Raw genomic sequence first — 72089 nt, 5'->3', positions numbered from 1 at the left:
TATTCCTATGTATTTGTGTAGGGTTTCTTTTCTCACAACCCTAGACATATATAAGAATTATTTTAAGGGCCGTCATAGATGATGCAAAAATAATACATGCAAAAAGTGCCCTAGTTCATCATTCTTTCTGAAGAAGCTACTATATCTTTAGGCCAAGGGTTTTGTGACCAAGGAGCTTCCTGATCTTCATTGTTTTTGAAGTGGAAAATTTTAATAGAACTCGAGTTTCATGGCAAACTCGAGTTTGAGGGACTTGAGTTCTTAAATAGTGGTAGATCCTTATATATTTCAGAAACAGTGGTAAATTGCAATATATTTTGCCAAATAGTAGTATTAGGCCATTTTGGCCCCAAAATTTGCTGACCAAAAACATATTTAAACCTTAAAACAAAGGAATCGGAAGCAAATTTTTTTTTTTTTTAAATGCATTGAAATAAAAGGACATGATTTTTCTAATGGACTCCTCCTTTGAGCGTTTCAGCTTATTATCAGAAACCGCCGAGGAAGATTTGGAAGAGAGTTCCTTGGCTTGATAACAAGATTTGATATTGTTTTTGGCACATTCTTGCAGTGATCTAATAAGGAGAGAACACCTCGTACAGCTGCAAACACCACCTGCTTGGTCTTTCAAAGTTGAACTCATTATTATTTGTTGTGGTCTCTAGTGGTTTACACTGATGCAAATGAAGAGGGTAGTTTGATTGGGGTGAAAGAGAGTCAATGAGTTCATAAATAATATTATATATTTTGAAAATCTAACCGTTGAATTACATATTCTTTATACTCTTAATATACGTGTCAAATGGGTGTCAATTGGATATTATTTATTATATGATTTATAAGTTTATATTTTATGCACAAATTTAAACTACAAAAACTTGTAATTTAAACAATTTATTGATGACATAGCTATTGATATTTAATTTTCTAGAAATTTTGCAAGCATGAAGGATATAAGAAGAGGATGTAATCTAGTGGTCGATTTGTCAAAATTTACCTCCAATAAAAATATATTGAGTAAGGTCATAGCCTTAGACTACAACCAATCTTGTAACTAAACTTTGTTCTTATTTTTTTCTCTATTGTTTCATATATTTTATTTATGTTTTTTTCCAATGTCTTTGTTATGTGTTCATTTTCATATTTTATATATATATATATATATATATATATATGTATGTATGTATGTATGTATGCACGCACGCAGAGAGATTTTTCTATTATATCAATATTTTCTAAGGTCAAAATTTATGAAAGAAAAGTAAGAATAGAAAAAGAAATAATTCAAGAAAAAAATGCAACAATATTGTTATTTTTCAATAGTGTTATGAGTTTAAATTTTTTTTGTAGTAGCTTATATATTGTTTTTCATAAAATGTGTGTAAGTGCTATAATTTGAAAATAATTATAAGATAAACATCATGAACTAATATTGTTTTCAAGTTACACTTCAAAGTTTTAAACACACAAATATTTACTATATAGTTTAAAGTTTTTATAGTTTAATCTTTTTATGGGTTTAACAAAATCCAATATAAGCGTACTTGAGGTTTATCTAATTAATGTAAATAATTATATGAGATTTATAAGTTGATTTTTTTGCTAGAAAAAAATAATACACAACCTACTCAGATATATAAAATAAAATAACCTAGAAAATAAATAAAATATTATAGATATGTTATGGGTTTTATAACATTAAAATACTAATTAATATTTTCATGAGTGCCGTTTTATTGTACAAATTGATCTTAAGTATTGCATATATTTGGAAAATAAAAAGGAGAAATTATACATGAACCTTCTTTTTATTTGCACCAAATAAGCTTATCAATAAGAGGAGGTGGAGTTGAAGCCCAGACAAAGTCACTCTTTGAGACGATAAGCCTAACCAACTTTCTATATACCCTTATAAGTTTACGCTAATTGTAGAGTAAGAAGCTTTTAAACAGTACTATCTTTTACCCAAAAATATGGTTTAGAGATGAAAATATTTTTTTTAAAAGAAGAAAAAACTTAGAATAAATATTTTGAACATTTGTTGTTATAGAGAGCTAGAGAAAGTTAAGAAAAAAAAATGTATGGATGAAAGAAAGGAAAAATAATATAAAGAATAAGAGATGACAATTTAAAAATGCTACCACAATATTTTTACACTATTTTCACAATAAATCTTAAGTAACATATTGTTATTCGCTAATATTGGTGAGTAAAAATATAATTTCAGTGATGAGTTCAAATTAGAACTAATAACAACTTTCCATATAAAATTTTGTAATGATTCTTATGAAAATATTACAAAAAATATTGTAAATATAACACTTTTTGTTAAAAAATATAATTGTTAAGAATGAATAGAAGAAGGAAAAAATAAATATTAAAAACGAATAAAAAATGAAGAAAAAAATAATATTTATATGAGATTGAAAAATGATAAGAAATCTGTTAGAATATATGTTTAAAAAAGTTAATGAGTAAAAGATAAATATTACCGTTCTTTAAAAAGTACAAAAATTTAAACAAATTATTGGAGGTGCTGTAACCCCAACTCCTTTTTGGATGCTCTTGGGAACACGTGTATAATGTTTGTGACTTATCCAAACCACTGGAGATGCTCCAACCCAACTACTTTTTGGATGTTCCTGGGATCACGTGTATGATGATTGTGACTTATGCAAACACTATACAGTGATGCGTGCGCATTAGTAAGCCTTTTTTATTTATCTTTCAATTTTTAGGAGTTGTCACCAATTATAAATTTTTAGGTGTGATTAGTTATTTATGTCTAATTTATTTTATTGGTTTTAATTAATTCAACTGATAAAGTCTCTGATGGTTGAATAAGAGATTTTGAATTTAATTACCGCCTACACCAAAAATTTTTTTTTTTTTTTGAGAAAACGAAACAGTACTTTTCATTAAACAGGCATTACGCCTCTGTCCTGGATTACATATTGCAGAGCATTATTATCAATGTCCTCCATCCACACTCGTGGTTCATACAAACTTTTTGCTAGTTTTGCAAGTTGGTCTGCTACTTTGTTTCCCTTGCGCCGAATATGAGAGTATGATGCTTGTCTCAACCTGGTTGAAAGGCTTCGTGCTTCATCTATTATGTGTCCATACGTAGTCAAACAGGGCTGTTCTGCTATGAGGTGTTTGATGATAACCTCCGAATCACCTTCAAGCACCACATCTTGGAGACCTAATTCGATGGCGAATAGGATCGCTCTTCTGCACGCCAGAGCTTCTAATTCAACAACCGTTGGTGGAAGACTGATTCGTTCCGACAGGGAGGCGATAACCATGCCTTCTGAGTCACGAGCTACTACACCCAAACCTGTCGTGTCCGATTCAATGAAAGTAGCTCCATCAAAGTTTATTTTGTAGGCTGGATGTGGTGGAGGCCGCCAATGGGTTGAGTGAACCACCACGTTATCTTGTATTGAGTGATCCTGCACCGAATGGAACTCTTGTAGCCGTTCCACAGCATCAGTGAAGATTTTTTCCCCTGGCAAGGAAGTGGACCCAACTCTTTTTGCATTCCTATTGTACCATAGACTCCATCCCATGTAGGCAAACAATTCAGCCATGTGTTGGTTTTTTTGTGCAAGAATTCCTTGAAATAAATCACGGAAACTTACAAACTTTTCTGATATGAATTTTCTGCAACATTCAAAATCCCACCAGACATGCTTCACTGATTGGCAGCCCCACAAAGCATGTAAGCAATCTTCATCTTCTTCTCCACATTGATCACACGTTGGGTCTGTCACTATTTTCCGCCTCTGCAAGTTCTTCTTTGTTGGGAGTGAATCATTAACTGCCCTCCAAATGAAATGGCAAATTTTATTTGGGATGTTCAATGACCAAATCTCATTCCAGAATTGTTTGTGGGCCGTTGGGTTGGAGGGGCCATGACAAGATTCTTCAGCTTTTCTTAATAAGACTCGGTAAGCTGATTTGGTTGTATAGTGTCCTGACTGAGTTTCAGCCCAAATTAGCTTGTCATCCGTGGCTTCTAAGCTCAAAGGGAGCTTCATGATTGCATCCGCTTCATGAGGGAGGAATTCATTACGTATAATATCTTCAAGCCAACACCTGTTTTCCTCGTCTATCAAGGCACATACCCGACTGTTGTTGGGAAAATTCTTCTGAGGAGAAATGACTCGGCTGGAATGCAAGTCAGGCAGCCAACTGTCCCCTCAGATCTGAACTGATTTCCCATCCCCAATCCGCCATTTTGAACCCCAACGAACCACCTTTCTAGCTTGCAAAATACTTTGCCAAGCGTAAGAACCTTTCTCCTTCACCCCCTCCTCTAGAATTGTGCAATTGGGAAAATACTTTGCTTTAAAGACTTTGTAAAACAGTGAGTCTTTGTTGTGGAGCAGCCGCCATATCTGTTTTCCCAACATGGCTAAATTGAAATTCTCTATCTCCTTAAAACCCAATCCTCCTTGACACTTCGGCTTGCATAATTTTTTCCATCCCACCCAATGTACCTTCCGCGCTTCTCCCTTATAACCCCACCAGAATTTTCTAATTAAGGACTCAATATCCTTGCATAGACTTTTTGGGAGTTTGAAACATGCCATGGTGTAAGTGGGCATGGCTTGTAAAACCGCTTTTATAAGGACTTCTCTTCCACCTTGTGACAAAAGCCTCTCCTTCCAACCCTGCATTTTGTGCCAAATCCTTTCTCTAATATAGCTGAAGCTTTGTTTCTTCCCCCTTCCCACAAAGGAGGGTAAGCCAAGGTATTTATCATAGTTGGTTGTGGTTGCCACTCCTAGCAAGTTTTTTATCTCATCTTGCATCACTGGCTCAGTATTAGGACTGAAAAAGAGTTAGGTTTTGCCTCGGTTTATTTGCTGCCCAGAAGCCTCCTCATATTGCTTCAAAATGTCCAAGATGTGTGTGCACTCCCGTGAATTTGCCCGGCAAAAAAGCAAGCTATCATCGGCGAAGAACAAGTGTGAGATTTTTGGAGCTGCATTACATAGCGAGACTCCTTTGATTGCCCCCGACCTCTCAGCTTGTTGTAGGAGAGAATGTAACCCCTCTGCACACAATAGGAACAAATAAGGGGATAATGGATCCCCTTGGCGAAGACCCCTTTTGGGGGTGAAGTTGCCTCGGGGTTCACCATTAACCAAAATAGAAAAAGAGACAGTTTGAATGCAAGATAGAATGAGAGATATCCATCTTTTGTCAAAACCCATTTTTTCCATTATTTTTTCTAGGAACACCCACTCCACTCTATCATATGCCTTACTCATATCCAGTTTAACGGCCATGTATCCTGTTTTCCCGGTTTTTTTTGTTTTGAGGTGGTGAAGTGTTTCATGGGCTACAAGGATGTTGTCTGTGATTAATCTATCTGACATAAAGGCACTTTGTGATTCTGACACCAATTTTGGCATGAATTTCTTTAGGCGGTTGGCTATTGTTTTGGATACAATTTTATATAAGACATTGCACAGGCTTATGGGACGGAAATCCGTTGCTTTTTCTGGTGATTTTGATTTAGGTATAAGTGCTATATAGGTGTGGTTTAGGCTAGCAGACATGTTACCCGAGTTCAGAATAGTCAAAGAAGCATCAATAATATCTTGTCCAATAAATTTCCAACAGGATTTGAAAAAAATGGGAGACATACCATCAGGACCCGGAGCAGTTAAAGGTTTCATCTGCTTTAGAGCAAATTCAACCTCCTCTGCTGTGAAATTTCGTATCAACTCAGAATTCATACTGGGAGTAACCCTTGTGTCAATCCCTTGCAGGATCTGATCAAAATTGGTGGGCGATGAAGATGTGAATATTTGCTGAAAGTGTTCCACCAATCTGTCCCCAATTTGATTGTCATCTGTCACCATTGTGCCATCTTCCAAAATCAACTTGGAAATAAAATTCCGTTTATTCCGTTGTGTTGCTCGACTATGGAAGTAGCTAGTGTTCATGTCTCCACTCTTCAACCAATCCGACCTTGATCTTTGGTGCCACAAGCACTCTTCCTTCACCATGAGCTCATACACTTCGCCTCTTAGGATCCGAACCTGTTCGTGATTAGCACCATCCATAGACATGGATTCGGCTTGGACTAACTTTTTCCTCTTTTGGGTTAGCATATGGCGAATATTCCCAAAACTCAATCTGCTCCATTTTTGTAAGCTTGACTTGCAAGCCTCAATCTTGCCTGTAATCCTCCCAACCGGATCTCCATAGTTATGACCATCCCATGCTCTCTTGATAACTCCCTCACATGCTTCCTCTTTTAGCCACACCGCCTCAAAACGAAAAGGCCTGGATTTTTTATAGAATCTAACATTTTCATCATCAGAACATAACCACAAAGGACAATGATCAGATAAGGTACCTCCAATATGATGAATGCGTACTGTTGGAAACAAATGTATCCAATCTGGAGTAGCCACCCCTCTATCCAAACGTATCCATGTCACTTCCCCCTCAAATTGATTATTACACCAAGTGAAAGGTGTACCGACAAAACCCAAATCCCGGAATCCACAAAAGTCCAAAGCTTCTCTAAACTCTCTCATTTGTCTTTCTGGTCTTTCACGGCCCCCCTTCTTCTCTTCAGCTTTTATGATCTCGTTAAAATCCCCCACACACATCCATGGTAGGTCCAATTTTAGACTAAGGTGTTTTAGTAGTGCCCAAGAATGTTCCCGGTTGGCTGTTGTTGGATTTCCGTAAAAACCCGTCAACCGCCAGGCGTCATCCATTCCTGGGTTAACTACTGCATCAATGAAGCTTGGTGCTGAATCCAGGACTTTGAGATTGATTCCATCCTTCCAATATAGAGCCAACCCGCCTCCTGTATTAATCCGTGGTTCTATGAAAACATTCTCTAGATGGAGCTTTGAGCAAAGGGTTTTAAGCTTGCGATCCTTTACTCTTGTTTCCATGAGGAAGAGAATGGTGGGCGAATGTTTGTTCACCAATTCGGTGAGTTCATGAACTGCCCATGGTTGGCCCAAACCACGGCAGTTCCAGCTGATGCAATTCATCGTCCCTGGCGGGGCTGATGAGCAGCCTCCGCCAATTCAAAATTTTCATCATTGCCACTTTGAGAAATCTGTTGCCGTTTGTTGGGACCTTCAAATGCTGCGCTTGAGTCAAGTATTCCACGTTTTTTTACCAGACAAAGCTCTGAAACCGGGGCTGCTGTGTTTGAAGTTTGCCGTTTTTTCCGTGTCCAAGTGGTGAGGCTACGTGTTGTGGTTGGACTTGGATTGGAAGCCCTAGCTGACTTGGGTTGGTCACGTGTGTCACTTAAAATTTCCTTGCATAAGTCTGTGTTGTTGGCACGTGTTTTACAATCCCTTGAATTTTGGACCGTTTCCTTTCTATTGCCTCGTGTTTTCAATGCCCCATTATGCTCCTTTGATTCCGTATTAAATTCCTCATAATTCGATTGATTGGCTGAATCGGTATTGATGGTAATTGAATGTATTTGACATTCATGCTGCTGAAGGTCAAGCAACGGCTCTGCATTCAAATCTGATTTATTATTTTTTTCCGGACCATAATTACTATCTCTCCCCTTTGAATCCGCCACGCATTTATTCTTTTGTGCGTTACACTTCAGCTCCAAGGTGGACGTTACTCCAGCTGTTTCACTCCGGCCATCTGCCTGAACATTTTCCGTTATGATCATCGCCGGTTGTTCCCCATTTGCAGTCACCTCTTCCTCCATAGATGTAGTGGCAATGCTTGTCTCAGCCTTCTTTCGTGACGAGTAGTATCCCGGCACCGTCAGTCCCATTTTTCTTGTTGGTGTGAAAGCTGAAGCTCGTAAAACTGGACCAAACTGTCTGTCCTCTGGCTTAAGGGTACCTTCACTATCAATCCATTTGTCACACTCCTTGTCATCATGTGTAAGACGCCCGCACCAATAGCACACATTTGGAAGTCGTTCATACTTGAAACTGATCCAAACTTGCTTCCCATTCTCTAAAGAAATGAGTCTGCCGCGACATAAAGGTAGAGATAAGTCTATGCTCACTCGTAAACGAAGAAAACTCCCTCCATCAATTTCCTTGAACTCTTTGGGAATGGTGACTTCCCCGATCACTCCACTGATCTTTAAAGCCGCTTCTTTTGTCATGTATTTTGGTGGTATACCATGTAGTTGAACCCAAAAGCTCGCTCCTTCAAATTTAATCTCCTCTATTGGCATTTCTTTATCGTATTTCTTCATCGCCACCAGATGTTTGTCAAAACTCCATGGCTCGCTCGCTATGATTCTATCGACATCATTCTTATTATCAAAAGTGAATAAAACCATGTGATCTCCGTAATTTTGGATTTTGAAACCATTGCGAGCCCTCCATATTGGGTTGAAGGTTCGTGCAATGGCATCAATGCTTAGATTTCTCTTCGTGTAAAAATTTGCTAAGATGGAGAATTCATCTAAGCTGTCAGTAGCCGTTAGACGGCATCCTGGCCCCTCCCTATCAGTTAGAGTCAAACGGCTCCAACTCTGCGTGAGGTCTTCCATTTCTCCCTTCCCTGTTCACCTTTCAAAACTTCTCACTGTTTCCCTGACCCCTGGAATAAACCCCACTAGCCTACACCAAAAATTAATTGGTATTTTGGTCCGACAATAAAAAGTTATTATCAGGAGTGGACATTATAAGTTGAAATTCTTTATAATAAAAAGTTGTCTAATTTATTTTACTTTCTAATTAGTTCATGGTTGCCGTAAGGTTTCTTAAGCTAAGAGAGGAGAAACTATACGCTTACTTGTAAAATAGTAAAATTCATGTGTCACCATTTGATTGGATCAATAAGTAGACATCATACACTTACTTGTCACTTAATGGACACGTTAACAAAAAGTTAATGAAGGAGTTGCAAATGAAAATAACATATAACTTTAGGGGTAAATCTAAATTCTGAAATTTTAGGATGTAAAATCTAAATACACTTAAACTTTAGGAGTCTGTTTTGCATTTTACCCTTCTTTTTATTTGCAAAAAAACTTTGGAGAGAACTCCAAAGGGCACCTGGTAAAATTCCTTATGGAAAATCCCCATGGAATTTTTGAAAAGGCTTTCTAAAATAAAGTAATAAGCTCCTCATATCCAAGACAGGGTTAGCCTTAAGAGCAATTACATCAACTTGTGCATAAGATTCCGTCTATTTTACACTTAAAACCTACTTTTTCTATTTTACACTATCATTTTTACAAAACATTCACATCAGTTTATCTATTTTACAAGATATTTCAATAAAATATTCTTTCTTCTCAATTTTTTTATTATTTTTCTCAACTGCCTTTACATACATACGCGCCCTCTCTCTCTCTCTCTCTCAGCCCATTTTTTCTTATTTGTTTCTCTCTCTCTCTATACCCATCTCTATACCCCTCTTAATACCCATTTCTGAACAGATCACCTCTCTCTCTCTCTCTCTCTCTCTCTCTCTCTCAAAAACAACCTACCCAACCAACCAATCCACAAACCACACCGGCCGGACTTCTTCACCACTCAAAAACTACCAACCCAACTGGCCGATCTACGAACCACGCCGACCGGACTTCTTCACCAACCGATCCACTCTTCACTGGCCAATTCATGAACCAAGCTCCACAACCCTCTTACCGATCCAACCTCCCGGGTCTTTTTGTTGACCCATCGACCCAAATCACTCGCCATCAATGGCTTTTTCTACCACTCTGTTAATCCTCACACTTTTCAACACACCTCTCCAATATCGCCGCTCTCACCCACAAGCACTGATTGTTCCAGTCAAGCACTAATTTATCTCTCTGTTGGTTTGTCTGTGTGTGTTTGTGTGGATGTGGATTTGTTTGTGTATGGTTGTGGGTGTGTTTGTGTGCATCTGAGGAAAAACAAGATGAGGAGATGAAAGTCACTGAGTTCGTTGTGCACAGAGAAGAGAGAGAGAAAAAGGTGCGAACAGAAATTAATAAAATAATAAATACACATGCTACAGTAACCATGCATATATGCACGGTTACTGTAGCAATTGTGCATAAATGCACAATTATGGACAAGCTGGTGTGGGTTTCTTTTGCTCAAATTGTGTAAAATTAACCACTTTTTCCATTTTGCACAATTATGCCCGAGCTGATGTAATTGCTCTAACAGTCGAAAAGTATGTCGGCAACACTCACTTTTTGATTCCCACACTTGCCAGAATTGCCATTATCAAAGAATTGCACTTGACACATGTAACGCGAATAATTCTTTACGCCATTAAAATCAAAAGGAAAATGAAAAATGATTGGTATTTTCAGTGGCTTCGAAGCTTTGATTTCTACCAATTTCAACAATTCCAACAATTCAAGGTAGGTAAAGAATTACACCTTTTATAATGCATGGTTCATAAAGTTTAAAGAATTGCACTATTCATAAATCATAATGTATGGTCCATAACATTCTTTCCTTTCTAGGTTATTTCGGGCCTTTAGAAAGGTCAATTTATACTTCTATAGCTCTGATTGCTCTCAAATTTCATATGATAAGAGACAAATTATGCTCTAGAATGATATTTAATCTCAATAATGGTACGACAAATGACTTTGTTGTGTGCTAAGCCTGTCTAGTTGTTTTCAATTTTCTCACATTATTGACTTCTTTACTTTATGGATCATGTACGTGGGCCTATAATGCTTTCATTGTGAAATAGTTTGTGGTCCTAGAACCACTTCAATGACTAAGGTAAAAGCCGGCTTTGAAAAATTGTATTAACAAGGAACAAAATTCATATCGTCCTATTTTGCCACCCTATTTGCAATGTGGCACACAATTCCATAAGGTTGTTTTTAGATTTGAGAATTTAAAATTAAATATTTTTAAAAAATAATTTCTAATGTAAATTACTTCGTATAGATTTAACATCCCATTATAATACCAATTCTTGCTACAACTATGACATGATAGAATATAAATGGGGGACAAAAAATAATAGGTAAATATATAAGTAATAAATAACAACTTACAGTTTGTCAAAACAGAGTTGTAACAAAGAAGTTGTGAAATAGTTTATAATCGTAGAACCATTTCAATGATTAAGGCAATAGTTGGACTTTAAAGAATTATATTAACATTGAACAAAATTCATATCATCCAGTTTTGCCACCATATTTGCAACGTGGTACACAACTCCATAAGGTTGTTTATAGATTTGAGAATTTAAAATTAAAGAACTTTAAAAAAAAAAACAATTTCTAATATAAATTACTTCATAGAAATTTAACAATCCATTATAAATTTCAATTGTAAGAAACAATTTTTGCTACAACTATAGTGTGGCAGAGTATAAGTAGTGGATAAAAAATAGTAGGCCAATATGTAAATGATAAGTAACTATTTACAGTCTGCCACGACAAAATTGTGACAAAGAAGTTATGAAATAATTTGAGATCCTAAAAACACTCCAATGATTAAGGCAAAAGTTAGGCTTTGAAGAATTGCACTAACATGGAACGAAATTCACGTTGTCCTATTTTGCCATCCTATTTGCAACGTTATACACATTATCATAAGGTTGTTTTTAGATTTCAGAATTTTTTAAAAAAAATTAATAAAAAAAAAAATTCTAATATAAATTACTTCTTATAAATTTAACAACACATTATAAATTTCATTTGTAAGAGCCAATTCTTGCCACAATTGTGATGTGACAGAATATAAATGTTGAAAAAAAAATAATAGGTCCAATATGTAAATGATAAGTAACCACTTACAGTCTGCCATGACAAAGTTGTGTCAAAGAAGTTGTGAAATAATTTGTGGCTATAGAAACACTCTAATTATTAAGGCAAAAGTTAGTCTTTAAAGAATTTTATTAAAATGAAACAAAATTTACATCATCCTATCTTGCCACCCTGTTTGCAACGTAGTGCATAATTCCATAAGGTTGTTTTTAGATTTGAGAATTTAAATTTAAAGAATTTTTTTTTAAAAAAAATTCTAATATAAATTTAGCAACCCATTATAAATTTTAGTTGTAATAACAAATTCTTGTCATAATTATGATGTGGCAGAGTATAAGTGACGAAGAAAAAATGATAGGTCAATATATAAGTGATAAGCAATCACTTACAGTCTGTCACAACAAAGTTGTGACAAAAAAGTTGTGAAATAGTTTGTGGTCCTAGAACCACTCCAATGATTAATTTAAAAGTTAGGCTTTTGAAGAATTGTATTAACATGAAACAAAATTCACATTGTAATGTTTTGCCACCCTAATTGCAACATGATACACAATTTCATGAGGTTATTTATAGATTTGTGAATTTAAAATTAATGAATTTTTAAAAAAATTCTAATATAAATTGCTTCATATAAATTTAAAAACCCATTATAAATTTAAGTTGTAAGGACCAAAACAAACACTTATGATGTTCTAGATTTAAAATAATATCTTACACCTAAAATTTTCAAAACTAGATATTAAAAAAAAAAAAACTTAAATCCATTCATAAATTTTATCATTAGAAAAAATTACTATTCCATGCTTTATTCAAGTCATTCCTGATCAGTTTGGGAGAATCAATTCTAGAAGAACAAAGCCTTGCAAACGTAAACACTCTAACAGTTGAAACCTATTTTTTGAGAGCCTTGTTTGAATGGATGGCTGTTCTACCATGCCACTTCTTCACTTCTTCGGAGAATGTCCTGCTCTACTCTGCTTGCCTATTGCCATAATTATTAGGCGGCCTTGGTGAGAATTGAAGTGGTGGTGAACGAAAATCTGAAAACTCTCTTGTAGATGACATCTCGAAAATCTACTCAGGCAGGGGCTACTTGTTTTCTTTTCATGTGTTGCTTATCTATTTGTTGCTTTGTTCATTGGTGTTTTATCAATATTGTATTATATCATACAAAACTAAAATGAAATTGTTGACTTCTTTTTCTTTTATTTTTTTGATGAGTAGACTTTGTAACTAGAAAAATCATTTCATCTTTTTGGAATAATGTATATGTTAAACTGGCAACTTTTATGGCTCATTGGCTATTTTGAATAATTATCAACTATGCGTTCTACTTTTTTTCCATTTATATTTGTTCAAGGTAAGGCAGATTTTTTTTTTTTTTTTTTAATTAGTTCTTTCAAAAATCTGAATGGTTTTTTTTTTTTTTTTTTTTTTTAATACCAAGTTAGGGAGATGCAAAATCCAATAAAGTTGACTAATAATAGAAAGCAGCCGTAACATTCCTATTACATAACATCAGTTATAGGCCCCAAGTGATGCAGAGGGAATATTGTTGCTAGTTCGGCTCTAGACCAAATAGGCTCTAAACTCAAGGCCCCATATCTACCAGAAACAATTTATGTTGAAATCAAATCATAAACATAGCTTGGAAATAAATGGCATTTATAAGGAAAACAGAAAAGAATTATTGACAGAAAAGAGGAAGGACATGGCTAAGATGTTGGGCTAGAAAATAGCCTAGAAACTGGCCAAAACAGTGGATTTTTGAGGTTGAAAATGGATGCACATTTAGATATGGGAACATTGTAATATTTGTTAAAAGCCTCATTTTCACAACTCGTACATTAGATGAGAAATTATTAGATCCACCATGAGAACTGATGGGAACATTGTAATATTTGTTAAAAGCCTCATTTTCACAACTCGTACATCAGATGAGAAATTATTAGATCCACCGTGAGAACTATTGAAATAGTCCTCCCAACAAATATAATAATGGCACTTATGTAAATGCATGAGCCCTCCCAACCAATATAATCAACATAAGAATTAAAAATAAAAATAAAAAATCACTAGGTAATGTCACGTTTACATAAACAACGGTGTTTTATTGGTTAGAATGACTAGGAGGAACACTTCTGCAATCCTCTCGGTAGACCTAATAATTTCTCCCATCAAATAATCTTGGACAATAAATTAAAATTGTATGCAATTAAAACTTAGAAGATGATGAAAAGAGAAAGAGATCTATCACTCTTTGGAAAGTTGAACACTATCCCAAGGTTTTGGGACATGTCAATAATGGATACCATATTTATATCCTCCTTCATATATTTTTATTTTCTTTCAATTCAAGGATAGACCTAGGATTTCAAGTCTGGGGGGATCGGAGTATAAGCAAAAAAAAATCCAAATAAGTATCCATATAACTTGTGACGATTCTAGATATATTTTTAAGGTGATTATTAAGAAACTTAAGTTATGTGAATAAAATCGTAGTAATGATGTAACTTTGAACCTGTCTTTGGGGATGCCAAATGAAAACTAGATTTGTATATATATGTTATATTCATGATTTATATAATAGTCTAAAGTATAATGTAAATACCGTTCAATATATAAGTTAATTATTCTATAACTCAACATTAGAATCCAAAGGTATAATATTATTTTTAGAAATATCATCATGAATAGATCAAATAGTTTTTAACTTGCTTATGGGATTATATTCAAGACTAAATTATTATCCATTAAGTACTTAATCACTAACATATAAAAAAGAAATACTAATAAGTTAAAGTTGCAAAGTAGACAAACAATTCTTGAAATTAAATGCATTAAAAAAAAATCTAATCAAATAATGATTTGCACATTTTAGTGTTTTATTTTTTATATTATATATTTTTATCTATTTTAAAAGTAGCTTATTATATATAAATATATATGTTGTTAATATTATATAATAATACAATTAATTTAATAAAAACCAAGAAGAGAAGAATCAAGAAAAGTCATACCTATCCCAGTATACCATACACGTGTGTGGTGGTTAAATAAAAGAGAAACAAAAGAAGAAAAAAGAGAGAGCAAACTACTGAAACTAAAACACGTGGACCATGGTTGTAAATCTAACCCATACACATGGATTATGGTTGTACTTTCTGGAGCAATCTAATCAGTAAGTAAAGATGAAAACAAGCAAGAGCAAACAGACCAAACTTAGCGAGTTTTTTTTTTTTTGCTGAAAAACTTAGCGAGTTAGGAGACTTAGGACCCCAGAGATTAAGACATAAGGGAGACGAACAGATAGAGTCATAGAGAAAGAAATTATAAGAGTCAAAGGCTCACAAATGCAGATCTTTAATCAGTTGAAGGTTGGTAATATCCTTTTACAGTCATCTCCAAAGTAAGTTAAAGATTTTTTTTTTCCCAAGATGTTCAAAGAAGGGTGTTCAAAATTTTTTTAGGAAGTCAAGATAAAATATTTAATAAATTTATTATTTTTTAGTTTGAGGATGTACATGAGTTGGCTGGACTGTACTGTCTTTATTCTCTCCTGTTTCTGTCTCTTGACTTCTCTATTTATTTTTTTTTTCAAAAATTCAGTTTGTATATAATGTGGGTTAATGGGTTTTTAATTTTTTTTTTTGGATTGGGCTGGGTTTGGGTTGTCTGGGCGAGGCTAGCTAACGGGGGCCAAGGTTTTGGGAGAGAAGGAGCCGACTATTAAAAACATAAAATATACCTAAGAAAAAAAAAATTTTGGGCCAGGGGGGCCAGGGCCCCTACTAGGTTCGTTCCTGTTTCTGTTGTGTATCTTCTATAATTTTTTATAGACCTGTCAATAATGGATACCATATTTAGGTGGATATTATATTTAGGCTATTTTGGCCCCAAAACTTGCGGACCAAAAACATATTTAAACCTAAAAACAAAAGAATCTGTAGCAAATTTTTTTTTTTTTTAAAGTGCATTGAAATAAAAGTACATATTTTCACACATACTCCACTGATTTTACACAGCCATTTAAAACTTTGTTGTGGTAGGACCCCAGCAGTTTAAGTCCATGATTTTTCTCATGGACTCCTCCTTTGAGCGTTTCTGCTTATTATCAGAAACCGCCAAGGAAGATTTGGCAGAGAGTTCCTTGGCTTGATAAGAAGATTTGATATTGTTTTTGGCACATTCTTGCAGTGATCTAATAAGGAGAGAACACCTCGTACAGCTACAAACACCACCTGCTTGGTCTTTCAAAGTTGAACTCATGATTATTTGTTTGTGGTCTCTAGTGATTTAGACTGATGCAAATGAAGAGGGTAGTTTGATGGGGGTGAAAGAGAGTCAATGAGTTCATAAAAAAGAAAAGAAAAGAAAAGAAAAGAGAGTGATTGGAGAAATTGGGGTTTCGATTTTTACTGGTGTTTGGGAGTTGATGTGGTTCCTTTTCTTATATAGGCAGTGTGGAGACTGTTTTTCTCTATATATTTTAATGTAAAACCAGTGAAGGGGGGTGGGGGGGTGGGGGACCAAATTTCTGCGTGCTGGGCCTGGCGCGCAGAGCTCGGCCCCACCAAAACTCCCTCTTAATCTTTTTTTTTTTTTTTTTTTTTTGAACAAAATTTAGTTTTAAAATTAATTATAACTTAAGACTACAACTTTACTCAAAAAAGTAAATATTATTATATATTTTAAAAAACTAATCATTGAATTACATATTCTTTATACTCTTAATAAACGTGTCAAAATTAGTGTCAATTGGATATTATTTATTATATGATTTATAAGTTTATATTTTATGCACAAATTTAAACTACAAAAACTTGTAATTTAAACAATTTATTGATGACATAACTATTGATATTTAATTTTCTAAAAATTTTGCAAGCATGAAGGATATAAGAAGAAAATGTAATCTAATGGTAAATTTCTCAAAATTCACTTCCAATAAAAAGTATTGAGTAAAGTTGTAGATTTAGACTACAACCAATTTTGTAACTAAATTTTGTTCTTATTTTTTTTTTCTAATGTTTCATATATTTTATTTATGTTTTTTTTTCAATGTCTTTGTTATGTGTTCATTTTCGTATTTATATATATATATATATATATATGCATGCAAAGAGATTTTTCTATTATATCAATATTTTCTAAGGTCAAAATTTATGAAAGAAAAATAAGAATAGAAAAAGAAATAGTTCAAGAAAAAAAAATGCAACAATATTGTTATTTTTCAATAGTGTTATGAGTTTATATTTTTTATGTAGCAGCTTATTGTTTTTCATAAAATGTGTGTAAGTGATATAATTTGAAAATAATTATAAGATAAACATCATGAACTAATATTGTTTTCAAGTTTTAAACACACAAATATTTACCATATAGTTTAAAGTTTTTATAGTTTAATCTTTTTATGGGTTTGACAAAATCCAAAATAAGCTGTATACTTGAGGTTTATCTAATTAATATAAATAATTATATGAGATTTATGAGTTGATTTTTTTACTATAAAAAAATAATACACAACCTACTCAGATATATAAAATAAAATAACCTAGAAAATAAATAAAATATAATAGATATGTTATGGGTTTTATAACATTAAAATACTAATTAATATTTTCATGAGTGTCATTTTATCGTACAAATTGATCTTAAGTATTGCATATATGTGGAAAATAAAAAGGAAAAATTATACATGAACCTTCTTTTTATTTTCACCAAATAAGCTTATCAATAAGAGGAGGTAGAGTTGAAGCCCAAACAAAGTCACTCTTTGAGGCGATAAGCCTAACTACCTTTCTATATACCCTTATAAGTGTACGCTAATTGTAGGGTAAGAAGCTTTTAAACAGTACTATCTTTTACCCAAAAATATGGTTTAGAGATGAAAATGTTTTTTTTAAAAGAAGAAAAAGCTGAGAATAAATATTTTGAACATTTGTTGTTATAGAGAGCTAGAGAAAGTTCTGGAATCAAGTAAAAAAAAAAAGAAAAAAAGGAGAGGATGGAGATATATGGGTATACGTGTGTGGTAGAGAAAAAACAAGAGAAAAAAAAAAAGAAAAAAAAGGGAAATGTATGGATGAAAAAAAGGAAAAATAATATAAAGAATAAGATATGACAATTTAGAAATGCTATTACAATATTTTTACACTATTTTTACAATAAATCTTAAGTAATATATTTTTATTAGCTAATATTGGTGAGTAAAAATATAATTTTAGTGATGGGTTCAAATTAGAACTAGTAACAACTTTCCATATAAGATTTTGTTATGATTCTTATGAAGGTATTGAAAAAAATATAATGAATGTAACACTTTTTGTTAAAAAATATAATTGTTGAAAATAAATAGAGGAAAAAAATAAATTTTAAAAAATAATAAAAAGTGCATGAAAAAATAATATTTAAATAAAATAGAGAAATAATAGAAAATTTATTAGGATATACATTTAAAAAAATTGATAGATAAAAAATAAATATCTCTATTCGTTGTTTAAACCGTACAAAAAGATAAAGTCTGAAGATGCTCTAAGCCTCTAACCCCACCTACTTTTTGGACGTTTCTGGGAACTCGTGTATAATGTTTGTGACTTATGCAAACACAAACCCAAGTACTTTTTGGATGTTCCTGGGAACACATGTATAATGTTTTTGACGTGTGCAAACACTTATGTCACCGATCGTAGATATTTAGGTGTCATTAGTCATTTATGTCTAATTTATTTTATTGGTTCTAGTTAATTCAACTGGTAAAATCTCTGATTATTGAATAAGAGATCTGAAATTCAATTTCAGCTTACACCAAAAATTAATTGATATCTTAGTCTAATGACAAAGTGTTATTATCAGAAGTAGACGTCATAAATTGAAATTTTTTATAATAAAAAAATTGTCTAATTTATTTTACTTCCCAATTAGTTCATGGTTGTCATAAGGTTTCTTATGCTAAGAGAGAAGAAATTATACGCTTACTTGTAAAATAGTAAAATTCACATGTCACCATTTGATTGGATCAATAAGTAGACATCATACACTTACTTGTCACTAAACGAACATGACAGCAAAAAGTTAACAAAGAAGTTGCAAATGAAAATAACATATAACTTTAGGAGTAAAATCTAAATTCTGAAATTTTAAGATGTAAAATCTAAATATATTCCAACTTTAGGGGTGTGTTTTGCATTTTACCCTTCTTTTTATTTGCAAAAAACTTTGGAGAGAATTCCAATGGGCTCCTGGTAAAATTCCTTACGGAAAATCCCCATGGAATTTTTGATAAGGCTTTCTAAAATAAATTACTAGGCTCCTCAATCCTCATATCCAAGACAGGGTTAGCCTCTAACAATCGAAAAGTATATCGGCAACGTCCACTTTTTGATTCCCACACTTGCCAGAATTGTCATGATCAAAGAATTGCACTTGACACATGTAACGCGAATAATTCTTTCTGCCATTAAAATCAAAAGGAAAAAGAAAAATGAGAACAAGAAAAATTATTGGTATTTTCAGTGGCTTCGAAACTTTGATTTCTACCAACTTCAACAATTCCAACAATTCAAGGTAGTTAAAGTATTGCACCGTTCATAATGCATGGTTCATAAAGTTTAAAGAATTGCACTATTCATAAATCATAATGTGTGGTCCATAACGTTCTTGCCTTCTGGGTTATTTCGGGCCTTTAGAAAGGTCGGTTTATACTTTTATAGCTCAGATTGCTCTCAAATTTAATATGATAAGAGACAAATTATGCTCTAGAATGATATTTACTCTCAATAATGGTACAACAAATGACTTTGTTGTGTGCTAAGCCTGTCTAGTTGTTTTCAGTTTTGTCACATTGTTGACTTCTTTACTTTCTGGATCAAGTACGTGGGCCTATCATGCTTCCATTGTGAAATAGTACATGGTCCTAGAACTGCTTCAATGATTAAGGTAAAAGTTGGCTTTGAAAAATTGTATTAACAAGGAACAAAATTCATATTATCCTATTTTGCCAACCTATTTGCAATGTGGAACACAATTCCATAAGGTTGTTTTTAGATTTGAGAATTTAAAATTAAATAATTTTAAAAAATAATTTCTAATGTAAATTACTTCGTATAGATTTAACATCCCATTATAATACCAATTCTTGCCACAACTATGACATGATAGAATATAAATGGTGGACAAAAAATGATAGGTAAATATATAAGTGATAAATAACCACTTGCAGTTTGTCAAAACAGAGTTGTAACAAAGAAGTTGTGAAATAGTTTGTAATCGTAGAACCATTTCAATGATTAAGGCAATAGTTGGACTTTAAAGAATTATATTAACATTGAACAAAATTCATATCATCCAGTTTTGCCACCATATTTGCAACGTGGTACACAATTCCATAAGGTTGTTTATAGATTTGAGAATTTAAAATTATAGAACTTTAAAAAAACAATTTCTAATATAAATTACTTCATAGAAATTTAACAATCCATTATAAATTTTAGTTGTAAGAAACAACTCTTGCTACAACTATGGTGTGGCAGATTATAAGTAATGGATAAAAAATAGTAGGCCAATATGTAAATGATAAGTAACTATTTACAGTCTGTCACGACAGAATTGTGACAAATAAGTTATGAAATAATTTAAGATCCTAAAAACACTCTGTGGGGGTAAAATCCGTCCGCTGATGTTGGGCCATAGTACATGTACCAAGCCCAACCACGACAAGAAGGAAAGGCATGGGCGTGGGATATTCCATCCCAACCACGTTGGGCCGGGCCTGCTTAGGGGCGTCCGAGGAGGAATACCTCCTCGGACTTGCCAAGTGGGTGTCCGATTTACCCTTCATACATGGCGAAAAGTCACCCAATACGAAGGAATAGTGCGTGACATTCAGGAAGGGGGGCAACCACAACTGCCGCATTAAATGCCAAGGAACTACTTTTCCAGCCGCATTAATGTGGAAGGGACAGGAACGCAGAATTATCTTGGCCAGTGCAACTCACAGAAAAGAGGAAGGATGACCTAGGGGACAGGCACTCAAGTAGAGGGTGAGATGGTTGACAAGTGTAGGGTTATGATCTTAGGAAGGAGGCTATATAAGAGAAGGAAATCCCCATGGAAGGGGGATCGCAAGCAAGAAGAAGAAGAAAAGGATAGAAAAAGAGAAAGGAGTTAGAGAAAAAAGCAGAAGGTTCAGCCATAGGGACAGTTATTCCAAAAGCTTGGAAGAATATCCTTACGTCCAACTGTTTGCATGGCTTGTTCATAACTACGTTTCATCTGTCAAAGACCTAGTTCTTTAACCTACTCTCTACAAATTCATTGTTGAGGGACTTTTGGGCCAGAACCACCCGCCCGTTGGGCCAGAGCCCCAAAACCGCCCCCTACACACTCCAATGATTAAGGCAAAAGTTAGGCTTTGAAGAATTGCACTAACATGGAACGAAATTCCCGTTGTCCTATTTTGCCACCCTATTTGCAACGTTATACACATTTCCATAAGGTTGTTTTTAGATTTCAGAATTTTAAAAAAATTAATTAATTAAAAAAATTCTAATATAAATTTCCTCTTACAAATTTAACAACACATTATAAATTTCATTTGTAAGAACCAATTCTTGCCACAATTGTGATGTGATAGAGTATAAGTGTTGAAAAAAAAATAATAGGTCCAATATATAAATGATAAGTAACCACTTATAGTCTGCCATGACAAAGTTGTGACAAAGAAGTTGTGAAATAATTTGTGGCTATAGAAACACTCTAATTATTAAGGAAAAAGTTAGGCTTTAAAGAATTTTATTAAAATGAAACAAAATTTACATCGTCCTATTTTGCCACCCTATTTGCAACGTAGTGCATAATTCCATAAGGTTGTTTTTAGATTTGAGAATTTAAATTTAAAGAATTTTTTTTTTTAAATTCTAATATAAATTTAGCAACCCATTATAAATTTTAGTTGTAAGAAAAAATTCTTGTCATAATTATGATGTGGCAGAGTATAAGTGACGAAAAAAAAATGGCAGGTCAATATATAAGTAATAAGCAACCACTTACAATCTGCCACAATAAAATTGTGACAAAAAAGTTGTGAAATAGTTTATGGTCCTAGAACCGCTCCAATGATTAAGTTAAAAGTTAGGCTTTTGAACAATTGTATTAACATGAAACAAAATTCACATTGTAATGTTTTGCCACCCTAATTGCAACATGATACACAATTTCATAAGGTTGTTTATAGATTTGTGAATTTAAAATTAATGAATTTAAAAAAAAAAAATTCTAATATAAACTGCTTCATATAAATTGTGATGTGATAGAGTATAAGTGTTGAAAAAAAAATAATAGGTCCAATATATAAATGATAAGTAACCACTTATAGTCTGCCATGACAAAGTTGTGACAAAAAAGTTGTGAAATAATTTGTGGCTATAGAAACACTCTAATTATTAAGGAAAAAGTTAGGCTTTAAAGAATTTTATTAAAATGAAACAAAATTTACATCGTCCTATTTTGCCACCCTATTTGCAACGTAGTGCATAATTCCATAAGGTTGTTTTTAGATTTGAGAATTTAAATTTAAAGAATTTTTTTTTTAAATTCTAATATAAATTTAGCAACCCATTATAAATTTTAGTTGTAAGAAAAAATTCTTGTCATAATTATGATGTGGCAGAGTATAAGTGACGAAAAAAAAATGGTAGGTCAATATATAAGTAATAAGCAACCACTTACAATCTGCCACAATAAAATTGTGACAAAAAAGTTGTGAAATAGTTTATGGTCCTAGAACCGCTCCAATGATTAAGTTAAAAGTTAGGCTTTTGAAGAATTGTATTAACATGAAACAAAATTCACATTGTAATGTTTTGCCACCCTAATTGCAACATGATACACAATTTCATAAGGTTGTTTATAGATTTGTGAATTTAAAATTAATGAATTTAAAAAAAAAAAATCTAATATAAACTGCTTCATATAAATTGTGATGTGATAGAGTATAAGTGTTGAAAAAAAAATAATAGGTCCAATATATAAATGATAAGTAACCACTTATAGTCTGCCATGACAAAGTTGTGACAAAGAAGTTGTGAAATAATTTGTGGCTATAGAAACACTCTAATTATTAAGGAAAAAGTTAGGCTTTAAAGAATTTTATTAAAATGAAACAAAATTTACATTGTCCTATTTTGCCACCCTATTTGCAACGTAGTGCATAATTCCATAAGGTTGTTTTTAGATTTGAGAATTTAAATTTAAAGAATTTTTTTTTAAAATTCTAATATAAATTTAGCAACCCATTATAAATTTTAGTTGTAAGAAAAAATTCTTGTCATAATTATGATGTGGCAGAGTATAAGTGACGAAAAAAAAATGGTAGGTCAATATATAAGTAATAAGCAACCACTTACAGTCTGCCACAATAAAATTGTGACAAAAAAGTTGTGAAATAGTTTATGGTCCTAGAACCGCTCCAATGATTAAGTTAAAAGTTAGGCTTTTGAAGAATTGTATTAACATGAAACAAAATTCACATTGTAATGTTTTGCCACCCTAATTGCAACATGATACACAATTTCATAAGGTTGTTTATAGATTTGTGAATTTAAAATTAATGAATTTAAAAAAAAAAAAATTCTAATATAAACTGCTTCATATAAATTTAAAAACCCATTATAAATTTAAGTTGTAAGGACCAAAACAAACACTTATGATGTTCTACATTTAAAATAATATCTCACACCTAAAAATTTCAAAACTAGATATATATTAAAAAAAAAAAAAACCTTAAATCCATTCATAAATTTTATCATTAGAAAAAATTACTATTCCATGCTTTATTCAAGTCATTCCTGATCAGTTTGGGAGAATTAATTCTAGAAGAACAAGCCTTGCAAAAGTAAAAACTCTCTAACAGTTGAAACCTATTTTTTGAGAGCCTTGTTTGAATGGATGGCTGTTCTACCATGCCACTTCTTCACTTCTTCGGAGAATGTCCTGCTCTACTCTGCTTGCCTATTGCCATAATTATTAGGCGGCCTTGGTGAGAATTGAAGTGGTGTTGAACGAAAATCTGAAAACTCTCTTGTAGATGACATCTCGAAAATCTACTCAGGCAGGGGCTACTTGTTTTCTTTTCATGTGTTGCTTATCTATTTGTTGCTTTGTTCATTGAATCATTGGTGTTTTATCAATATTGTATTATATCATACAAAACTAAAATGAAATTGTTGACTTCTTTTTCTTCTATTTTTTTGATGATTAGACTTTGTAACCAGAAAAATCATTTCATCTTTTTGGAATAATCTATATGTTAAACTGGCAACTTGTATGGCTCATTGGCTATTTTGAATAATTAGCAACTATGTGTACTTTTTTTTCATTTACCTTGTTCAGGGTAAGGCAGTTTTATATATATATATATATTAGTTCTTTCAAGAAACTGAATGGTATTTTTTTTTTTCTATTTTAATACCAAGTTAGGGAGATGCAAAATCTAATAAAGTTGACTAATAATAGAAAGCAGCCATAACATTCGTATTACATAACATCAGTTATAGGCCCAAAGTGATGCAGAGGGAATATTGTTGCTAGTTTGGTCCTAGACCAAATAGGCTCTGAACTCAAGGCCCCATATCTACCACAAAAAATTTATGTTGAAATCAAATCATAAACATAGCTTGGAAATAAATGGCATTTATAAGGAAAACAGAAAAGAATTATTGACAGAAAACATGGCTTAAGATGTTGGGCTAGAAAATAGCCTAGAAACTGGCCAAAACAATGGATTTTTGAGGTTGAAAATGGATGCACATTTAGATATGGGAACATTGTAACATTTGTTGAAAGCCTCATTTTTCACAACTCGTCCATCAAATAAGAAATTATTAAGTCCACCATAAGAACTGCTGAAGTAGTCCTTCCAACAAATATAATAACGCCACTTATGTAAATGCATGAGTCAAATTCCTAATCAGCATAAGAATTAAAAATAAAAATAAAAACAACTAGGTGATGTCAGGTTTACATAAACAATAGTGTTTTATTGGTTAGAATGACCAGGATGAACACTTTTGCAATCCTCCTGGCAAACCTAATAATTTCTCCCATCAAATAATCTTGGACAATAAATTAAAATTGTTTGCAATTAAAACTTAAAAGATGATGAAAAGAGAAAGAGATCTATCACTCTTTGGAAAGTTGAACACTTTCCTGATGCTTTGGGACGTGTCAATAATAGATACCATATTTATATTCTCTTTCATATATATATATATATATATATTTTTTTTTTTTTTTTTTTTTTTTCTGTTGTGTATCTTCTATAATTTTTTTTTTATAGACATGTCAATAACGGATACCATATTTATATTCTCTTCATATATTTTCAAATCTCAAAAAAAAAAAAAAAAAAAAAAAACTTTTGTGTATCTTCTATAATTTTTTTATTAAAAAAATGCTCAAATTTATTAGAATTCAAAAAGAGGCCAGAATACTTGACCTTTTGCCTCCATAGATGTATAAATACTATGAACCTAGATGGTACTAACAGTCATGGACCTCTTGGAACAGAAGGGCTTGGAGATCTAAGTTACAACTCAGAAACATGCAGGACAAGCCTCCTGACATAAACTTCATAAAATTCTATTAATATGTTTATTGCAAGTTTTAGTGAGTGATTTTGTGGTGGCATAATTTTCCTGTTGATCCCTCTTGGGCATTTTGGAGTTAAAAATGAAATGAGCCCACGAGTTCAATCTTTCCAGAAAAACTCAGGCCCGCAAACACGTGAAAGAAGCCCATGCATTCGGCCGAATGCTCTGACTTGTTAAAAAATTGGGCTCACAAGGTCTAACCCAAAGAGATACTATTCCGGCCTTTAGAGTTAAAAAGGCTATACTGGCAAAAATGGCCAGATAAGGCCCACTGTGTGGACCAAGCCCACATGAAAAGTCTAATTTGGAGATGTGGATTGGTGGGCAAAAGAGTCATTTCGCACCAATTTTGGGCCCATGAAAAGTCTCCATACTAGGCTTGAAACACTTGAAGAACCATAAAGCCTATGTTGAGTTCAATGTACAAAGCCCGTCACTATGGAAGAACCAAAAATCTATTCAATTAACTCATATATGAATAGACTTGACATACATTTTTGCTCACAATACAGGATTCAATCAAAATGTTGATTGTCATAATCCCCTAATTCAGCAAATTAGGATAGTCAATTTTCTTTCAGAGAAGCAATTTAAATGGCCTTTGGCGACCTGGTAGCCTAAAGCTTGAGGACAACCACAACCTACTCCTTTCAAGCTTTCATTGCTCAAAGCCAGTAAAATATTAATGCCCAACAGATACCACAAGTTTTCTCTCATTTTGCAAAATTTTTAGGGACTCTAAAATTTATAAAATGAAAGAGGAACTCAATGTTCAGGGGATTAGACCTTAGGAGACTTAGAGAAATACATAAAATTATATTTGCATTCAGGTGCTTTCCTACATTCACACAAACCTTCAAACATATTCAACAGATACTTTGATACACTTCCATGACTTCCTAAGTGCACGACTCTTTCTCCTTCATTACACTAATCACAATTACTATATTCTAAAGCTAACATCATGATTTGCCTATCTTTTATGAGTTGGCCACACAGTTTTACCTCTATTTATAGGTTTGTCAAGTGATATGTTGTACTAGAATGCACCGCTAGCCTTCTTTACTATTTATGCAAACAAAGATGGCAAATTCAACTCCCCAAACTAAATTCAAGTCAGCAAAGAAGACAGATCAAGTGTAAACAAGTGCCATTCGAAACAATCCATATACTTAATTTGTCAATTTAATGGTAATATGTGATGAACAGTGATAGTTACACACCGTGTATTTGAGACACACAATATATGTCAATTAGAATCGTATATGAAAAACGTGATTTCAATTAAAAGTGTGAAATCGTGTTTTCAAAGCACGATTTTATGATTTTATAATTATAACAAAAATTGTGATTGCTTGTAGCAATAAAAGATTGCAACAATGAGTGTGTAACAAGAATTAATCATATGCGATAGTCATTACTTGTCATATATAACCTCTTATCAAGGGCAAAATCCAATTGATTGCTACATATTAACAAGTGAAAGACGAGATTGCTTTATATTACCCATATATATATATAAATATTATTCAAATAATCTCTCTCTCTCTCTCTCTCTCTCTCTCATATTGTTTTCAAATTTTACCTTTTTCCATAAAAAATAAAATAAAATAAAATTTACCTTTAAATTATGGTTGGTCTGGTTTTGCCAAATTGTGATTGCATAACTGCTGTCTTGTTGGCTACGGCTGAAATCAGGAGTCATGAAGGAAATAGGCATGTTTATGAAACCAGTATGATTGATGAGGATCATGTACTAAAAGCGCAGGTAATTAATTACCTTAAAAGAATAGATAATTACTAAAGACAATCAATCACACAACGTTGTAGTAGGGTCATCATCTCTTTCTTTCTTTCTTTCTTTCTTTTTTTTTTTTTTTCTCTTATCTCAAAAAACTCTCTTCTTAAAATGGCTGTTGTCATGCACATTTTACCAAATTATTAAGAAGAAAGAAAAGAAAAGAAAAAAGTACAATTTGCTATTAATTTTTATCACTTTTTCATTATTTTAATAAGTTATGAAATTGTGATTGATATATAATATCATTTTCACATAAATTACTATTTTTATATTTTTTATTTTGCACCAACCACAATATATCGCCTCAACTATTGTAAAGACGATAATCATAATAACATACTTTTCATACAAACATAAGGAAGAGTAAGAGGAAAGTGACAACACTGCCCACTATAAATGAAAAAACAACACAATGATGATTCTGTGGTCGAAAGAAAGAATAATAAAGTAATTCTTTCCAAAACAAAATTATGATAAACTACAATCCAAATTATTTCTTTTCAAATCATAATTATCTTGATTTTTAAAAGATTTTTGTTTCAGGTATAAAACAATATCAATGTACTAAGCATTATTCGTTTTGCATGTGTTTAGCCCATCATATATTTGTCAATTGAAATAACTCTTTGGTTCTTATAATACACAATGAGTAGGGTCCAAGCAATTTCGCCGTTTCTGCTGAGTTGTGATGACCCTAAATTGAGATAAAGTTGACATTATGATCATGCATAGTAAGAAAGTATTAAGTCCCTTTAAAGTTCAACCAACTGTGTTCCTGGCTATGATATAATTTTCAAAGAGCTTTCCAGTAGTTAGGGTCTATTTGATTTGAATTCTACCACTGCATTTTAAATCCTACCCTTTTAGACAAAAATTGTCCTTTTGTTTTTCTTTTTTAGGTAGTATGCTTGACAGATGTTAAAGACTTTATGTATGGTTTTACTTACACATTTTATAAAACAAACCTTGAATATAAATCATGGAGAACAGACTTCAGACCTTCTCAGTGGAAAAGCAACCAAGATTCTGGTAATATTAGCATAGAAAAGGAACCAAATGTGTCAAAATTTAAGTGCAAAAAGAAAAAGGGAAAAAACTAAAACATAGATAAAGTGATTTCGAGATTCTGTTTCTGCTGTAGTTAAGGATAACTATGGTGGACACATTTTGAACAAGAAGTTGGTTTGAGTTAGTGTAATCACTAGTTAATAGTTAATATTTTGAGAAACAAACACACACATACAAGAGAAAGGAATTAGATTCTAATACAAAAGTACACTACACATCACAAACTCCACTAAAAAATCATGGTAATTTTTAAGAGAGTGCAAGTTATACTAGTTAATAATTAATTTTTTTAATGAAGGGGAAAATTCAACAAACAAATATTTAAATATGATACATACTCATTTAAGAAGCATTAATACATAAAAAGTTAACGAGAGAACTTACATAAAAGAATATACTTAATTTAATTAGAATTTGATTAGAGAATATAAATATTATATATATATCATATTATATATAATAAAAGTTGGGTTTAGACGCCGTGGTTGCGCCATTTGCCTTCACCAAATTGTAGAAATTTTATTAAATTTTTAGATTTTTAAAGAACTAAAAAGGAATAGTATACTACTAGGACTCTAATTTATTATTATCATTAAGTAGTTTATCTCAAAAAAAAAAAAAAAAAACTAAAAAACTAAAAACTATCACCTCTTCACGTAACTATCATTAAGTAGTTTACCTAAGGAAAAAAAAAATTACTCCTTCTTTTTTGTATTAACTTAAACGTATATTCTTATCTAAAAAAAAAAAAACTTAAACATATATTCTATTCTATTATATATAATAAAAGTTGGTTTAGACGCTGTGATTGCGCCACGTGATTTCACCAAATTATATAAATTTTATTAAATTTTTAGTTTTTTTTATTTTTTTTTTTTAGTGAGTTCAAATTTGATTTCTGACTGACCCAATGCTAATATGCTATTATGAAGAGGACCGACTCCATCCAGTGTTTGTTTGTTTCTTAGTCTAATGTTATTTTTACAAATGTGATATTACGACTTAATTTTGTTATTTACTTTTTCATACCAATTTCTTTGGATAGGTATTCTGATATATAATTCTTTCTATTTTCCCTAAAAAAAAAAAAGAAAAAAAAGGTAAACATCAGAGCAAGTCATACCCTATTTAACAAGATATACCATAGGATTCTCACATTAGCCAACAACCCTAGTGCTAATGAGTCTCATATGATTGCGAGCTGGACATGGCGCTAGAACACTAGACCTCCATACTAGGGTTTTATAAAGATTTTACATTCTTTTCATAACTTTAAGAAGGCCTCAAAAATATTGGGCCAATAATCCAACACAGTTGTTTCACAAAAAGGAAAAAAAAATGCTATGAGCTTAATTATTATGAATATGTCAAATAATTATTGATAATCAATTTTCCTAAAAACTTGTAAAAAATTATATTAATAAAATCTAAATACAAAAACTATATTAGTAATTTTGTATCTCCAAAAGCAAGAAGAATGGATTTTAAAAGAAAGATATATATATATTGTGGGGCCCGGCCCAAAATAATGGGTTAGTTAAATACAGGCCCATCCGAGAAGCATCGTGTCCGAGGAGAAGTCATGGCCAAAACATTATTCAAGCCCAATTGCGGTAAAAGAAACCTGTCCGAGGAGTAACACCTCCTCGGACACCACGAAGTACAGACCAAAAGCTCGCCCCAACCACTGCAGCTCATCCTCCAAGCATATAAAAAAGAATAAAACCCAAAATATCTCATGGAAAGCTGCTACCACCACATTAAATGTGTCACAACCACCCTTTTGGTCGCATTAATGAGGAAAAGACCCCTGAACAGTACTACCTTGGCCACTGCAACTCACAAGGGAGTGATAAAGGTGCTTGATAGGACAGGTGCTCAAGTGGGGGCTTAGATGATCAACAAGTGTAAGATTCAGATAAGAATGAGAGAGCTATATAATGTAATAGAGTCCCTCAAAGAAGGGGGACGGAAAAACTGTATTCAGCACTCAGGAAATAGAATCTTCTGTGGAATATCCATTCTGGTGTTTTCATACCTGCAACAACATTCTCCATACCTTAGGCCGACTAGGTTCACTGAGGCTAAGTTATTTGACCCATCCTCTACAAGTATTTATTGTGTGTTGCGCCTTGGGCCAGGGCCTGATCAAAAGGGTTTGGGCCAGGAAAATCGTGCAACTACATATATATATATATATATATATAATTGAATAATTAATATTTAAATATTAAAAAATTTACTAAATTTATCACCTTATATCCCAAAATGTATTGAGTCATCCCATTTAGTTAAATTAAAAAAAAAATAATAATTTCATGAATGAGTTGAATCCAAATTAATATGCAATACATACAACATCCAAATAAAGAAACAAAAAGAAAAGGAAAAAGAAAAATAATTGATATTTTTAGTGGCTCCAAAATTTTGATTTCTACTAATTTCAACTTTCAAGGTAGTTAAAGAATTGCACTTAAAACATGTAACACGAAGAATTCTTTTAGTTGATATTATATATTGGCTCAATTTATTTGAAACAAATATTCTTTGGGTGATCAGCAGCCATAACAATAACTATCTAAGAATTTCAATTTCCGAGAGGTATCATGATCATCCGATAAGAAGAGGTCAACTTTTTCAAATCAAACATTTGAAGACCTATTGATTTTAAAAGACAACCTCCAAACCCCCCCCCCCCCCCCCAAGCACCCTTTCTTTTGATATTCCCAAGCTAATGAATTGCACTTAAGGCATGTGGGGGTAATAGAATTTGAAACCCCTACAATGCAAAGTTTTGGCAGTCACTGTTGAATAGAAGTGTGAAGTGAGGGTAAATATGATCACATGGAATAGTGTCATGTTAGAGATGTAAATTTTTTTACAATTTATTGAAGTGATAAATTGTAATTAGAATTGGTAAAGCATTAGTTCAGTGCTTCAATGCATTGGACTGAAGTCAAGTCCGATTATAATAACATCACTTTCACTAAGTTCACTATTAACACTAATTTTACAATGCATTAATCATGATTAAATTCACTAATAGAGGGAAGGGGGGGGGGGGAACTAGGTTTAGAAAAATTTCTTGTTAATTGTGACAATTTTTGCATCATTTGATTTATTGTGGGCACATGCTCTAATACATGTTTTTATTTGTTTTACCTTTTTACGAGCAAAGAAAAAATATAATAATAACAACATATATCAATAATCTCTCTATCGGGTGGATCATCTGCTAGCTCCAATTTTGGCATTTGAATAGAAGTTCTACTCTTGATAGGTGAAAGTGAAACTTAGCTAATTTGAGTTTATATATATATATATATATATATATATATATATATTATTTTTAGGCTAAAAAGACTATCATTTATAAAAGAGAAACATTTACATTAAAGAATAGAGCCTCTAAGGCAAGAGGAGGAGGATCTTCTCATCAAAAAAAAAAAAGAGGAGGAGGATCTTTCATCCAAGTTATATCATTAGAGATAAACTAACAAACTTAGCTAAAGAGTGTGCCATTGAGTTACCAAATCACCTGACACATTAGAAATAGTTATTGCGAAGATCAGCCACTAATGTCTTTATTTCTTCCAAAATATGTCGAAGTAGTGAATAATCCATACCCTGTAGAGAGAGTTTGCCCATAACATTAATATTATCACCCTCAATGTGGGTGAGTGATTTTAGGATATACGTGATTCCAAATATTACTATTTAAAATGTTCTTGCTTTCTTGGTTAGGTTTGACACAAACAAGTTATTTTTTACCTTTATTTTTATAGCTCTCATCGTTCTCAAGTAGGGGTGTGCATAGATCGGGTTGGGTCGAATTAAGGAGATTTTTCAACTCAACTCACTATGATGGGTTATAAAAAATCCAACCCAACCCAACCCATTATAGGGGTTCAACCCAACCCACATGAATTGAGTTGGGTCGAGTTGAATATGGGTTGGATAGCTTTTTTTAATACTATCATTATTAAAGTGAGCAAAAAAAATATATCCTACTTGCCACCTAAATTGATAAACAAAATATATATGAACTAGTATTCCAATTCAATTATAAAAATTAAAAAAAAAATCCAATTGATTGATAAACAAAATATATACATATATATATATATATATATATATATATATATATATAAACTAGTATCCCAACTTAGTTATAAACAAATAAGAGTGGAGTGGGAGAGGGGAGTGAGAAGTGACAGAGAGAGAAATAAGATTATTAGGGTTTGAGAGATAATTGAGTTTTATATATAAAGAGCCGAATAGGGGAAAAATTAAATTAAATTATTTTTTTGATAAAAAAATTATCAAAAAAATTATTAATTATATATTAAATATATATATATATATATATATAATTTAAATTTTAAATATATAGATGAATCGAATTAGGTTAGGCGGGATTGTGATTATTATGACCCAAACCCAACCCAACCCAACCCACTATTAAAAAAAATTTCATAACCTAACCCAACCCACCAACCTCTAAAAATTGACCCAACACGAAGAATTGGGTCAGATCAATCGAGTCGGTTTTTGAAGGGTTTGTGGGTTGTCTGCACACCCCTATAGTCAAGTCTCATCCAATAGAGATAAATTATGCTCTAGAATGACATTTCCTCTCAATAGTGGCACAATTAAATGACTTTACTATGTAAATTTTATCTAAACCTGCCTAGTTGTTTTCAATTTTTCATCATTGGGTCCTCTTCATGTTTTTAATTTTCCCACATTGTTGTCTTCTTTACTTTATAGATCTTCTACGTGGGCCTATAATGCTTTTACCATATTGGACTCATTGACTAGCCTTTTAATGATTAAGGCAAAATTTGGGTTTTGAACAATTGTATTAACTAGAACAAATTCATACCATCCTATTTTGCCACTTTATTTGCAACACGGTACACAATTTCATAAAATTGTTTTTAGATTTGACAATTTAAAATTAAAGAATTCAAAAAATATATATAAATAACTTCATATAAATTTAACAACCCATTATAAATTTCATTTGTAAGGACCAAACTAAACACCTATGATGTTCTAGATTTAAAATAACATCTTACAACTAATAATTTCAAAACTAGATATTAATAAAACTTAAATCCATTCATAAATTTTATCATTAGAAAAATTTACTCTTTCATGCTTTAGTCAAGTCATTTAAATATATTAAAATTCAAAATTATATTTTTATCAAAAACTTCCGTTTATAGGAACCATTAGGTGTAGTCTTTTACTCTTTTACTCATTTTCTTTTTTATTTGTGAGGGGTGTGCATGGGCCGGGTTGAGGGGATTTTTTGATCCAACCCATCATGGTGGGTTAAAAAAAATTCAACCCATCACATAAGTCCAAACCAACCCAACCCACATGGGTTGGGTCGAGTTGAACCCATGGGTTGAACAATTTTTTTTATTACTATTATTATTAAATTGAGTAAAAAAATATATATCACACTTGCCACCTGAGTTGATAAATATACATTAATATGTAAACTAATATTCTAACTCAGCTGTAAACAAAATATATCTAAGTATCCAACTGAGTTGATAAACAAAATATAAATGGACTAGTATCCTAATTCACTTATAAACAAAATATATATGAGTTCCTAACTTAGTTATAAACAAAATATATCTAAAATTTTAAAATTTTTTTTATTAATTATATAATATATTTAAATATATATTAAAAAAACTAATAGGATTTTATATAATATATGATAGTAGGAACCGAGGAAGTGCTCTACAGCTGGTTTTTTTTTTTTTTTTTAATTGTTAAATATATAATATATTTTAAATATATATTAAAATATGGGTGGGTCAGGTCGGGTTTGGCAGGTTTGTAATTTTATGACCCAAACCCAACTTGACCTGCTATAAAAAAAAAAATTGTAACCCAACCCAATCCACCAAGCCCTAAAAATCGACCAAACCCAGCAAATTGGGTTGGGTTGGGTCGGATTTGGCGGGTTGATGGGTTTTCTACACACCCCTATATTAAGCCATGTAAATGTATACAAGATCATTTCCAACATATACTATATTAACAAAATCCTTTCTAATTTAGAGAAGAAAACCATATAATGTTCCTCCAATGGTTTCTCTAAAAGGGAGATAGTTTTTTGCTCATGAATAATGGCTCTCTTGACCAAGAGAGCCACTATAAATGCGCAAAGAGTTAAAATATAGTTTCTAATTTAGAGAACATATAATGTTCCTCCAATGGTTTCTCTAAAAGGGAGATAGTTTTTTGCTCATGAATAATGGCTCTCTTGACCAAGAGAGCCACTATAAATGCACAAAGAGTTAAAATATAGTTTCTCTTTTCTCTATCTCTCTTCTCTCACAATAAGATTAAAAAATATATATATATATATATATATATTATTTAAATGAGATAGAGTAAAAATATTGAGCGTATTGAAAAATATATTTAAAAGAATAGGTAAGTGTGGGGGAGGATTTTGTTCCTGGCCACCAACAAGCTTGTTTGTCCACTTTGGGGAGCCGAGCCCGCACGGTTTTGTCCTCAAGTGACATGGGAAGACTTTGAGTGTAGTCCCACATCGGCAAGAGAAGCGCCCCACTCATGCTTTATAAATGCTTGGCACAAGCATGAGTGGTAGCACTTATAAAGTATGAGTGGGGCGCTTCTCTTGCCGATGTGGATCAATTACATTGGCAATCGTAGTTTGTGCTTCACTAGAACTGTTTAAGGCATCGGAAACAATCTTTGAATCACATTCAAAAACAACATCATGGACGCCCACGTCCTATGCAAAAGTAACCCCTTCCTCCATTGCCATCGCCTCGCCCTCCAAAGGTCCCAATGGGTAGTGTAATTTTTTACTTAAGGCTGCTGTCACACAGCCTGCACAGTCCCGAATTAGCACCCTGACCCCAGCTGACTGATCAACACCAAAAGTGGCACCATCAGCATTTAGTTTGTACCATGGGTTATGCTTTTTAAATTAGTCTCTTAGTGTTGCATAGTGATCGAAGGAAAAGAAATATGTGGAGATAGGTACATGGGTTTTGTGATTGAATGAGTAGGAGACTAGTTTCTCAAGAAAAGCGAGTAGGAGACTCCAAAATTTTCCTTTCGTGACCAATTTGTTATAGTTACGAGCTTTTTGGAGTTGTAAGCTAAGGAACCACTACAACAACGACATAAGGCTTCACAAAGCCGCTTCCCCCTTCCCCTATAAGGAAGACCTAAATACAAAAAACACTCCCTCGAGTTTGTGAACCTCAATAGAGTCAATACAATGATAATATTTCAGAAATCATTGATAAAAAACGTGTGATTAAATCAATCCCAAGTCACATGATATATGTATAAAAGGCCACATGATTCTAGTTAGAATAATAATAAAATGTCTGGTCTGGAGTGTGATTAGCAAGTAGTCAAAGTTGGAGGGATATGGATGCATTTTACTTCTTTATATATATATATATATATATATATATATATTATTTCCATTTAAATGTTATATGAAAAATAATTTTTTTTAACAATAAGACTATACATTTGAAATTTTTTTAGTAAAGCAATATATGATAGTTCAAAATGGTTATTTTTAAAATAAACTTTATTTTTACAATAATCGTCTTAAAAATTGTGATATTTATTATTTTTGTGCTAAAGTAATTGAATTGAATCATAACATATATATATATATATATATATAAATTTGATAGTTTGGGGAGAAGAGATTTGAACACTGAATGTGTCTGTATGGAAACAGTTTATATGATTTTTTCAATTGATTAATATCCATGTGGTAGTTTTGATTCATACAACCTCAATTTCATAGTTGAGGGAGAAAAGAATTGAACATTGAATGTGTTCGTGTGTAAATAGTTTAGATGATTTTTTCATTTGATTGATGTCCATGTGGTAGTTTTGATTCTTACAACCTCATTTTCATAGTTAGAGGAGAAGAGATTTGAACATTAAATGTGTCTGTGTGGAAGTGATTTTTTCATTTCATTGATGTCTATGTGGTAGTTTTGATTCTTACAACCTCATTTTCCCAACCTTTAATTTTGAACAAGGAAAGTGTGTATATATATATATATATATATATGTAAGAACTAGATTTGGAAGCCCAAGACCACTTAGATTAGTAGTGCCTCGCACTTCAACCCAAGCCCAGACAATAGAATTGTTTTTGTGTAGAGGTGGGAAGGCAATTATAATAAAGTTGCTACCTAAGCTTAGGGCTAATGAAATGGTTCACAAATAAGGAAGAACGAGTCAAGCAACTATTGAAATAAGTGCTCCTTGTTCACTTCCGAGGAAAAGTTCTTAAATATGTCAAGCTTTAGTTTTATTATGCAATACACTGTTCATTTCTCTATCTCTCACTCTATTTCTCTCAGATGAAAAAATCCCCCTCTTTGTTGAGCTTCTTTCCCCTTTTATATCCTCCTTCTTGGCAACCTGACCCTTCACTTGTACACCCTAAAGCTCTTCCCTGGATACTTGTCCCATCAAGATTCTGTTGAAGGTGGTAAAAGGGGTTACTAGCTATGAAAACATTGTTTAGGGGTCACTTCTTCATTAATGCAGCTGATAAAATTGTTATAGTCTTATAGAGCATTCAATGTGGAGGTGGAAGGTATACCCTTTCATGAAGCTTCCTCCCACCATGTTGATCCTCTCCTAGAATGCTATTTCTCCCACTCGAGCGTTCATCAAGTTTTAAGCACCTTCCCCATCTTCTTCTTAGGCAAATCAACTTCTCGGGTCAGATGCACTTTACAAATGATTGGGTGCAGGACATCCCACTCCTTATTCTCCTCGGTCCTTGGACACCTCACAATATATATATATGACAAAGTTTAGCTACAAAACTAGTTGTAGTCTAAGGCCTACAATCTTATTCAATAAAATAAACATTATTATATATTTTGAAACTCTAACCGTTAAATTGCATATGCTTTACACTCTAAATACATATGTCAAATACTGTGTCAATCGAATATTATTTACTATATAATTTATAAACTTATATTTTATGTATAATTTTAAATTATAAAAATTTACAATTTAAACAATTTATTAATAACATAACTACTGATATTTAATTTTGAGTAAAGTTGTAGTTTTAGGCTATAAATAATTTTGTAACTAAACTTTATCCATATATATATATATATATTTATATGAGGAGTTGTAGAGAGTGATATTATTTCAATAGTACATCAGTCAGCGACAAATTATTGTGCAGGTGCTAAAAATATGAAATCCAGACAACTTGTTTTTTTGAGAATCAAATCCAGACAACTTTCTGATATAGTATGTGGGGAGGTTGGATAAATTTATAATTTATTTTTTTGATGGTTGGATAAATTTATAATTTATTTTTTTGATCACATACATTAAGGTTTGGTTGAGGTAGGAACTAAGCCCGATAATTGTATCTGGCTCGATTTGGTTGAGGTTTTAGTTTTAGTAATTTTGTGTGTATACATAATTTTTTAAATCCTTAAACTTGACCATTATTTTATCATTATCAAGTATTAGGTTGATTAAAACTCAAGCCATTGAACCCAAACCAACTGACTACTTGAGCATATATTTGACAATTGGTCCTATTGGAAAATCGGAAGTGACTATGGAAGTTGTATCTCTAGTGACATATCGCTTTCTCGGACAAGTATCACTATTTGGTAAAATGGCCAACTATCACTATTTGGTAAAATATGTAGGAATCTACCATTGTTTGTGAAATAATTAGGGATTTATTACTTTTTTAAAACTCGAGTTCACTGTGTAACTTGAGTTTCACAAACTCAAGTTCCATGAAAAATAGCCTCCAATTTTTTATGTAACTCGCGTTCCATAAAAATAGCATGGCAAACTTGAAGGCTATTTTTTCAAAGAATTCGAGTTCACGAAACTCAAGTTACACGACAAACTCGAATTTTACAAACTTAAGTTCCAAAAGAGTGGTACGTCCATATATATTTTTAGTGATAGATCCCTAAATATTTTGTCAAATAGTAGTATTTAGCCATTTTAACACGCTTTCTCTAACAATTTTGCTTATCAGCTAGTTGTCCTAAAGAAAAGCCCTATTAATTCTTTTCTCCATTGCGACCCCTACCACCATTATTATGCCATTGTGTTCGCAATTGGCCCCATTTCTAGTCATTGACCAACTTGCTCATTAACTAGTCATGCTTGCAAACTCTGCTGAAAAAAAAAAGATGAAGTTATAGCTGGTTTCGACTAAATCCAACAGTTAGCTTGAACAGTTTTTTCGATCAACAAGCTCATTTATATCACTCATCTTGGGAGTAGTGAGTTTTTTCATCTGGCTTAGTTGCTAAAATCACTTTTTGTCTCACATAAATAAAAAAACAACAATAAATAAGTTGGCCAAACATGCACTCACCCATGAACAATAGTAACTCCAGCTCTTCAATATAATCTGGTGGATTATGAGTGGTAAAAAAAATGGTGAGTTCATATGAAAATAATTGTCAACTATTTATAGTTGAGTCAATCACTTCAATAAATTATAGTAAATGATGTGATCTTAGTAAATAATACAACACATATTGTCATGACACTATTTCACTTATACGTATTTTCAAAACACTTAAACAGCGTTATTAGAATAACATTACCAAATGGGCTCTTATTTTTTTCTTATCAATACCTAAAAAAGAAAGCCTTAGCTTTTCTTAGAAGCATGTATATACTATTTGTCTATTACTACTTTTTCCTTTGAAGATTACATATACTATTTTTTTTTCTTAGGAGATTGTCTATTACTACCAGATAAGAAACAAAAAGCAAAATTTTAAATTTTAATAATTCCACCGCCCAAAAGCAAAATCTGGCTTTTCTTTTCTTAGAAGCAAAATAACCGAAAGCCAAGTCCTTACATTTTAGGGTTATTGTTAATTTTGTTCCTACGTTTTGGTAGTAGTTAATTTGGATAATTTTTCTTTTTTAGTTTCAAATTTTGGCGTTCGTTTCTAATGATAACTCTTTATTATAAAACTAAGACATTAATTGGTTTTTTATGTAGAAAGGGATTGAACCATAGATCTCTTATTTAACTATCCGAGATCAAATTGAATATTACCAAAATGTAGGAATTAAATTAACAGTGACCTTAAAATATAAGAAATGCTACGTTCAGAACATTTTTTTACAACACTTTCACAACAAATCTTAAATAGTTGGTTGTTAGTTACTAGTGGACAAGAAAGTTATTTCAGTAGTTGATTCAAATTAAAAACCTGTAATAATTTGCTACTTAGGATTTGTTATAAAAATATGAAAAATGATATGTCCACCACATTTTTACAACAAATTCGAAGTAGCAAGTTATTACTGGTTATTATTATTAGGTTAAAAAAATAATCTCAATGCTAAATTCAAATTTGAATCAATAACAACTAACCACTTATGAAAATATTGTAGGCATAGTACTTCTCTCAAAATATTGCAGAGAAAGTAGCACATCAACTCAAATATATGAACAAAAATACTATTTAGCCAAAGAAAAAAAAAGAAGAAAAAAAAAAAAAGATACAGTAATATGCCGGGTCACCAGGGGTGCGATACAAAAGAAAAGGAAAGAAAGACACCTCACCCCAACCCCCACTACTACTACTCCCGTACTCTCTCTCCATTCTGGTGTTTGCTCTCTTTGGACTCTATTTTGACTTCTGTACAACACACACACACTCTCTCTCTCTCTCTCTCACTCTTTCCGACTCTCTCTTCTATTTTCTATATTATAATTTTTGTTAGCTTAGACTTTGCTTTTAGATCTACCAAATACGCAAACTCCTTTTACTTTACACATAAACAAATCCAACTACTTCCACTACCGCTCATTACACTTCTACTTCCCCTTCCCTCAACTTCAACCTCTCTTCATTTCCATTCCCCAAAAACCCAAAACCATAAAAAAAAAAATTTCCACTTTCAGCTCTAAAACTAAACCCTAGATCTGACCCAAACAATGCTCCAGCTCCGGCACCGCCGCGACTCCACTCCGGCCACCACCAAGTGGCACAACAAGGTAATTTCTTCGCATTTCCAATGGCATTTCCATTTCCACACACAAAAAATAAAATAAATTTAATTAATGAATTTTTTTTTTTTTTTTTTTGGTTTTGTTGAAGTTCGATGAGAATTTGGAGCAGTGGCCACATCTGAACGAGCTGGTACAATGCTACACGGCGGATTGGGTTAAAGACGACAACAAGTACGGCCACTACGACACCATTGGAACGCCGTCGTTTTCTAACCAGATTTATGAAGGCCCCGATACTGACATTGAGACTGGTATTTTATTTTATTTATTTTTAAATTGATGATTTTGAATTTTTGTGTGAGATTTTTATTGAAATGAATGTTATAGTAAAAAGTAAAAAAAAAAAAAAAAATCAACAGTTAAAGGAAGTTTGTGTAAGATATTTATTGACATAAATAGATTGGTAAAAAACAAAGGTGAAAATTTCACTTTACATTTTATAATTTTAATCACTTCTCATTTTAGTCCATTTTGTTTCACATTTTCAATTTAAACTAGAAAAAAATGATAATTTTTAAACTTGGTGGATGCAGTTGATCAAAGTTGATGGACTAAAATGAAGTGTATTTTTAATTTAAGATGTTGCTTATTGTGCAAGTAATCCTAGCGGTTTGAAAAAGTCGAACGGTTAGGAGGGAATTATTATATGTTTGTGTGAAATTTGTGCAGAGTGTTTTGTGAAATTGTTTTGAAACATTTGCAGAAATGCGTCTTGCTAATGCAAGGCGAACAAAGGCGGAAGATACTACTGATGATGACCTTCCGAGTACCTCAGGAAGGCAATTTACTGAAACAACCTCTGATGTGTCTGTTCCAAAGGTTGTACTCATTTGTCTCTCTTTGTTTTATTAAGAACAAATGTAGCACTGGTGTATTTATTTTCTTATGTCTTTTTGGAATTTGGTGAAATGCATGCTACTCTAGTTTTTATTTAAACTTTCTGGGGTTTCATTTAAATTTTGTTTAAAATTTTTTTTATTGATTAATTTGCAGCATTTTGGCCCGTCTCCCCTCCCTGCTTATGAACCAGCGTTTGATTGGGAAAATGAGAGGTCGATGATATTTGGTCAAAGGATTTCAGAAGCTCCTCTTTCACAGTATGCCCCCCACCTTTTTTTTTTTCCTTCTCCCAGCCATACGAGTATGGAAATTTTATTTAGGACTAAAGCTTGGTTGTTGTTGTTTTTGTTGAAAAGGACGCAGTTTTAAAGTCTTATTAAGGAGTAGAATCTGCATTTCTGCTCTTGAAGTTTTCTACTCATTAACTCTCTGTTTCTCTTTTTTTGTTTCATTTTTGGATGGCCTTAGTGGATTGAAGATCTCTGTCAAGGTTCAGTCCCTATCATTTCAAGCGGGGTTATTAGGTGAGTTTTTTGCTCTTGGTACTGCAGTCCTCTGATAGTTGCTTCATCTTATCATTGTTATGTTACTGTAGTTGATTTATTGGTTTAAGCCATCTTAAGATTTCTGAATTTTGATTCTCTCTCTCTTGTAGAGCCATTCTATGGTACAATATGCTTATATAATAAGGAGAGAAGAGAAAAGTTGTCTGAGGATTTCCATTTTCGTGTGTTACCAACTGAAATGCAGGATGTAAGTGTAAGACCAATCTGGCACTAATTTGTCCAAAATTTTCTATATCCTTTTATTTTAGAAAATAGAGTTAGGTATTGCTTACATTATGACCAAGGAAATGTTTTTTCATTGACACCATTTCCAGGAAAAACTTTCTTATGAACCACGAGGAATCTTCTATTTGGATGCTCCGTCCGCATCAGTTTGTCTTTTAATCCAGTTAGAAAGGCATGCCACTGAAGAAGGCGGAGTTACATCTTCTGTTTATTCACGTAAAGAACCGGTATATCCAAATAAATCTTTAAATTTCCATTCTTACTAGTTGCCCTCAACTTGTTTCTTAATGAACTGAAATTTGATATCTGTGTGGATTATCAGTCTGCAACATTCTTGGTGGGCCTTTTTTTGTTTCTTCTCTCTCCTTCAAATGGAAAATGTCCATTCACTGTCACTTTTTTTTGTTTTCGATTTTGGTTTTGTTGACATCTTGAGAAATTAATGCCTTGTCTGTATTTAACAAATTGCTTAATTTTGTTTGTTAGAATTCTTGGTCATTGATGTGATTATGAAGTTGGGGCTAGAGTTACCACCAACTGTGCCAGTGCTGGCTCCTGGGAAGCATAAATATGTGAATTTTGGCTTTGTACCCAATTCCGATATGTATCGGATACGGATACAGGTTGGATTCGGGTACAAATGTAGCCAGAGCGTATCAAAGCAAAAGAAAAATGTTTTTTTATTCTGGGTATGGCCCAGATACATCCATGATACGGCGGGCTACATCCCGGACACGGGAGAGGAAAGAAAAGGGAAAAAATGTGGAAAACAAAGAGATTTGGGTCGAAATAAGTACTGCCACAGGTTGCCACAGGTTGTTATAGGTCACTGCAGGTCCAGGCTCCCATCCCCTCATCGTCTCCCTGCTCCTGCTTCTTCGTCTTTCTCCTCATTTGTTTCTTTCATCTCCTTCTTCATCTTTCTCCTTATTCTCAACTTTTTCTTGTTTTTGTTTTATGTGCCTTGGCTCAAATAGTATTATGTGTATTCCCAACGAATACAGCTATAATAAAAAAGTCCAGCTGTTGACTATTCCGAAGGAGTACATTTATTTATTTCTTTTCTTTTTCCCAAAAAAGACAGCACTATCATCATCTCGGCACTCAATGGATATTGAAAATTGAATATAAAAAAACATTTTAAAGCATAAGCCTAATATTCTTTTTATTATGTTACAGTCATATATAATTTTTATCATGTTTTTATATATTCTTTTTTCCTAAAAAATCTTGTATATAGTTTTAAATTTATTATTTTTTAAAATAGTGTTTATGTTTATTAATTAATTTTAAATTTTCCTTTAGATTAATTTTAGATATTTTTTCAAACATGTTATTGTTACTTAATTTTAAAACCAGAAATAAACAAAAATTATGTCCAAAATTATTTAAATATACCTAAAAAAATATTAATTAATTAAATAATTGCCGTATCCCCTACGTATTGTATCCTAAGTTTTTTAAGAAATGTTGTATCCCCGTACCCGTACCTGTATAGTACCAATACTCGTATCCGTACTTGTGCATCATAGGCTGGCTCTGGTCTTCCCATGACCTGCTGGGTTTCAACCTGATCTCGGCATTTGTATTGATCATCACTCTTTTCAGTCCTGGATGTCATGACACCTTGAATACACTTTTCTGTGAATTATTTGAAATGACTTTGCAAAATTCTGTGTGTGTGTGTTGTTGATAGCATTTTTCTTTTCCTTACTTTCAATAATCTGATACAAATTTATTTTTTTCATTGATTGCTTGATTGAACTATTCTGTTTTTGTAAATTCATTGCATTATCCTATCTGAACAGGGGCATTTGTCTGAGAGAGAAAGGCAGAAACTGCAGGTGTGGTCTCAAATCATGCCTTTCAGAGAATCCTTTGCCTGGGCTATGGTTTCGTTATTTGATAACAGCATTGGTGCAGCTACTGGAGGGTCTGCTTCCCCCAGCAGCCCTCTTGCTCCTAGTGTATCTGGCTCAAGTTCCCATGAGGGTGTGTTTGAACCCAGTACAAAGATCACATTAGATGGAAAGCTGGGTTATTCAAGTGGAAGCTCTGTCATTGTTGAAATTTCAAACTTGAGTAAAGTTAAGGAAAGCTATACTGAGGACTCGCTTCAGGTAGGAAGAGATTTATTTGTATTTTTGAAGCCTTATTCTTGTAGGTTTTTAAGGTTCCTGTCTATGGTGGTTTAGAAATAATACATGAAATTATAGCTAACATTATTATATGCTAATGAATTGATTTAAACTACTTGGCCTTTGATTGATCGTCCCCCCATGATGCATTGGCAAAATTTTTGGTGTCATTCACTTGCTTAAATCATTGTGAACTTTATGTCCACCTCCTATTTTGACTGTCTATGTACAGCTTCCCTAAGATTTATAGCCTGCTATTAATTTTTTATGTACTTTGCCTCCCGTAATTCCTATCGCCACTTTGCCATATTCTTTTTCTTTTTTAAAACAGTGATGTTGCATGTTGGTTAGCTGTCTTGTTATCATTCTCGTTGATATATTACATAAAGTTTGGGTCTCTATTTAGTTTTGTCCTTGATTTGCCCTTTGGCATCTTATGTTATCACTAAGGAATCAGGTGGAATTCACAGCTATGCTTTGATACTTGGTTTATACCCTTGTTGTTCAACTTTAACTACTGATTTGGAACGACTTAAGTTCAAATATATGAGAAGGATATGGCTGGAATATGTAAAATCGCACCTCCTAAAAGATTACTCTAGAATATATGGGGAATGATCGGGACGTGCTCACTAGTTCACTAGTGGCGAGTGGAAGCAAGGTTATTAGGTAAAAGCCTGGGCAGAACCAGACATGCAAGTGTGCCTGCATGTTGTTTTTCTGAGCTTCATTCTTTAGATTTGCTGATACTGAAGTCTTGAAAAATAGATTCTCCAGATCCATTGCAATTTTCCAGATATCATTTGCACTCTATCATAAAGGCCAAGAAGCTTGTCAACATGTAACCTGCCTTGGGTGAGCCCACTGAAAGAAACCTGTCTCTCTCTCTCTCTCTCTCTCTCTTGTTTGGATAGGTAATAATCAATTTATTGAAAAAAGACTACTTCATGAAGAATGGACACAAAGAAGCCCAAAGAATTACAACAGTAAAAAATTGTGTGAAAAAAGGTTACAAATCTGTAAACTCCACAATAGAAGTACTATTAGTGAACCCCCCGTGTGTGAGGCCAATCGAACAAAGAACTAGTAAACATCTCTAACAACTGAGTCCCTGTACTTTCCGCATCCTTGATGTACGCCGATTGTGTTCATGCCAAATAGTCCACATCAAGCATTACGGAACTAAGTTCTGGACCTGCTATAATAGCTTGATTTTTCCAGACAATTTCTCTGGATAGGTAAAATAATATCTTTTTTCTTATGACCAGAAAATAAGAACTTTGATTAAAGGGTGCAAAAGGGGCACTACACATGTTCATTGGGTGTAAATAAAGAAGAGAAACAAGTGCTACCTCACAATTAAGACAAGTATGATTTGGTGAATTCCCATTTGCTTTACACATGCGACACCAATCCAAACTTATCAGTTGTTAGAATTTTTCCTTTTGTAGTTGTCCAAGCAAAGAATTCCACACAGGGACTTTGGCTTGCCAAATTGATCTCCAAGGCAAGTTCCTATATCCCTTTCTCAAAAAAGTTGGTGCTCTGCACTGTCTTGCTCCTTGAGAGGATTAGTGTATCACTTGAATGTGATAATTATCCATTATTATTTCTTTTCTTATTTAAATTCCAAAGAATGCAAAAGGGATACTTTTCATCATCATCTTCTTCCTCCTAACCAATATATTGCCACTGAAAGTTTTAGTTGCTAAATTCTGCATTTGATGCTAGCCAAAAGCCAGAGGAAGGTACCTTAGTAGCTAAGCTTCAAATTATTTAATTGATGAGGAAAGTGGTAGGCTAGGTGCCGATAAGCTCTAGCTCTAGCTCAAACAACACTGCCTCTTCCCCCAATAATGGAATGGAGGGTAAGGTTGTGAGTTCAAGATCTATAGGATGTGTGTGTAACTTACCAATCAAAAAAGAGTGAGAGGCTAAGAGCCAGACATGACTTAGTCTACCATCAATATATGATGAGTGAGTCCTTAGTGGGCTTGCCTTTTCAATTGATCGTTTGTATGTTAGTTCTTTGCTGGACATGTGAATATTTATGGATACTCTGTAGGCATCTCTTTTATTTTCTTCTTCTTCCTTTTTTTCCCCCTAAATGTGAGCATGTGAAGTCTTCTCTTTCACTTATCATTAAAAGTTTAATTAATATACTGCTCAATAACCTTTTTGTTGTTGTTGTTGTTGTTGGGGTATGCATAGGATCCGAAACGGAAGGTTCATAAACCTGTGAAAGGTGTTTTGCGACTGGAAATTGAGAAGCACCAGATTGGCCAAGCTGACTTGGACAATATATCAGAAACTGGGAGTGTGACCAATGATTCCATTGACCTGGGGGACCGCACTGCTGATTCCACATTCAGAAAGTTCACCAATAATGGTTCTGATGGGCCTCAGAGTAGTAACTCAAAGTGGAATTTATATGATGGGAAAGAAATTTCTGGAAATGGATTGAATTTGCATGGAAATGCTGATTTCAGTGTTGATGATGTAAGTATAATGCCCTTGTACAAACTAGGATCCTGTCCATTTGGTTTTATTGAGTGAGTCCATCTGAAAATTCACAGCTGTTTCATCATGATTGAAATGCCATGAATACACCATGAAGGTTTTTGTGGTTTTGATGCATGCATCAGGTTTCCTATTTATTTTTAACTTATTTTTTATGATTCAGTGACTTCAGTCTCCCCGCACGCGTGCTTATAAACATGGGTGAATGCAGTTGTTCTCAACCTATTACTTCCATCTTGTATTAAAATATTTGTTTGTCTTCATCTATCCGGTGTTTGGTGGATCTATTCATCATTGATTTTTCAATTTCTTTTTTGGAAAACAAAGCCAATAGTCTTTGGACCAAATTGTATCTGGTCCCATCGTAAACAAGGGTTGGAGGGTGAGACTATGGGTTCTATCCTCTATGGGTGCATGTGTGGTGTTTGCCTATATAAAAAACAAAGAATATAAGCATACTCTATGTGTAAAAAAAAAATTATATAGATCCATCATATTGTAATGGAGGCACAGGCTGCAGATGCATTTAAAGCTGAAATGGAGTGAGCTAATTTGCAATTTTTACTCTCAGCTAATTGCTGGTTGGGATATTTGAAGTCTATGACTAGGAAATGAAAATAATGTACAAAGATGAGTGAGTAGTGAATGATCAAAGAACGAGCGTTCTAATTGAAGCAAGGGTTGATATTTATTTATTATACAATCATTTGTCTAGAACAAAATAGCTTTATGCCTCACATATTTTTCTTTTGGTATCTTGGTGGATGTTGATAATAGTAGTCTCTTTATTATCAATATAGTCCTTTTTTATGCCTAAATAGATGACCAACCTTCTAGGGTCTTAATTGTGATCCTATCTTGTTAGGCACTTTGTTTAGAGTATTATATTTCCTGTCACTTCTTATTATTTAGATTTTTTGAACTAGGTAGTGTAGTGTAAGCAAAATGGAGTTGGGCTCTTGGTCCAATGTTGGTAAAGTGTGGGGAGCACTTAAAGTGCAAAGGCCTTTTGGAACTTAGGCGAAAGCGCAAGCGAGTGCTTGATTGAAGTAAAGCGCACTTAATTTTTTTTTTTTTGGATAAATTTGAAATAAGAGATCTGAGACTTGAACCTTGTCTACATAAAAAACTAATTGGTATTTTAGCCTGATAATAAAGAGTTATCATGGAGCAGACGCCAAAAGTTGAAATTCTATCTTACCTATATATAAAAAAAAAGGGAAATACAATAATCAAGTAATGAAATAATCGTATAAATTGAAATAAATTTTTTTTATCTTATAAAATTTGTAAAATTGGAGGGTTGGGAAGTGTATAGCAGCACACCAAAGCATTGAATTTTCTATACCCAATCAATGTTTTGTCAAGTGTTAAGATCTTATGGCTATAATTCAGTTTTGGTTTTTATCTTCTTTGAGAAATGATTGGATTTAAGGTCCCATGATTTTTCATTTATAGTATGAGGAGTGTCAGTTCTTTATACATGTACCTCAATTTTAACCATCCCTTCAAGAATAATGTTTAGGGGAATAGATCAGAGGGTCCACATTTTTGAACTGTACGCAAATTGAATATACCCTAATTCAGTGGACCCTCTCAAACAATGTGCTTCAGTTGGCTCATTGTTCTTGAATGAATGTTACTTATCCTTGCAACGCTATATGTATTCTGAAAATTGTAACATGCAGAATAGCAGTTGACATTTAATAATGTGTCCAGTTAATGTTCTTTTTTTGCATATAATTTTCCAAAATAACCATATGATTAACTTGCAGTTCCAAGCTTTCGACTTCCGCACAACGTCGAGAAATGAACCTTTCCTGCAGCTTTTTCATTGTCTGTATGTATATCCCTTGACGGTTAGTTTAAGTCGGAAGAGAAATTTGTTCATACGGGTTGAGCTGAGAGAGGATGATGCTGATATTCGTAGACAGCCTTTAGAGGTAAATCTGTCAATTGTTATATATTCACAGCAGTACGCTTATTCCCCCTTTGTGTGATAAGTCAAAGCAGTATGCTTTCTAAATGTCATATTGTTTACATGCATGACTAATTTGACTAGGCAATGTATCCGAGGGAGATAGGTGCATCACTCCAGAAGTGGGTTAACACGCAAGTTGCTGTTGGGGCTAGAATGCCTTCTTACCATGACGAGGTTAAAATTGCCCTCCCTGCTATCTGGACGCCAACACATCACCTTTTATTCACATTCTTCCATATTGATCTTCAGACAAAACTAGAAGCTCCAAAGCCAGTGAGTTCTGTTTGTGTTTTTGTATTTCAGACTACTGCTTTATTTTGTCATATCTTCTTTACTTGATTTTTGTATTTATATGGCTTGTGTTGTGAGGCTTCTTCAGTTTTATCATATTTACTTCATTGAAATGATCATTTGGTCCATGTGTTTTCCAGGTGGTTGTTGGATATGCATCACTTCCATTATCTACACATGCTCAGTATGTATTTTCCTTGAAATCTGATCTTTCTCCTTGTTTGTCCTAGTAGCTAGAAGAGTCCATCTTGTCTTTTGTTTTTTCCATATGCCTGCTGTTTCTTTAGTAATTCATTAAACAGACACTTATATTAATTGTCTCATGTTTATATCTACTTTTAATTGTGGCAGCTGCTTATCTTTGTCTAAGTTTTGGGCATAGCTTTGGAATTACTGGGTAGCCACATGTAGTCTGCCTTTCTGGTGGCTAAAAAGTGATTTCATTGGCCATATCTTGTCTGTCTATGCTTCATGAACTACCACGCCATAATTATCTAAATAAAAATTAATAGCAAATACCTGTAGACTTGATAGCAGTTGAATTAATTGTTTCTACCCTGGAATCAGATATATTTGTAAGAGGTTAATGACCAGGAAAATGCATAGGGAATGCATTTAGAAAAAAAAGGAGGTTTTGTATGCTTGTTAGCAATTGACTATTGTGTATGGCTCTGTGCTCCGTTTTACTATTATTTGAGCTGGGTAAAAGAGAAACAGAGAGAATTAGATGTCAAGTCAAGAATAATGAACTGAATTCAAAATCCTCCTGTGACATCTTCAAGGGAGTACATGTCACATTCTTGTCTAATGAAAGGGGGCTTCCTAATGCAGTACACTCAACCTTCCTGAGAAGTGAGAATGTAAGCTGTGGGATCACTTAAAAAAGATGCTGCTGGCATGCTTGCCAGTGAACCAATAAATTGTGATTTTCTCAACTGGATCCTTTCCCATAGGATTGGTTTCCTCTCTTTGAATTGTATTTGATGTTAAAACTTCATCAAGTATGTGATCATAAACAGATCCATGCTTTGTAAGCATTTTTTCCTGTTAATTTTTGAGTTGTAGAAACAGACTAAATAATGCGATTTTTCTGATTTTATGACCATTTTATCCTTTGTTTCACAATTATAAATTTAGTACTAGTGTAATTAGTAATTACTGGTCAATTGATATCTAGAAGCTATAATGGATATGGTTCTGCTCAGGTTGCGATCTGAAATTTCTTTGCCGATTATGAAGGAGTTGATTCCACATTATCTCCAGGACACGGGAAGGGTATGTTCCATAGAACCTTCTCTTCTGTGCGCTTATATAGAACATTTTACTTGTTAAATTAAACATTCATCTGTTTTCCTGCATTTTTTTTTTCTCTTTGTTTTAGTTCATACTTTTGGTGCAAATCAAACTTAGGATATTTAATGATTACAAAGTAAACACCTGACTGTTGAGTCTCTCTCTCTCTCTCTCTCTCACACACACACACACACGTGCGCACACTCACAAAGTTTTATACTGATTTCATTCTTGTTTATTAGAGTGCTAAATTTCTCAATTACTTGCTGTCTTTCACGTGCATGGATGAACAAAAGGCATCTCTTTGTTTTTTGTTTTAAATTTTTTTTAATAATTTTAATTCTAATTTTGTTGTTTTGTTTGGGAGTGGGTTTACATAAGCAAAAAATTATTCCTGTTATGGAATCATTTGTATTATTTTATAATTATTTAGGGTTTTCATGTGGGTCCTAATAATCATACTGGTATTTGTATTTCTCACCTATTATTTGCTGATGATACTATTCTTTTTTGCGATGCTTCTAGAGAGCAGATCTTTTCCATTAGGCTGGTTTTGACCTGTTTTCAAGCTTTACTAGTTTGAAGGTGAATGTGGGGAAAAGTGAGATTGTCCCTATTGGGGAGGTGAGCAATATCCACTCATTGGCTAATATTCTTTAGTGCAGGGTGGGCAGTTTGCCTATGATTTACTTGGGTATGCCACTGGGTTCTTTGTATAAAATAGCCGCTATTTGGAATCCGATTCTTGAGAGGTTGGAAAAGAAACTTTCAGGCTGGAAGTGGCTTTACTTGTCAAAGGGTGGTAGACTCACTTTGCTGAAAAGTACCCTTTCAAGCCTTCCGCCTTATTACCTTTCCCTTTTTACTATCCCTAAAGCTGTGGCGACTAGATTGGAATGTATTCAGAGGAATTTTTTGTGGGGTTCTTCAGTTGAGTGTTTCAAATATCCATTGGTGGCTTGGGAAAATGTTTGTTTACCACGCGAGTTGGGTGGTTTGGGAATTCGGAATTTGACGTTTTTTAATCAAGCCTTATTAGGGAAATGGCTTTGGAGGTATGGCCATGAAATCACTCATCTATGGCGGAGGGTCATAGTCATGAAATATGGGGAGGGGAAAGAGGGTTGGTGCTCTAGAGTTTGCAGAAGGGCTCATGGTTGTGGTTTATGGCGGAGTATTAGTGAAGGGTGGGAAAGTTTTGCTAAGCATTTGTCTTTTGTAGTGGGGAATGGTTCTCGTATTCTTTTTTGGCATGACAAATGGACTGGGGATGTCTCTTTTAAAATTCTTTGTCTCCAGTTATTTTTGTGTTCTGCCAATAAAGAAGCTTATGTTTTCGAAGTGTTAAGCCCTTCAGTGGGTGATAACGACAGAGTGTGGAGTTTAAGCATTTTTAGGGATTTCAATGATTGGGAGTTAGCGGCTTCTTATTCCCTACTTCATTTCATCCAAACCCGGATTCCTAGGGATGATGGGGGTGACAGACTTCGTTGGGGTCTTAATGGAAGTGGGAAGTTTGACATTCGGTCTTTTTATCATAAGATTCGAAATGCAGCTCCTTCCACTTTCCCTTGGAAGGGCATTTGGAAAGTCAAGGTTCCTAAAAGGGTGGCATTTTTTATGTGGACAACAGCTCATGGTCAGATTCTAACCTTGGATAACCTTATGCTTCGTGGTCGCCCTTTGGCGAATCGTTGTTGTATGTGCTGTTGTAATGAGGAATCTGTGGATCACTTGTTACTTTTTTGTCCGATAGCTCATTCTTTGTGGACTTATATGCTTTAGTTGTTTGGGATTGATTGGGTCATGCCAAGTTCAATAGTGGACTTATTATTTTGTTGGTACCATTGGCTTGGGAAGCATAGCTTTGATATTTGGAATTTGGTTCCAGGTTGTTTAATGTGGACTATTTGGATTGAACGGAATCGGCGTTCTTTTGAGGATAAGGGGAAAACTGTGGTTCAGTTATTAGATTTGTGCCAACGGACCCTCTTTGATTGGTCTCGGTGTTGGGGTCTTTCGGATTGTTTTATCCCTATGAATTCCTTTCGTCTATTAGTTTTTCTTAGTGGCTGCTTGTGTCTTTTTGTTCACTACCATGAACCCTTTGTATTTTCATGCTTTTCCCTTATTAATAATATTTTCTTCTTACATATCAAAAAAAATAATTATTATCTTGAACTTATAACTCCACAGTGATTCAGCATTTAGATATTTGGTTTTCTGACCTGACATTGCCTTTTTTCTTCATTTTTTTTAGGAGAGGCTGGATTATTTGGAAGATGGAAAAAATGTCTTTAAACTGCGTTTAAAACTTTGTTCATCTTTATACCCCATCAATGAGCGCATTAGAGACTTTTTTCTTGAATATGACAGACACACGCTGCGAACAAGCCCACCTTGGGGTTCTGAACTTCTGGAGGTATTGTTTGAATTTATGATTTAATCTTTTCAGTAATTTAGGCTCGTTGTTGGGGTTTTACTGATTGTTCTTCTCTCTCTGAGTTTATGTCTTCCCTTAGCTTAGTTTCCTGATTGCTTCTTTTGTTGTGCTGTTTGTTCTTTTTTTCCCGTTGTTCATCATCATGAACAACTTGTACTTTTCCTAATTTTTTCATTAATAATAGTTTTCTGATTACCTACCAAAAAAAAAAAAAAGTTTCATTCTTTTTCAAAGACTCCCCCCTTTTTTAAACTTTATTATCTATTTATTTTCTTATGTATTTCTTATACCTCTTTGTTCCCGAAGGAAATTCCTTTTCCCAACAACATAAATACATCTTGAAGAGTCGTGTACTACTTTTGTGCCATATGTTACCCTTATTGTTTTTTTTTTTTTTTTTTTTTTCCTGCTTCTCCAATTAATGTTAAAACCAAATGAGGTAGAAAACTACCTGGATGTGTGTCTTCGTAAGTCTAGGCTAGTACTCTACTAAATCAGTTTATGGTTTTATTGGGATGGGATTCAAAATACAGCTGCCTGCCTGATGCTGACCCTATTGCTGAAAAGATGCAGTGAAGGTCTAGTTTGGACTGTTCAGTTCTCAAGCAGGTCCCAAAATGTCTGTGAAAAACCTAATGGGCAGCATCGAAGCTCGCAATGGATAGACCTTGCTGATCCTGCCTCTGGGCTAGGATACATTCACAAATACTGTTGCTATCTAGAGACTTAAGCCTTACATGATCTGTTCTATAGGGCCATGCATCTGTGTCCTTGAGTTATTTTTTGATAGCTATGTGTCCTTGAGTTTAAAGGAGACAGGAATCATCAGAGCATGATTAATGGTTGGGACCCAAGTCTGAATCACTTAGATGTAGTATATGATATCAGCAGCTTGGGTCTGGCATGGGTGGTTGTGCCATTGTGTGACAGGCTACCCAACTTCTATAGTATAGAAACAGATATACAAATACTGTGTAGAAACGAGGAAGCTCCTACATGGCAACAACCCAGGTATGTTTCTGTTGGACATGTTGGGGACACGGCTGCCTGCATGTCTGTTGTGCATCTAGCAATTTCTTTTTAAAAAATTTGTCTAGTCTACAGCTTGTTTTACCCTCAATGTAATCTCTCTCTCGATCTGCACTCATCGGCGCTCAAAACAGTTAGATCAGTGCTTATCCAAACTCATTGACAGTCTGTTTCTCGTTTTGAACAGTAGTAAAGAGTCTGCCATCATTATGCATGATGATGCTGCAAAAGCTGTGAAGGCTTTGGATGGCAATGCCGTCTACTGTAATGAGCCCTTAGAGCTGGTGCTGGGATCAATTTTGAAATTAGATTCAGTGGTATTTCCAGTGGGAGTGAGATTGAGGTTTGATAGTAACAGAGGAACAAAATGGGGATTTTGTTTTTTCATCATGACCAAGGAAGAGAGAGAACATTATATGGAAAAGTAAAGTTGGTTGCAAGCTGTAAGCATGCCTTGTGTGTGCAACATGTGGCATGTTTTCAATGGTAACCGGAGGTACCCCACCTAATGTACTGTACTCTTGTGTGTGCCACATGTGTTTTCAATGGTAAACTGGAGGTACAACACCTAAGTACTGTACTTAATACCTAAGTTTTTTGCCATAGTAGTAATTTACACGATTACTGGGAACAGGAAAAAAGACAAAAGGTTGGGTGTGAATAGGATATTTTTGATATGAAACTGCAGCTTTTCAGAACTTTGTTTGAATGGATGGCAGCATCAAGATTTTTTCCCCTTTCAAACTTATCAATTTTTATTGAGCATTGTAACTTTAGAGCTTATTTGTGATATTCCTGTGACATGTCCTGTATATTTGATGCATTCCTTTATTTCTTATTAGAACTTAATTCTTAATATTAAAAAAATTATAACAAACTTAAAATATACCTAAAAATATGTTAATCAATTACTTATTCCATGCCTTTGCCATGTCATGTTTTAGTTTTTCAAAAATTTCTGTTTGTGTCAGTGTTAGTGTCAGTGTCAGTGTCATACCCATGCCCTATGTCCATGTCCAGGCCTCTTAGTGTATATATAATAGAGGTTGACCAGCTTTATTGAATGGCTTGACTCCAATATGTACTGATTTCTGTGCAGGCCATTAATAGTTTGAAGAATGTTGATTCCACAGCTTTGCTTCAGTTTCTTCACCCAATTTTGAATATGCTTCTCCATCTTATTGGCAATGGTGGAGAAACCCTACAGGTATTCAGGAAACTTCGACTAGTGCTTTTTATTGTCTCTGTTTCGTACTTGTGAATTTAATGTTCATATTTTCTTGTGTCGTTTTTCATAATTTCCTTGATATCTTCACTTGAGTGTCACCTCGATATTCTCTTGGGTTCTTTGCTATATGTTGCCATCTCATTTTCTTTTTAATTTTCTTTCAGGTTGCAGCCTTCAGAGCCATGGTTAATATTGTAACTCGGTATGTATTTCAGTTATGGTCAGAATTATGTACCATGCACACCTATACAGAAATTTGAGGTCTTTGCCAATATGATGTATATTCGTGTATCCATGCAAACACTTAATATGTAAATACTTCCATGCTAACAAAAATATGAAGGGCTTTTGAGTGCTGTGTGCAATCACCTATTCTTCTTCCTTCTTCTTTTTTTTTTTTTCTTCTTCTTCTGTGTATATCTTCAATTTTCTTCTTTATTTTTTTGTTTGACTAGTTTGCATAAGACTCACTTGGTAGGATAGGACAAAGTGTGTGCGCCTATTGCCAATGGTGGGTTATGTATAAGGAAAATAGCTACTTTCAATAAAGCCTTACTAGGGAAATGGCTATGGCAGTTTGGGAATGAGGAGACACGGCTTTGGAGGAGGGTGGTAGTGAGGAAGCTTGGGGAAGAGTGGGAGGGGATGGACTTCTAAGTTGGGTAGGGGTGTTCATGGGTGTGGTTTATGGAGAGGTATTTGCATGGGCTGGGCGGATTTTAGCAAAAACCCTCACTTTGTTGTTGGGGTGGGGAGTAGAGTGAAATCTTGGCAAGATGTGTGGTGTGGGGATCAACCCCTTCAATTGGCTTTCCTGAGATTGTATGGTATTGCCACTTAGGGGGAAAGGAGAAGTTGGAATATTCGTTTCCTTCGGGATCTTAATGATTGGGAGTTGGATACTTGGGAGGATTTTAATTGTATCTTGGAATCCAATATTCCTTTAAAAGATAATGGTGACCGGATGAGATGAAGTTGAAGACCAATAGGGATTTTGACATTCGTACGTATTATGACAAGCTGTTCTTCTTCCATTGTCTTTCCTTGGAAAGGTATTTGGAAAGTTAAGGCTCCTCAGCGTGTCTCCTTCTTTGTTTGGACTGTAGCATGTAATAAGATTCTTATGGTGATAATTTGAGACTTAGGGGTTTCGATTTTGTTGATTGGTGCATTATGTGTCATTGTTGTGTAGAGATTGTGGATCATTTACTGCTTCATTGTGAGAAGGCTCATCAGTTGTGGAGTTTTGTTTTTCAATCTTTTGGGTTTTTGTGGGGCTTACCTAGAACAGTTACAGGTTTGCTTTTTGGTTGGCAGAATTGGTTGGTGCGGCACTTGTCTAATATTTGGAATTTAGTTCCGTTATGTTTATTGTGGTGTCTTTGAAAGGAGCGTAATTGGCGGACTTTTGAGAACTTGGATAGCTCCAGAGATCAGTTGTGTGCTTCTTTTAGCGGATCTCTGTTTGATTGGTCTCGGGCTTGGGGACTTGCATCTAGTGAATCTCTCCCTTCGTTCCTTTGTTCTTTCCTCTTTTGTAATTAATTTTCTTTCTTGTTTTTCCTGTTCTTTATTTATTTCTTTTCTTTGTAATTTTGTGGTTTGCTTTGTGCTTTTCATGCATAAAGTAGCCTTCTTGCTTATCAAAAAAAAAAAAAAAAAAAAACCTAACAGCCCCCCACTCTTTTGCTCTCTTTTTCCTGTAGTTCTACGATTGCATTTCCAATTTAGCATTTAATAGTGTGTAATATTTTCTTTTTTGGTAGGGTGCAACAGGAGTCGGCTGATGATGCTGAACGAAATCATTTTCTAGTTAACTATGTTGATTATACTTTTGATGACTTTGGGGGTCGTCAAGCACCAGTATATCCTGGTTTGTCAACTGTCTGGGGTAGCTTGGCCCGAAGTAAGGTAATTCTATCTCACTGCTCACACTTTAATCTTCGATGCTAGTTCTAGTGAGGTAATTTACTTCAAAACTTGTAACTATTAAGTGCGATGTAGAGAAGAAGTGCATGGGACCGAGAAAAAACAAAAGTGACAACGCACAATTCTCTGTAAACCGCCATTGAGTGTATGTCCAGAATGTTATATTGACGGGAACAATTTAGCATGCAAGTGTAGTATGTAAATTACGTGCAATGGTAATTAGCATACCACATTTGCAAATAGGTCCTGGTGCCCACTTTTGACCAAGTAAAAATAGATTCTTTTTTTTTGATAGGTAATTAGAAAACTTATAATAAAGAGGAAAAAAAAAAGAAAAGAGAAGTAAAAGATGTTCATGATGATGAACAACAACACAACACAACAGCAATAAAACAGCAACACAGCACAACATTACACAACACAATTGCAAGAGAGAAGTCAGGAAACTAAGCTAAGGGAAGGCATAAACTCAGAGAGGGAAGAACACTCAGTAAAACCCCAGCAATGAGACCACTCCATTAGACTGCGTTGGCATAAAATCTTTAACTCCTCCAACGTTTTCTCTTTATCTTCAAAAGATCGACGATTTCGCTCCAGCCACACAATCCACATTAAGCACCCTGGAACCAAGTTCCAAATTTCCGAATTATGCTTCCCAAGCCATTGATGCCAACTAGATAACAAACCCGCCACCGAACCCGGCATAACCCAATGAATACCAAAAGCCTGAAGCATGAAAACCCATAGGGAATGAATAATAGGACAATGAAGAAGAAGGTGGTCTACCGACTCTCCATCAGAGCAACACATACAACACCAATTAGCTAGAGGACGACCCTTAAGCATTAGGTTATCCAAAGTGAGGATCCGACCATGGGCAGCAGTCCACAGAAAAAAAGCCACGCGCTTAGGAATCTTTGGTTTCCAAACACCCTTCTAAGGAAATAAAGAATTCGAGGCACCCCGAATCTCATGGTAGTAAGACCGGGTGTCGAACTTCCCATCCCCTTTCAGCCCCCAGCGAAGAGTATCTCTCCTATCACCTCGAGGAATATGAGGATGGATAAGCTGAAAAAGAGAGTAAGAAGCAGCCAACTCCCAATCTTCAAACGCTCTATAAAACCTTAAATTCCACACTCTAACAGAACCCCCTTCTGGAGCCCACAAAACCTCAGAGATGCAAGCTTCCTTGACCGCTGAACATGCATAAAGCGCAGGATAGCGATCTTTTAAAGAATTCTCACCAATCCACCTATCATGCCAAAAGCGGATACGAGTACCATCACCCACTTCAAAGGACAGATGCTTAGAAAAGCTCTCCCACCCTTCATTAATGCTTCTCCAAAGACCACACCCATGAGCCCTCCTGCAGAAAAATAGATTCATTTCAGTATATTGTTTTTGTCAGCTTGGAAATGGAAACATTAACATCAAATGGTTCAGTTTATTGTTTTGACCATCTTTGTTTTTCCCTCTTCTTTGTCTATGAGCATCTTAAAGAAATCTGAACATGTGAACATTGACATCAAATCAACAAACAGCCATAAAAACCTAAGCCTGTTTCTTAAATGCAATACGGATCACAATCTTATCCTGATAAATTTTTTAAATTCATTCATTGGTTGCTGTTTAAAATAAAACCTTCCGGCAAATCATTAAACAGCTCTGAAATGCTAGGCCCTATTTGGTTTTTAAAATACAACGACAAGAAAGTTTGGAGACATGCTATTTTTATTGCTTTCAGTTTATTTTATTTTATTTTATAATTATTATTATTTTTATTTTTATAAGTAATAAGATTATATAAATCAGAAAAAAGAGTCACCCAAGTATACAGGAAATATACTGGGGTAGACAATCAGTTACAAAAATTGCATAAATCTAATAAATCAACAGTAGAAAATAAAGAAAAGTTCCTTATGGCTGTCAGCCAATCCAATAATGTTCTAAAAATGAACAACTTAAGGTTAGGAAAATAACTTTCAATGTCTTCAAAACTCCTGCTATTTCTTTCCCTCCAAATACACCACATCAAGCAATGGGGGATAACCATCCAAACATGACCATTTCAATGACAACTAAAATGACCTTGCCAACAAGCTAAGAGCTCAACTACAGATTTTGGCATCACCCATGAAAGTCCAAATAAAACCAAAATCATTGACCACAAATCTGAAGCAATAGGGCAATTGAGCAGAAGGTGATCAACAGATTCACCATTGCATTTACACATATAGCGCAATTTTTAATCCTTACCTTTCTCTCCCTTAAGTTGTCAATAGTTAAAAAATCTACCCCCAAAGCTATAGTCCATACAAAGAAGGCTACTCTCGGAGGAGCTTTTGATTTCCAGATGATTTTCCAAGGGGAAGGATGCTCCCTGGTGATTGCAGCTGTATCCAGAAGAGAACCAACCTTGAAGCCCTTTTTCTTATCAGGTTTCTAGCACATCTTATCCTCCCCAATCCCCCTAAATCTAAAACCATGAATGGTATCCATGAAAGTCATCAAGGACTCCAATTCCCATTGTAAGGCCTGAATAAAGTGTAAATCCCAGTGAAGAACCCCATTGTTGAATGTAAAACACTTTATGACCATTTTGTTTTCAAGAATAAATGACCAAAAATACATTCTCAAACATGTTTTTCATCAATTTTTTTAGGGTATGTGCTTGATGTAGGATTTCAAGTTGGAAAATTGTAATTTCTGAGAATTTGTGATAGTTTGGTTGTTCCTTTGACGAACTTAAGAGTTACAGTACTCATGAAATATGAGAATTTGACATTCTACCAAAGAAATCTCAATTCTCACATCACTGATATGACACTTATTAATTTGAACTTTATACAAAATATTTGAGTAATATAACAAAAATATGATTTTTTGATCATTGAGGGTATAAGAAAATTACACGTAATTTTCAAAGTATTAATTTATGACTTTTAAAAAGTACAAAGTGAACAATTTAAAAGATTATTTTCATCATTTAAAGTGTATTTTTAAATATAGAGCAATGAAAGTGCAACATGAATTCAAATTCTAAGCATGCTTAAACACAATAAAGTCTACTATTGTGGATTCAAATTCTCAAAAACCAGTAACTCTCAAGATTTAAAATTTCAGCCAAACAGCCAATGAAATCTAGTTCAAATGATACCTCCTCCCCATGTATAAGATTGGGTGGAGGGTAAGGTCGTGGCTTTTAGATCCATTTGATGCATTTTATTACTTATATATATATATATATATATATATATATATATAAAGACCTACTGGATGCATGCATAGCTTACCAATTACTTCTCAAAAAAAGAAAAAAAAGAAAAAGAAAAAAACAGCATTTGGACACAAACTTCTTATTACCATTACTACAGAGAGCTATTTCCAGTGAACAGAGCCAAACAAACTTCTATATTCTGTTCCCAATCTCCCATCACACTTAAGCCAATTACTTACAAAACTTCTACACTAATCCTTAATTAATATTGAAAAATGATAGATAGAATAGAAGCGGAAAGAGAGAAATTATTTTTGGTGAAGATGTCAATCCAAATATATTTACATAAATTAATTATATAATTGTTTTTCAATGTCATCCTATTAATTCAAACCGAAATCCTGATTTTTGCTGTCCTGTTTGTGCCAATATATAATTGATTTTGCCGACAGCCATGAGGAACATATCTTTATTTTCTAATGTTGATTTATTAGATTATGCAATTTTTGTAATTGATTGTCTACCCCAGTATATTTCTTGTATACTTGGGTGACTCACTTTTCCTGATTTATATAATCTTATTACTTATAAAAAAAAAGTGTTTTCTGCTTATATATCTGTTTGTTTTTAATTTCTTAAACAGTATTAACTTTATTGTGCAGGCTAAAGGCTACCGCGTTGGACCAGTATATGATGATGTTTTGGCTATGGCTTGGTTTTTCCTTGAGCTAATTGTCAAGTCAATGGCATTGGAGAAGACTCGTCTTTTCTATCATAACCTTCCCACAGGTATTTTTGAATTCCCTGAATCTTATTCATGCCATTTCCTAAGATGGCTTTTGCTAATATCCATGTTGTTTCTGCATTTATATTTTTAGTAGATGTTGAATTACTAAGAAGTTATTTGGCAGGAGAGAAGGCCATTGGTCAAGCTTAAATTATTGGAAAGCTTAATAATACTACTTAGGTGCATGGTTACCTAGCTTAATATATGGTGTAGCTTCCCAAGTGAAAGCTAGCTTGTGCATTGGATGTGTCCCTCATTTTTTAATGGCGAATTGGATTTTTTAGGTTGAAGGGATTTTCCCAAATCTCTTTGTGCCTCTTTCATCATAAATAATATCTAGCTAAGTTGCATACATGTCCAAAATCCAAGAAATTAGATATAAAATATGTAATTTAACATGTTAGGAAAGAAATTTAATTTGTGGCCTTTGATAGGACATGCTTTCAATCTAAAGATGTATGTTGAATAATATTTTGCTTGTTAAATTTGAGTTCATTAATATTATATAAAGCATGAATAAATATTGGAATGATTCATCTATCATGGCAACAAGCATATTCTTTGGTTTTTGGGCAGCAGTTTCCATGTCCAAAGGAGTGATATTTCCTTTAAAAATTGGTTTGACTTGCTCATCCTTGCTTACTGGCTGTTGTCTATAGTCTAAACTTCAAGTGAATCATGTAGTAGTGATGGTACCATATGGTGTTTTTAGTAAATATTAATAACAATTTATATCCTTTTCTGCTGCTTAGAGTCACATATCTTTGATTGGTGTTAAAAAAATGTTATTTTTGCCATTCTATTTGCTGCACTTTTTTTTGATAGATTGTAGTACCGAATTATGTTAGGATGCCATTTCTTCTTTTGTTATATATATAGTTGCTTTCGTTTAAAATTCTTTGTTGATCGTACAATTTAATTCCATGTTGCTGCCATCAAATCATAGCATCACATTTCTAATCAGCTTATAATCTGGTTTAATTTTTGAGTGAGTTTTATTTTATTTTATTTTAATAATATTATTTTCCTTTTGGTACAGATGAAGATATCCCTCCAATGCAATTGAAAGAAGGTGTCTTTAGATGTATAATGCAGTTGTATGATTGCCTTCTAACAGAAGTGCACGAGCGCTGTAAGAAGGGGTTGAGCTTGGCAAAACGTTTGAATAGCAGTTTGGCCTTCTTTTGTTATGATCTTTTGTCCATCATTGAACCTCGCCAAGTTTTTGAATTGGTATGCTTTCTGCTGTATTTTAATGTAGCACATATGTATTTGTAAGAATCTACGATTGATCCTTTTGAATCTACCATAGACCAAGAATGTTGAATGTGCTTTGAGAACACTTTTTGATGATAAACATGGTGATGTATAAAAAAAATACTCAGTAGTTTTGTTCATCATTTAGAAAATTAGAATTAGATAAAAGAGTAACTTTGGGAGAATTTAAGCAGTGCCAACTTATCATCCACTTTTCTGTAATAAATGGGAGAGAGAGGGAGAGGGAGAGTCACAAACTTCTCATAAAATGGATTACCATGCTTAAGGAATGCACCAGCAGTCTTGTTCTAAAAGTTGATGCAATACAGACATTGTAGCTTGGGTCAAATGACACCACTGGATATGTTCCTTGTATTACTCATTGTTACAATTCAGTGTGAATTGCAATGCAAAATACTTTGTTTTGCTGGTGCTGGCATTATTTCTCCTCCATATTTTACTTGGTGGTTTTGGTTGCTGTATTTAAATTGTGGCTGAATTCCAAATTGCTACTGTATAAGACATTGTTTTAATAGGGGCAACTGGAATGTATTTATGAGAGTGCTTATACGGCTGATGATTAGCTTTTGGGATGTTTAATTGAATGTTTGAGACATGCCTTATCAATCCTCTTTATTTTGTTTTGTTTTGGGTTTTCTGTTTGTATATTTGTCTTTTTTTCTCTCTGCTAGCTACTAGGATGAGGTGAAGACCAATAAGCACGATGACCTTTGAGTTAACAAACAACACCAACTTATTCACATTGATAAAGAAACATACCTTAGCTGTAGGGGAATGCAAAATGTGATTTGTACAGCCGTACTAAAGCAGTAGGGCTCTATTGGCCTGAAAGTGGTGGACTTTGTTGTTGCCCTTTTTCTATATTCTCTTTACACAGTTTCTTCTGTATGTTGCAGGTTTCCTTGTACCTGGACAAGTTTTCTGGGGTGTGCCAAATGGTTCTGCATGACTGCAAGCTTACATTTTTGCAGATTATATGTGATCATGACCTTTTTGTGGAAATGCCTGGGAGAGACCCTTCAGATAGGTAATTCATCAATGTGACACTTCTTTGGTACTTCATCACTTTTTATATAGATAACAGTGGAATTCTAGGTGAATTTAGCATCTCAAAGTAGCTCAAATTTCTGTGTAACTTGCTTATTTGATATTGTTTTGTGGTATAGTGTTCTCTGTAAGCATATAATTTCTGTAAAATAATATCAAACCAAACTTTGACCTTGGAATTGATGATATTCTGCTTATTTAATTGATCCATCCAAGGATGCCTGCTGCTTTTCTCCAAAATCGTGGAAACCACATCATGCCCCTACTAGTTAGAGCCTTTGGTTTGATCATACTAGAACATCCAGAGTTGTTTGGCTATAAGCATATTTGTAATGCTAATAAGCTCCAAAATTTGACAAGATTGAATTTTAGTATTAAAACGGGGGCATTTGACTCATTGAGTTCATTGTTTTTATACATTTTCTTTTTATTGACTTATTGAGTTCATCTAGTATTATTGTATTTTATTTCAAAAAGTAAGGGTAGTATAGAAAAGGCCATAAAATGGTTTACGCCTTTGCAGAAAATGGGCATGTTTGCAGACATCCTATTAAGGAACAGAGGTTTAACAAAATATGTTGTAGGGAGTATAATGCTGCATTTTGTACGGAAGCTAGAAATTAACAATAGTTGTGATTTCACATGCATGTTAATTATTTCTCAGATGAGTTGCTATCCTTATCATAGATGTTGAAAATTAATTAATTTTATTTTTTTGTTAAAATACATTTATTGTTACAATGAAGGTTGGAAAAACTTGACTCTTGCATTACTGATAGATGTATTCCCATGCAATATCCAGAATACTGTTCCTTTATAATACATTTCCAAAAGGTGTGACTCTTCCATTTTGAATTACAATTTGTGTTAGATTTTATGGGATAGCTGACGATACATCACCTCTAGTGTTTACAGTTGGCATGCTTATGCTTCTGAGAAGAATGGAATGCCTTCACAATTTCTTTTCCTCTTTTTTTTTTTTTTTAAAAAAATCTCTATTTTCATTACTTTTTGAGATTTCAATCTATTTGGCTCAGCTACTTCAGGTGGTCTGTGATGTGTGCTTGACTTAAATGCATGTTCATGTTGTAGGAACTACCTTTCGTCTGTCTTGATACAGGAGATTTTCCTTACTTGGGATCATGACGATTTATCTCTGCGGGCAAAGGTAAGTCTTAATTTAGATTTCTTGCATTGACCTTAATTTCATTTGATATATATACATATATATATATATATATATGTGTGTGTGTGTATATATATATATATATATATATATATCGTTTGAGAGGGTAGATGTATTTGTGTCCTGCACAATTTGCATAAATGTGACTGTTATTCATTTTTAGCTATGTACTGTATACTATTGTGGAAAACATGCGCTTATTATTATTTTTTTGTAATACTTGCTTTCCCGTGTGTAGGCAGCTAGAATATTAGTAGTCCTCTTGTGCAAGCATGAGTTTGATGCTCGATACCAAAAGCCTGAAGATAAGCTATATATTGCACAGTTATATTTTCCACTTATTGGACAGGTGCATATTGTTAAATTTTTGAAGCAGTTTATTTATTCATTTCTTTTTTATTTCTATTGAATATATTCCCATTCAAAATCTCAGCTTGCATTCACTAAGTTTTTAAGGTGAATTATGCGGTTCTGATTGTACCACTAGCTGGGAATATTAAGGTTCCTTTCTGTTTTGGTATAGGAAATGTATTTGCATATATGAAAATAAAAAGCACCTCAAAGCTCTTTATCGAAGCTGTAGATTTTCTCACCTTAAAACCAATCTCTTTTCACCACCCAAATAAAAATATTAAATTATAAGTAATAATGCCAATGCAAAATTATGTGTATCAACTTATGGTCATAGACTATGCAGTTATAGCAAAAATGAAAAAATTTTGGGTAGTTGTTTTTGTAGAACTAATCTAATTTAATTGTAGCTGAGCATAAGTCAGTTAAATTATGTCAAAATAAGTTATGAACAGAATTAAATAGTCTTAGTGTCAGCACATGCTTGCAGAATCAAGATGAGGAGATCAGCCTGGAATGTTTTTTTTTTTTTTTTATATATATATTTTTTATAGGTATTAGGAAACTTTATTTAAAATAAAATTACAAGAAATGCCTAATAACTAAGACCTCAAGTCACATGAATCTAGAGTCAAAGGACGAAGGAAAAGGAAAACAGTTGAAATCCCTTTCATTCCCTTGAAGAGTGATGTCTGAAGATGCAATACACTAGTGAGTACAGGAACTTTATCAGCAAGCTTATTGGAATCTGCAAATGAAAATAGGGTTCTATCTCATTACTACAATGGCATAGAAATTAACCCATGTAACCACGCAATGACTTCCAAGTTTGCTAAATATCTTGATTCACCCAACAATTCATTAAAATTTATATTTTAAATGCATCAAGATTATTGTGTGATCGTAAATACCTATTAAGTTAAAAGAAAATCTTTTTAAGACTGTTATAAGACTAGCTCTGCCCTTTGGTACCAAGGTTGGGTTAAGAAACAATATGTTTATAAAATGAGTGGCTGCAATGAGAATGTTAAGATTGATTAGTGGAAATAAAAATAAAAATAAGATTCAAAATGAGAAAATTCGTTTAAAAATATGAGTTTATAGATAGGGGTTGCCGTATTGATGATGAGGGAGAGTTGCTTGAGATTGTTTAGTCTTGTGCAGAGGAGAGCGATTAAGTTGATTTAAGTTGAGGGAATGAAAAAAAGATAAGAGGAAGACTTAAAATAACAATATTATAAGTACTAATAAAAAAATGACAGTACAAGTAGTAACAAAATTACTTGTCAAATTAGGGAGGTACCAAAGAGTATAATTTTGGATGAAATAAAATGGTAGAAAAGAATACATGTGGCCAACCCTAATTAATTTTTTGAGGATCCATGGCCGACTCCAAAATTTTGGACTAAGGCTTGGTTATATTTTTTAATGTCATGGGTTGATTAAGGTGGTTCCATTACATTATATTATTCATGTTATCAACTTTGGATTGTGATTCTTCCTATTAAATTTTGTTAATTAATGATCCCGTGGTCTATGCAGATCCTAGATGAAATGCCTGTCTTTTACAACCTAAATGCCGTGGAAAAGCGTGAAGTTTTAATTGTTATTTTGCAAATTGTGCGCAATCTTGATGATACATCACTTGTAAAAGCGTGGCAACAAAGCATCGCTCGGACTAGATTATTTTTCAAACTCTTGGAGGAATGCTTAGTTCTTTTTGAGGTTGCTACTTTGTTCAAAACTTTACTTCCTCTTTGATGATGTGATTTGAGTTTGTCTGTCAGTTAATTTTACTTCTTGTTTTGGTGATCGCATAGCAACATTGATATTCTTATCATTTTCATCATCATTGATTTTTAATTTTATATTTAAGTCTATATTTTATTTGTTTTAAGACTTTAAAGTTAAATTAGAAGTATGAATATTGTCGGATTTCATTAAGGCAAAACATTGAAGATAATAGAGTTACTTCCAACAAATTGTAGTGGTCGACTACTAACAGCAATTGACTGTGTGGACACACGCACACAAACATATATATATATATATATTCCTCCTGGCTTGTGTGTTGCTACTTTTTCCAATTTTAAAAACTTATCTTGAAGAAGTTAGAGGGTTGATGTTTTTCATTAAGCTTAAATTTTGGGTCTCAAAGAAGTCCACATAGTACAGGTATTTTGAATCCCTTTTTGGTAAAATTGTAACTGTTTCCACCCTGTGGTTAATGCTTTTGGAAATTATGTACTTTATTGTCTCTTTCATGAACAAAATATTTTTGAAGCTCTTTTTTTTTTTTTTTTTTTGGGCCCTTCACAGTTGATATATGTTTTTGTATGAGTCCTTATTGAAGTTGTATTTTGTATCACATTTTGTTGTTCCGGCTCCTGCTCTAATTACATTACCCTTAAAACTAATTGTTGATTATGTACTTTTACAGCATAGAAAACCTGCTGATGGCATGCTCATGGGCTGTAGTTCTCGCAGCCCAGTTGGGGATGGGCCTGCTTCCCCCAAGTACTCTGATAGACTTTCTCCTGCAGTTAACAATTATCTATCTGAGGCATCAAGACAAGAAGTCAGAGTAAGTTAATTATACTGTTGAAGTTCTGAAAATCAATGTTTCAGTGTTTTGTCTATTATTTGCCTTTTGTTATTCATTCATTGATTGTAATGTTGACTTTACATCCATTGAATATTTACCTTCATTGGTCAGTAGTTTCTTGGTTATTCTTTGTGCAATTTATTTTATATTTATGATATAGAACATATTCATTGTATCCTCAATACGCCTTGAAACTCTAATGCAGCCTCAGGGAACACCTGAAAATGGTTATTTATGGCAGAGAGTGAATTCCCAATTAAGCTCCCCTAGTCAGCCATATTCCTTGAGAGAAGCTCTGGCTCAGGCACAGTCTTCTAGGATTGGAGCTTCTGCACAAGCACTTCGAGAATCTTTGCACCCGATATTGAGACAAAAATTGGTACAGTTTTGGATAGAAAAATAGATTGCTTGTTTGATTGCTGCAACAGCACCATTTACTCCAAGAAATGACTATTATTTTTGTTTTACATTTATTGTAGCTATTTTAGGCCACTGATAATTTCACATTCACTTCAGGAGCTTTGGGAAGAAAACTTGAGTGCTTCTGTCAATCTCCAGGTTTTGGAAATAACAGAGAAATTTTCCATGATGGCTGCCTCCCATAGCATCTCTACTGACTATGGAAAACTTGATTGTATCACAGCCATATTAATGAGCTTCTTTTCCCGAAATCAACCTCTGTCTTTCTGGAAAGCTTTGTTTCCTGTCTTCAACAATGTCTTTGATCTTCATGGAGGAACTCTAATGGCAAGGGAAAATGATCGTTTCTTAAAGCAAGTGACTTTCCATCTACTTCGACTTGCAGTTTTCCGAAATGAAAGCGTCAGGAAAAGGGCTGTTATTGGGCTCCAGATACTTGTGAAGGTATGACATTTGAAGTTCATAGATTGCTGCTTTTGTTCTTAACTTACATTATTTTATTTATATGTTTTGCAGAGTTCGTTCTATTGCTTCATGCAGACAGCAAGGTTAAGGGTCATGCTGATTATCACATTATCGGAGCTGATGTCTGATGTGCAAGTGACTCAGATGAAGCCTGACGGAACGCTAGAGGAAAGTGGTGAGGCACGACGGCTTAGAAAGTCTTTGGAGGAAATGTCAGATGAAGCTAAAAGCCCCAACCTATTGAGGGAGTGTGGACTTTCTGATAGTGCTCTGGTAACAATTCCAGAAAGATCGGAAGAGAACAGGTGGTCCTGGTCAGAGGTGAAATATCTCTCTGATAGTCTTCTTCTTGCCCTTGATGGAAGCTTGGAGCATGCACTATTGGTAAGTTTTTAGCAATATTTGCATCAGCTTTGAGTTTGAGAAACAGTCAGAATAATTACTCAATTAATAAACACTACGCCCTGACCCTATTAGGATGGGAATGTTGCACTAATCAGGGTTAAGGGTTGATACCTCACATCCCAAGACAAGACTGACATCTTTTTTAAACTTCTGTTTTACATTCTTGCTTTCATTGTAACTGGCACATCTTGTGTGGACATTTAACATTGCTTCTAATTCATGGTGGGAGATAAGTCTTATAAAGCTGCTTATTTCCATATATTACTTATCTGGGTTTGTAATTTTATCAGTAGGTTATAGTATAAGTATTTTTGCTTTGGCAGAGTTATGTCTTCTTTCATCAAAGTCAAAAGTAACCTATAGACAAATGTAAAATTGGACACTTAAAAGGACACATTTCCTAGAAGTACTAGTAACTTTGACAATTTACATGTACTTGAAACAAACTTAAATATTCTTAAAAATCCTTTCTATAAACTGATAGGGAGCCCCTTCCCTCGCCACTCCTTACCCCGCACTTCCCACCTTAAAGTAGGCCCGTGCCAGGTATGCCAGAATGGCGAGGGATCAATTTAAAGAGGTGACCTGATTCTCGACTCCCTATTGGCACAGGGATGGGATTCTATTTGGCCAAGTGGCAGATATAGATTTTAGGAATAGGGTTAAGGTCAAGATAGGGTCTTTGCAGTGCCAACCCAAAGTGTTTAGTCAAATTTATGTGGATTTTTGATAGAGTGCTTTTGAAACACGAGGTAAGTTATTATTACAAATTCAATTATAATTGACAACTGCCATGGAGTGGATGCTGTGGGATATTGGGTTGATAAGAAAGAGAGGAGCTTCATACACACAGAGACATATCTTTTTTACCATTACTCTTAAGGAAGTTTGCGCATATTTGCGCAAATGGGGATTGAGGGAATTTTTCCAATTTTGAATGTGGTCATTACTTTCCTACTTTCTTGTCCTGATGAGTAAATGCTATTGAACTAGCAAAAATAATACTATCATTTTCCCCCTTCTCTCACAGGGATCTGTGATGACTATGGATAGATATGCAGCTGCTGAAAGTTTCTACAAACTTGCAATGGCATTTGCACCCGTCCCAGATCTTCACATAATGTGGTTGCTACATTTATGTGATGCACATCAGGAAATGCAGTCTTGGGCTGAAGCTGCCCAGTGTGCTGTGGCTGTTGCTGGTGTTGTGATGCAGGTAGTAAACTGTTATTGGGTCTTGTGGTTCAACCACCCTCAGTCCTTATATGGAAAGTTGACCTTAGAAAATCTGCCTAACTATTTCCCCATGTTCTCACCTTGTACAGTGCAGAGCTGTAAAAGTAACTTCGTGATTTGCTTACTGTTGCTTAAATATTAACTGCCTTTTGCTCATATGTCTAATTAAATTTATTGCAGGCCCTTGTGGCTCGAAATGATGGTGTTTGGAGCAAGGATCATGTAACTGCTCTTCGTAAAATTTGCCCAATGGTGAGTAATGAGATCACATCAGAGGCTTCTGCTGCTGAGGTAGAGGGATATGGTGCTTCAAAGCTCACAGTTGACTCTGCAGTGAAGTACCTTCAGCTTGCTAATAAGCTTTTCTCTCAAGCTGAGCTCTATCACTTCTGTGCCAGCATTCTTGAGCTTGTAATTCCAGTTTATAAAAGCAGGAGGGCATATGGGCAGCTGGCTAAATGTCACACATTACTCACTACTATCTATGAATCAATTCTTGAGCAGGAATCAAGCCCAATTCCATTCACTGATGCCACATACTATCGGGTGGGATTCTATGGTGATAGATTTGGGAAGCTTGATAGAAAGGAGTATGTATACCGGGAGCCCCGTGACGTTCGGCTAGGTGACATAATGGAGAAACTTAGTCATATATATGAGTCTAGGATGGACGGCAATCACACTTTACACATTATTCCAGATTCGAGACAAGTGAAGGCAGACGAATTACAGCCTGGAGTTTGCTACCTGCAGATAACTGCTGTTGATGCAGTAATGGAGGATGAAGATTTGGGAAGTAGAAGGGAAAGGATCTTTTCACTTTCCACTGGAAGTGTCCGTGCACGTGTGTTTGACCGCTTTTTGTTTGATACCCCATTTACGAAAAATGGCAAGACCCAGGGTGGATTGGAAGACCAATGGAAGAGGCGAAGTGTGCTTCAGACTGAGGGCTCCTTCCCTGCCCTTGTGAATAGGCTCTTGGTAATTAAATCTGAATCTCTTGAGTTCTCCCCAGTAGAAAATGCAATTGGAATGATTGAAACTCGGACAGCTGCACTACGAAATGAGCTTGAAGAGCCTCGAAGCTCTGAAGGCGATCAACTCCCTCGTCTCCAGAGTCTACAGAGAATTCTTCAAGGCAGTGTTGCTGTTCAAGTAAGTTGTTAAGTTCGGTTTTTTAATTTCTGTTTTCTGTATTGTCAGTTTTAACAATATATATTGCTGACTTCCAGATTCTGAGTAATTAGAATTACCTTGTGCCCGTTCTTTTTGAAAATGCGCTGTAATCAAACTTATAGCGTTGCTTATTATTTTCTAATTGCTCTTGGCCAACTACATTTGCAGGTGAACAGTGGAGTCCTAAGTGTGTGTACGGCCTTCCTGTCTGGTGAGCCTGCAACGAGGCTGCGTTCACAGGAATTGCAGCAACTCATTGCTGCACTCCTTGAATTCATGGCTGTTTGCAAGCGGGCCATTCGGGTACACTTCAGATTGATCGGAGAAGAAGACCAGGAATTCCACACACAGCTTGTGAATGGATTTCAGTCCCTCACTGCAGAGTTATCTCATTACATCCCTGCCATTCTCTCAGAGCTTTGACAATGTTGTAGCATTATTTGTTTTTGGTTCTGCTTGATGTGTCCATATTATTTGTTTTCTTGTTATTTTTTTCAATGATGTACAAATATGTGTATACTAACTTTAGTAGGTGATGTTCAGAAAATGAAACTTGCTAGTCTCTCTCTTTCTCTCTATACCGAAAATTCCCATTTGGTGGGATAGTAAAATTGCAGCCGTAATTTTTGCCGATATCATAGTTTGGAGGATTGAGTAAACAAAGAAAGCTTATAATAAAAAATTGAAGTGCAAAAGCTGCAATTAGATATTTCTCTATATTACTATTTATGTGCAATTTTATCTCGCACACGATGCATCATCCTTCGTTATTTTTGTCGTACCGAGTAAACCTTCCTCTTGAATCTATTTTTGATTATACTGCGTCACTTGATGATGCATCACTCGGCCGTGGCAGTGAAGCATCGCTCGGAAAGACTTTGATTATTTTTCAAACTCCTAAGGTTGCTACTTTGTCCAAAACTGCACTTCCTCTTTCATCATGGGATTTGAGTTTGTGGGTAAGTTAATGTCACTTGTTCAGGAGATCGCATAGCTTTGTTGATTCTCTTATCATTTTCATCATCAATGACTTTCAATTTTATATTTTATTTGTTTTAAGACTTTAGAGTAGAATTAGATGTATGAATATCGTCTAATTTTCATTAGGGAAAAA

General features: G+C 33.9%; 1 protein-coding gene across 3 annotated transcripts; it reads left to right on the top strand.

Moving 5' to 3' along the window:
• The first annotated feature begins 39894 nt into the window (after positions 1–39894).
• On the top strand, positions 39895–71544 carry LOC126720536 (guanine nucleotide exchange factor SPIKE 1). Of its 3 annotated transcripts, none has more exons than XM_050423043.1 (30): positions 39895–40304; positions 40408–40570; positions 41023–41138; positions 41313–41416; positions 41628–41683; positions 41815–41912; positions 42040–42177; positions 43759–44070; positions 46300–46587; positions 48384–48551; positions 48671–48862; positions 49021–49064; positions 50086–50155; positions 52434–52595; positions 54745–54852; positions 55038–55075; positions 56640–56784; positions 60682–60808; positions 61846–62039; positions 62981–63111; positions 64224–64299; positions 64556–64666; positions 66211–66393; positions 67109–67252; positions 67479–67652; positions 67790–68137; positions 68210–68542; positions 69594–69779; positions 69980–70954; positions 71144–71544. In XM_050423043.1, exons 1-30 carry the CDS (start codon positions 40245–40247, stop codon positions 71396–71398), a joined length of 5499 nt encoding a protein of 1832 aa, XP_050279000.1. In that variant the 5' UTR covers positions 39895–40244; the 3' UTR covers positions 71399–71544. The 3 variants fall into 3 exon arrangements, with proteins under 3 accessions (XP_050279000.1, XP_050278999.1, XP_050279001.1); XM_050423042.1 differs by having other exon boundaries at positions 41815–41918; XM_050423044.1 differs by lacking the exon at positions 52434–52595 and having other exon boundaries at positions 41815–41918.
• Positions 71545–72089: the final 545 nt, after the last annotated feature.

This window comes from Quercus robur, chromosome 4 (genome assembly GCF_932294415.1).
Source record: "Quercus robur chromosome 4, dhQueRobu3.1, whole genome shotgun sequence".
Classification (NCBI taxonomy): Eukaryota; Viridiplantae; Streptophyta; class Magnoliopsida; order Fagales; family Fagaceae; genus Quercus; species Quercus robur.
Note: the sequence above shows the minus strand (reverse complement) of the source record. Positions and strands in the feature narration are given on the sequence as shown.

Coding starts and splice junctions, on each gene's coding strand:
- LOC126720536 (XM_050423042.1), top strand. CDS start 40,245: ATGCTCCAGCTCCGGCACCGCCGCGACTCCACTCCGGCCACCACCAAG. Junction 54,853..55,037: donor ATGGTGGAGAAACCCTACAG/GTATTCAGGAAA, acceptor ATTTTCTTTCAG/GTTGCAGCCTTCAGAGCCAT. Junction 68,138..68,209: donor GGCTCCAGATACTTGTGAAG/GTATGACATTTG, acceptor TATGTTTTGCAG/AGTTCGTTCTATTGCTTCAT.